The sequence below is a fragment of the Melanotaenia boesemani genome, chromosome 15 (genome assembly GCF_017639745.1).
Source record: "Melanotaenia boesemani isolate fMelBoe1 chromosome 15, fMelBoe1.pri, whole genome shotgun sequence".
Lineage (NCBI taxonomy): Eukaryota > Metazoa > Chordata > Actinopteri > Atheriniformes > Melanotaeniidae > Melanotaenia > Melanotaenia boesemani.
In genome coordinates this window covers 13,270,967-13,343,055 of record NC_055696.1, presented here as the reverse complement: position 1 = coordinate 13,343,055, position 72,089 = coordinate 13,270,967, and the positions used below count along the sequence as shown (strand labels likewise).

Below are 72,089 nucleotides of genomic sequence, written 5' to 3'. Positions count from 1 at the left end.
ATAAGTATATAAGTAACATTTAACAACAGCAGGGTAAAGGGTGTGCAAAGCTTATTAATACCAGAGTGGAGCATCTCAGTGGCTTTAAGCGTTGGCTTAGCCTCTACATCATGCCGAATAAAGTCTGGCATGCTCCTGGTGAAATAACTTTAATCATTCTGGAAAAAAAACTTCATAGTAGCATATGTCACTCCAAATGTTCAGCATATATGCATCTGCATTAATGGCACCTTTAAAGTCACCCAATGGGAGCTGATGTTTCCTTACACCATCAGAAGTGTTGGCTTTTACACAGTTTGCTGAGAACTGTTAGGAAGGTCTTTCTCAACTCTACACCTAGTCTCATGCCTGTTTTGACTAAATGTAGCTGAAACACTCATCCAACAACATAACATCCATCTAAGAATTTGAGAACTTTATGGTACTTTTTTGTGCAGAGTTGATATATGGCTTCCTCCTAGTATAATACAGTTTCAGGTTACATTTCTGGAGTCAGTGGTTTTCCCAAGCACATGTGACTCTTCTAATTACAGCAGCATGATAGGATATGTCATGCAGTGCTGTTTGAGGCCTTGAAGGTCACACACATTGAGCAGTGGTTTCTGGACTTGGCCTTTACACATAAAAACAAAACAAACTCACCATGTGCGTGCTGAGGCAGGTAGAGTGAGCAGGACGGTTTTAAAGTCTTTAACATGCTCTATCATGCATGTCCACAGCATCAGTCATTCCTACATATATTTAAAAAAATGAAAGAAAAGAAAGCTGTTTAGTGCATTATGGTAAAACTGTTCTTGAGAAACAGGAGCCTGGCTATGCTTTTCATCATTTGCAGAAAGGTCCTTCTCACTTCTGAATTAAACAGCATCATATGAAGAAAAAATTATTAACTGCAGGGGCTCTAGAAACAGATGTAGGTGAAATATATCGGCTAAATGGTGCACCCATTCAGCATCTAATGCTCAAATGAACGCATCCATTTACATGTAAACACATCTCTGCTGACACAAACCTCTAGACAGATACCATACTAAAATACAACAATGTCTTCACCACTATTGGCAACTGGGAGTCATGTTAACTGGAAGTAAATATCACAAACAAATGTAAACTTACACAAATCAAATATAACAGTTTTTACTTTTACTCTGTAGGTTTCTTCATAGCACCAGTCAAAGGTGTTTACCTTTTCTAGTTCACTGTGTGTAATTTCTTTGGAATCTCATTGGTCTTTATCTGCATGAGAACAACCAAAGAATCATGTATAATAGTAAATCACAGAAAGAAGGTTTTGTATATTTCTCTAATTCTGTTGTCTTTGAGCTCTCAGCAGGAAAAACAATCCACTTGTGTCGCCCACGACTTCTCTCTTTATGATAGTCTAGACTTTAGACAACCAAAACACCTTCAGTGGCTTCCTTCTCTTGCCACTTTAAAGATGGCGTATATTCTTCCTTGTGACAAACTATTCTCTAATTGGCTCCACTTTAGTATTTTAGAAAACTACTTTTCTACAGTTGCAAATCACAACTACTCGGTTTGCTTGCATTCAGGAGCAATAAGTGGAATGTTGTTTTCCACTTATTCCTACTCACTTATTCACTTATTGTTTTACAAGATTTTCTCAGAAATTATTTGAAAAATCTCTTTTCGTGGTTTAATAAAGGTTACAGAGTGCAGTGTTTCCCTCTGAATTGTAGATCAAATATAAAAAGCTAAAAATAAAAGTTCTCAAATAAGCTACCTTGGAATTACATTCATGTGTTGTACATGAGTAAATGCATGGAATTGGGTTATTTCCCATCACTGTTTTCCCATATTTAACATAGAACTGGATTATCCTCTCGTTTTTTTGCCATTTAGCTCTTGGAGTCCCACTACTGTTGGAGGATATAACTGTCTATAATGTGAGGGCCTCACCACCTGTTTTGAGTTTGTGTTGAAGGCGCTGTCTGGAATTAAGTGGCACGAGCCATACCTGGGCCTGATCTGCTCTGCCTCCTACTTAAGAGCTTCACCAGCCTAAACTCGGGGTGTTTCCCAGGCTTGGGCTGGGAGGTCACCTGGGCTCTGTTTTGTTCTGTTCTTTTAGTTTGGTTTAGTTTGTGTTCTGTTCCCACATACATACATACAGGGTAATCTCACTCGATGTAAATTGATTGCATTTGTTTGTATACTGTGATATCGATGATGAACAAGCCAAACACTAACAATGAACAAAAGAGAAAAATTGTGTTCTTCTGGGATGGAAATTAAAGTTCAGAGCTGCAGTTTCTGAACCCTCTGGTACTCCAGGACAGTTTCAGATCCAGTTATGTGCATTATAAATTGCTGAGTGCTATCAAAATGAGTCAATAAAATATAGTTTTAAGGTTCTCACACTTCTTTAGTGCTGCTTTAAGCAAACGTAAATGGAAAAATAATTCACTGCAAGTGAAATCCTACTTTCACAACTTTAGTTAAAAAACGTTTAAGTTTACATCTACAGATAAGCAGTTGGAGCCTGTTCAGGCCAAGCTCAGAAGTTTGTATAGCGAGTTATTTTTATATAATTAACTATGAAACATACTTTCAAGGATGATCACATCTTAACACATGATAGATTAACTGTTCTTGGCTTTGCATTTCACCACTTGTTTGTAATTACTAAATCTTATGAAAAATATACTGAAATAAAGAGGACCGTGTGTTCTACAGTAACAAAAATAGGAAAGTTTTACTATTTGGAAATCACCTTAGATGCCTGCTGCTGCAGAGACTGTTTCAGTGGCAATGGTGGATCTGCTTGGATGAGATTATGACTACACATAAAAAAGGATTTTCAAAGAACTAAAGCAGAGTGATGGAGATAAGTGGATGAGGCTCCCCACACAGGGCCTTATCACTGCATGATATCCAGCAGCCATAGGACTATCAGAATTGGGAGAATGAGTATCATTTAGGGAGTTCAATTTGCCAGGAGATGAGTTTGCTAACTCTTTAAGTCACGGCGCCCTGAGAGTGTTTCTCCCATCTGTTTTAACTGTCCCACAGCATTCGGCACTCAGATTAGAGTAATAGGGGAGACAGGACAGGGGTACATTTAGAGACTGTGAATTGCATTCTACGCAGTGCTGACTAGAGAGGGGGGGCCACGAGGATATAAAAGAGTGAAATCACGTTCTACTCTGAGAGAAAAAGGGAACAGGCCTTTGAAGGGGTTTTGCTGTGAAGGCATTTAAAGGAGTGAAATAATTGGATGCTGGAGGCCTGGTATCAGCAAAAGCAAGTATGCAGACCTCATTCTTTCCATGTGTGTGAGGCATGCGGAGGATGTAAAGCCCGGTGACAGGGTTGTCATCTAATGAAATCACATCCAAGGGGTTTTAATATAGTTTTTTTTTCATGACACCATTCATTCAATCTAAACAATTACTGTCTTTTTCTGCAAAATTGTAAATTGGAGAGAAGCCAGTTTATCCACAGACAGGTGATCTGCACAGTGTGGTGTTTCTTTACAAATATCGATCTTTACGTGGCTATTCTGCTCCACTGTAAATGAAAGGGACCTTTCCCCCTGCCTGGCTTAGTGACTTGTTGAAGCATGAATGAATGGTTAAAAAAAAGAAGTAGAGGCAGAGCTGCTGAATGGGATCCTGCGACCTACTCAGCAACTGGGCCACAGTTTAAAGAGCAGAAAGGTGAGCATGAGCAAGCTCGTCCTCATTTCACTCTTGTTAAATTTATGGTAATTGACTGGATTAAGGTAATATTACCAAATTACATGTCACAGTCAATTTACAATTAATTTATGTGATTATAAATACTAGAGGCTCAAACAAATTGTGAGGCACTGCTAGAATTTTTTTCTACACTCCCCTCCTGCTTACACGTCTACATTTAACACATACAGTCTTCTCATTTTGCTTAGACACATAAAGGATACATTTATAAACCTTAAATTATGCCTTCCAACCACCCTTTCCTAATAAATACAGCAGTCTTTCTCCATTGTGAGATGTGAAGCACCTCTTTTTGATAATGTAGCATAACAAGAGTTTCTCATTACTTAAATTACCTCGGTCATGCTTGAGCGCATTTACATGCACACTCTTTGCACACTATTATCCTATGATTAGGTTTTGCAGCATTGAGTTTACATGTTTACATATATACAGCTTTCATTTTAGATACATGGAAAATTGTATCTCACTTTCGAGGGAACTCTTAACACCAGGGACCTGTACTCTGAAGCAGGATTAATGGCTTATTGAGTAAATTTCAGGTTCAGCTTAAAATTTTTGGTATCAAGAAATTGGTTGACTTACCGGTTTGCATTATCATGGTAACTTGTACTGGAAAGCAAAACCACTACAGAACAGGTTAGATTTAGAGATAAGAGATGAAAAAGTGCAAAAACGCCACCTCCTGATCAATCAGTTCTCCTAGGAGATGAAAATAAAATATATATATAAAAAAAGACATCACTTGTGGAGAGTGAGGGTCTCTCAAAGATGGACTGTGCTGTCTGAGTTTTACTAGTCTTCATTCTCATCAAACATGCTGTATGTCATTATAAGGGAATACTTATGTAGCCTAAATCAATGACTAACCTAAACTTTGGGATTTAAAGATTTTGAACTATTAATAATTTAAATGTTGATTTTTTTTTTATTTTATTTATTTATTTTTTTTACAATGACTTCTAAATTGTAAAAGATGTCCTGCTGCAGTGTATGTGTGTGCAGCATATTAAACTTGCAAAATTGCATCATATGATGTCTGTACATTCATATTCAACCCACATTATTAATTAAAATCACTAGACAGTGGAAAACCTTTTTTAATTTTCCGTGTCAGAATGAAAGAAAATGGACTTGGACATATATAATGAATCTAACGACTGGTGCTTTTTTGTTCTTTATAAGGTGCTGAGATAATCTAATCTGGCGTTGCATCTGACAGAATTAGGACTGATTAATCTTTCTCATGCACCAGCAACACTCATTTAATAAAATACACAATCTAGATCTATCCATGCTTTAATGATGTTGCAGTGGTATTGATCAGTTTATTCATTTGCAAATTCACATAGTTGCACTTGTGAAGGTGTAAATGATCATCTTTCCTCCCTGCTTTGGCTGCAGTAATTGTGTTGCTTTTTCAGCCTGCAAGAAAAATACAATTGTGATTAGTTATCTGTTGTCAGCTTGGCCCATTTTATATGAACTCACACATATGGAGCTGGAAATCTGGATTAATAACCAGCATTGTTGTATCATTTGACACGTTTTTTTTTTTTTTTTTTTTTTTTAAGTTACATCATTTAAAGCTACCCTGGGCATACTTGGGTATTGGTAATCTTTACACTATTTCCATTTTTTTACCCTGTAAATGTGGCTAGAATGTGGCTAGAATAATACACCTACAGGTAAATGATCAAAACCATGTAGTGACATTACTAACCAACCTTCTAATATAGTCTTTAAACAAATATTAGATCAAACATAATCAAAAACACAATAAGATTCAAGACCATCATTATACCACATAGGTCTTGCTGGTCTATATTATTTGAGCTACATAGCACATAAAAGACCTGTGACGGGATTTAGCTGTCAGTCATATGAATAGTCACAGAAGCATTTGGCCATATGATCTGTTATGACACACACTGGTTGTGTACATTGTTCCAGTTACACAATCAGACATGAAAGTGTGCCACTATTCATCCTTCTCTGCTACAGAGCGCCTGAGTTCAGTGTGATGTTATCACATCTTTTTGTCTTTATTTTCTCACTAACTGCTGAAAGTCATTAGACCGAAGATGCCTGTCCCCTCTATGGTCTTGTGTAGTCATGCATCCTATCAGTGTCTGGCAGAAATCCACAGACAGTGCACACATTTTCACAAGGATGCAGCATACATTGGCATGGCTTGTGCTTCCAAAAAACAATCAAACACACAGACATTGGTTTATGTCTGAATATATTTGTACTTTATGCATTGGTTTGTGGGAGTGTACTATCAGTTGTCTGCACCTTGCAAGGTCAATACCTTGCATCAATCATCCACATTGATGAGATTCACTAACTAACCTGCCAAAATCTGATAAATGTTGACTAAATGGAACTCATTACAGATACAGAGAGACTGTTATATCTACAAGACTTGTTTCAATGCCATTAATGTGTGTATTGTATGCTTCTTTATTCAGATAAATTCATGGTATTACTAATATTATACAAGAATCCCTGTGCAGCCTAATAGGGCACTAATCAGGAAAAAGAAATGAAAATAATTTTTATTGTTTGTTATCTCCATTGACTTAATGAAGTGAGAATAACCTGGAAAACAGATGCCTTGATTTGGATAGAAATGGGTTATTATAGAGACTTTATAGGTGCAACTTAGAGAGAGTGGCTTCTTCAGCTAAAACAACTTTGTCAATGAGATGCAAATCCATGCAGCACTGAAAAAGGAAAAAAGCTCACAGAGCCAGGATACTACAGTACACACACACACACACACACACACACACACACACACACACACACACACACACACACACACACACACACACATACACAAACAACATTAAAGCTGAGCTCTCTTCTTGCATGAATATTTTGAAGAAACTGCATTTTGGAAATGTCTTTTTTTCTTGATCAGTCATTTAGTGGTTCATCCACCATCAGTGTCAGCTGCTGCACACAGAACTGTCTGGGCCATCCTTCGCACAAATTGAATCAAGCCAATCATCCTCACAAAATCCAATCATTCTGCAATTCAAATATTCCATGTGGGGCTTTATTTAATCACAGAGAAATTGTATTCCTAAACATCATATATCCACTTCAGCTTCAGAGTTTATCACAACTAAAAGTTCTCACAGCTGGAAAAAAAAAGAAAAAAATTAGCTCATATATGTTAACAAATATATATGACAGCAGGAGAAATTAGCACAGTCACTGAAGGAATTTGCATACATTAGCTGATTTTTTTTTTAAAATGTATTTTAAACCAATGTTATTTAGTCTTCAGTACAGGTTCACAATTATTAAGAAATATCCTGGATAATCAATGAGTGTGAAAGATTTCAGCTACTTTGAGGTTTGACTAATACTGACAGCAGTCACAATATATATATAATTAAATAAAATTAAATTAATTATAAATTAATTTTTTCTTATGATATAGGTTGTGATGATATTCTCACTGGCCCATGCCAGTTCCTTAGTTGTACTGCACTGTTCTGCTGAGTGACAGCGGTACAAACGTGACCTTAAATAAAAGTCATCAGAAGAAAACTTTTCAGGGTTCTGAGTTCACACACAGAGCTGTTTGTCCATTCACAGCGACCATAGTCAAAATGGTGGCACAAACATGGCAGCTGCTATGCAAGCGGACTGACAGCAAGTAGGTATATAGTAAAATGGTTAGATACCAATAGAAATACAAAAAAATGCCATACAAGGTAATGCGAAGCAGGATTATCCAGAAGCTGTCCAATAACAGATGAATCCAAACAGCAATCTGGGCAGGGCAGAACATGAGAGAAAAAAACGTAGTAGCAAATAGTTGGAAAGACAAGAATTTGGCAGATGAAAGAGGAACCAGAAGGTATATGTGCCAAGGGAAGTAATCACAGATGAACAGCAGTTGTGGTAATTATCACCTAAAGCCTTGGGTTAGATCAGAGAGGGAAACAAAAATGAATTGAATGCACAAAGAAGAAACTCAAAATAAAAAGTTCTGAAATGGGTAAACAGACAGCTCAGATGCAGGTGTGGCACTTTTTCTAATCTTGTTGAGCCCATAAAGCACTTTTACTCAAACCATATTATCCATTAACACACATCCATGCTGCTACTCTTAAGCCTGTTACACGATATGATCCTCCTCTCTCCAAGATGAAAGATGACCTATGTTTATGAATTGTGGGGATCTTGCAACCAAAGATATAAAGACAGAAATTTAGGACGAAAATTTAGGATCATCCTTCTGCGGTGTGACTACTTTTTTGACCTGCATCTACTAACCAACCAACAGGAACGTAACATGGAGTGTCATGCCAATGAACTTGACTCTTGCGCTGTTAACTATTTTTTCCCTTTCATCTCACTCTATACTGGGGATGTTCTACTACCATTTGTCCTCTCTTAGTTGAGTAGATGCTTCCGTCAGATTTCATGCTTACACATTGTGCTTAGCAAGTTATTTGCGAAGTTTATTCATAAATATTTCAATTCAAGAATTAAAACTGAATATAAAATTACAACTGCACAGCGTACAAATAATGGCTAGTTCATAATCACATTTCATAATCATCCATCAAAGCTGCATTAACTTATTTACGACTTGTCATCTTCCATAAAATTTGAACAAGAAGAGTAACAGAAGACAGGCTCAGTGCTGGTAGAGGTCACGCTGGGTTTTGCTTTGCTCTGCAGATCCCGTTAAGGTGGCGGCTGTGTCAGATTAGATATTGATCTTAAGTGTTTGTGTGTGAGCTTATGCATGGCCACTTGTGCTTTTCTGGTTTTACTATCATTTATTTAGCCAAAGGTTGTAGCATCTCTCAAGTGCAGGTCATTCTTTAAATCCAGGTTCTTTGGGGTGTGTTTGTAATTCACCAGAAGGTCTCTCTTCTTTACATATATATGTGTACCATTAATTCAACAAATATTGGTGGATTGATTTTCATTTGTGTGGACAAACTCTGAATGTGAAGGTCGAGTCCTCCTTTTATCTAATCATCAGCAGGAGGTGACTTTGATCTGATGATGGATCGATAATGAGATATGTCTAAGACTGCCAGTGTTTTGTGTTCACTGATGCCATTTTGATGCCTTTGTTGAGCGTGTATGGAAGCCGACTGTCAAACAGAGTAAGTGGGTTATTAAAGTTAAGTTAAATTGCCTTTCAAAAAATTGAAACGCTAACATGCTTAGTGCTCAGTCGCTTTCACAGGTGAAGTTAATATCCAATAATTAAATTTTACTGGTGTGCCTCATTACTACAAACCCTGTACCCATCTCTTTTATTATTTTTTTTAATCTCATTTAAATTTAATTTAACTGTGCACATATAATTTTACAAAATGTCCATGATCTTAAGCAAAATGGTCTAGAATATAGACATAAACTGAGCTTTTCTACTTCCTTTCAGAGCTTCCCATGCTGCAATACTCAAATGATAGACCATAGACATTCATGCAGTTAGACTGCTATGTCATGTTTTGAATTAATAAATAATCTTTCTCATTTCTCTTCTGTCCCTCTGCAGCACGGCATCTGACTCTGCTCACAGCCACAAATAATGAATGACTGTAACAAAAGTTTATAGTGGTAAAATGACTGGAGATACAACAAAATACTATGACATTAAATCCTTTAAAGTATAAGCCACAAGCAAGAACACTCCACAATAACGTGATGAAAAGTTCTGTTTGTGAGGTTTTGTTGGATGTTAAGGATGAGTGTTCAAAGAAAGACAAATGTGGGGTCAGACTAATACAAGGGCAGAAAAGAGAGAATTAATATGGGTGATACACTTCAGGCAATCCATCACCCCAAGATGCTCAATACTCTACGTATATCACATTTTCTGGAATACTATAAAAAAATTTTAATAGAAGAATCAAAGTTAATCCATGGATCTGGAAATACTTGCAATCTTGTTTCCAAAAAGAAAATTATTTTAGGGTAAATGCATACACAACAATAATATAGTGGTATGAAATATTGTAGCCCAGTATTTAGTTGGAAGGAAAGTATAAATCAAAGTATGTTGAAAGGGGGTGATGTTAATTTTATTTTAAACATCTTTATTTATCCATTTGGGGTTTGAATGTTTTTTGCCATAATATTTGGCTCTAGCTTTTTTCTCTCTATCTTTCTTCTAATTTTGAGTTTACTTTTGGTAATTGTTTCTGTTTATTCGACTTACCTGATTACCTTTTGCTATGCTTGCTGCCCTCTCCTCATTTTTAATCAACTCACCAGCTTCCACTCTTCTCATAACCTTGCTGTATTTGTACTTCTTGGTTTTCATTGCTTCCTGCCAGACCATTGCTGTTTTCCTCCTCGGTGTCAGTTATCATTTCTGTTATGACTGGGCTTTCCTGTTTTAAGGCTTGGATTTGTATTCATGGTGACCTGTACAAGGTACCCCATGTTTCATCCAATGGCAGCAAAAACAGATTTCAGTCTCCCTGCAACCCTGAATAAAGCAGGTAAAAAAAAATGATTGGATTTTTTTTTTCTTTTTTTTTTTTTTTTTTTGTGACCAGCTGCTTATGTGCTGTTTTCAGTTTATTGGACTGTGGATGGCTCATTTTATCATCAAACTCTTTTTTTTCATGATTATTACAATGCAGCAAAACAGCAAGCTGGCATAATCTCATTGAAATTAGGCTTTCCCTTAGTTTTTCTTTTTAATTATTTATTTATTTTTCTTAATGACAAAAAGTACTGCAGCTAAAAAGGAAAAATTATAATAAAGTCATAAGATCTGAATATAACTACAAAAACAAATTATTTAAAATTTTTTTTGTTTTGTTTTTGATTTTTGCTTTTAAAATAAGTGAAGGGAGGTGGAAAGAGTCTGCAGCCTCAACTAAGAAAGTGTACAAAATGAACAAGTGGTTCAAAACAACCTGATGTTAGTCTAATGCTGACAGCCTAGCTTTTATAAGTGACACCTCTAGGCCAGGGTCCTCGAAGGTCACAGTCCTGCAGATTTGAGTTATTTCACTTCTCTAACACACTGGATTCAAATTAATTGATGGTAAACAGACTTGAGAGATTTTGACAAGCTTTTGGAGATCCAGAAAATTGGAATCAGGTGTGTTGGAGTAGGAAAATATTTAAACCCTGCAGGATAGCAGCCCTCTAGAACTGAACATGCAGAGCTGCAATGTGATTATTTTTAAATGTTAACTGTGGAATAAAGGCTATAATGTGAAAGGGATCATTTTTACTGATGAATAATGATATAATGCTTCTCATCTCATTTTAGTTTAATGTGTTTGTTTGGTCGCTCCCACTGCTGTCCTCAGCAATATTCCAAGCTACTGCAGGCAGCTGTTTTCATCAAAAAGCCTCCAGCAACTCACTGCATACTACCTGCTCAGCACCAACAGCAGACGTGTGGAGCATTTAGCAGCTAAAGAGACAGATGCTTTCCCCTAAGGGTTTCAGGAGACCAGAAACGGAGATTAAGGAGGCTCAATATTGAAGCAACATTCCCCAGGTGGCCAAAAACATGACTTAAAATGAATGCTAATGCTGCTCTAGCTCGGTTAGATGTGTATATCAGCATGATCAGCTTTATAGGGTGATAATGTCCCATGATTTGCAACTCACCCCTATAAATTGATATTACTGGTGCTTTAATTAAAGTCTATAAACATTCATGCACTGGATGCAAGTAGTTCCACATATACTGAACCAGCTGTAATAAAGCAATTAACTGAGCCACTTTATACTGTTGTGTTAAAACATGTTTTGACATGAGCAAAGACAATTTGAGAATGATAACATTCAGCCAACAGCAGAATGATGTTGGCTGCTGCAACTCTGGCCCATGTTTTCAAAAGGCAGATGTGATTGAGGGATTTATTTGTATTTCCAGAACTATAAAATGTCCGTTCATAGTCATGGTATTAAACCTTTAAGGACACCATTTTAAAAAAAAACTAAAGCTTTAAACCTTTCAAACCCACATGAAAGCAGAATGGAGATGAAGAGAAAATAATCCAGGTTACAGATTATCTTTAAAAGATTTCAGTGACTGTGTAAGGGCAAAAAAATGTATGAAGTAAGTGTAGGTGTGCTCTGGACCTTCCACAAAGGCTCTTAATACATGGTTAAAAATGCTAATGAAATTAACTAATGTTTGTAAATACAGATATAATAACAAGGTTTGTTGCAGTTTTTTTTTTTTTTTTTGTTTTTGTTTTTTTTTTTTTTGTTTGTTTTTTTTTATGTTTTTTGTTTAGTTTTTTTGTTGTTGTTGTTGTTGTTGTTTTTGTTGTTGTTGTTGTTTTTGTAGCAATTTTTCAGTTGTTTTCATGGAATAATTGCATTGAATTTCCAAAACATAATGACACCTTATTTATCAGAGCTTTTAATCATTCACTGTCCTGTCAGAGCACTGAGATCAACAAACTAGCTGCTCTTAACAGTTCCTAGAACCAGGCTAAAAGGCAGCGGGACAGAACTTTATCTGTCACTGCGCCCAAACTTTGGAACAGTCTGCCTTTAAATATGAGATCAATGCAGAGCATTGAGCATTTAAAATCACTATTAAAAACATACATTTTCTCACTGGCTTTTACTCCAGCTTAAACATTTTAATTGAGTTTTTATTGTATTTATGTTTTTGTGTGTTTTATGATTTTTTTATGTAATTTTATATTGTGTTATTCATGTGTTTTGCTTTATGAAATATATTGATATATTTTATTTTATTTTATTTTAATGATGGCCTAGACATTTAATTTAAATGTGATCCATAAATAAATCTGACTTGACACCAAAAGTACCAGTAATAATTTTGTTATGTATATGTTATGTTTTTCTATCATCAGGTGGGAAACGATGGGCTTCTTTTCTTTCTTTCTTTTTTTTTTTACATTTTTTACACAAATATCTACATCCCATAGAAGAAAGTCTGTCTATCCTTTTTTTGCAAAAGTTTTTTTTCTGTTCTTCAGAACCTAAAAACAAAAATAAGAATGTGGCTCTTCAAAAATGACAAATTTCCGAGAGAAGATATTTATAAAAAAATTATAATTTTTTTTTCTCCAAAACGTCTCGTGACATTTCCAGCTCTAAACAAGTTTTATTTAGCTGGGCTGAGGGAAAAATGGCTTTTTGCACTGTAAAGGTTGCAGACCCCTGGACTATATATTTTGTCTTTCTTTACACATGCATGTGTGTAGGTGTGTGTGTGTGTGTATGTGTGTGTGTATGTGCATTTGCTGGCTCAGCCTGCTAAATCCTCAGGGTGTTCATCTTATCATCATTTTAATATTTTCTATGTATACTTAGATATTGAATTGCGTGTCTTATGTACGTGCTGGAAGTCTTACAATGCTAATGCAGTCCCCTTTTCTTCCCACTTACTTATTAACATGCTGTCTCTCTCTCTCTCTCTCTCGCTCTCTCTCTGTCTGTCTCTCTCATAGCTAATACATTCACACACAATTACACAAAACTGCCTTTCACATACCTACAGCTTGCCCTGCTCCTAAATTATGGCCCACTTCCTCTCTGACCAGGTCATGTGACCAGCTTGCAACAGCGGTGATTCAGCTGCAGGTCCACCGATGCCGGAGGGGACTGCAGGTCCCAGAATGCAAAGGGGCACCTCTCTGTTCTCCTTGTCCCTTGAGAATCTCCCAGTCAGTAATTAGCCAACACTGCCTCCAGTATGAGTGTGTCTGTGTGTCTGTGAAGGTATTACTTCTCTTGTGGGGACCTAAGTCTGTTTATACAGGCAGGTTATTTGAACCTGTTTTCTTTTTGAAGAGAAGAAGCGAAGCCCCATTAGGGAAATCATTAACGGCTAAGGTGAAGACACGATCCAGTGTTGGGGCAAGTTGAGATTTAGACTTAGGGTAAAGATTAAAATTGATGTTATATCCTTGTAAGTCATGGAAATATTGGTGTGTTTGTGAATATGTGTTTTAGTCTGTTTCAAAGAATATTTTGTGACAAATTGTTCATTAGCCTCAACCCAAACTTTTAGTTGTTGCTAGTTTGCATGTAAAATACTTTAACTCTGCTAACAAGATGACACCACTCTCTGGTTGTGTTGGATTTCCTAATTCAAATGTACCTTTTCCTTTCATTCTAAGGTATTTTGCAGACACTAATCCATGTTAAAAAAAAAGAGCTCAATTTCCTGCTCAAGTGCACTTTGACAGGACTTTTGACTTATGAGGATGTTAAGTCCTTTGTGCATGGTTTGAATTGGTGACCTTTGCATCATAGAATAGCCTCTACTGGTCTTCAGCCTCATCAAGTCAGCAGAGGCTTGCTGCCAGTGCGTTCACTGATCATCAACAGCAACTGCAGCAGCACTTGAGAAGTCACATATTCCCAAATGAAGTGGTGCAGCTTTTTGACCTTTTCAAATGTCAGGATGTAATGGTTTTAAGTTATGTCTTCTCACTTCCTGAAATATATTTACAGGCTTGTAGGGTCTTGTTCTAATATTATCAGAGGGTCCATTACATGGCCCATTGTGACATGATGTTACATCCTGGAGCATCTTGCAGTGACTATAGACTGTGATGCAACACAAATTTTCTGCAGATAAGAAAACATACATACACCTGCCTGATGCTGTGGTGTTTGAGTTATTTTACATGGCAAAAATGTGCTTTTCTCATGGCCTCCTTCTGAATAGTTTTTGCATTATCACTTTAAAAAAATGTACACAAAACTGTGCTTCTTTTCTGGGGAACAACTTAGGAATTAATCAGAAACTCATGATTAACGAGTACTTACTGATGAACACATAGCCCAGGCTTATTAGGGAACTAAGAGTTAGTTATCAGGGAAACCAAAGATGAATAAACTACAGTACTTACTGATTAACATGAAAACCTTTAACTTGTGCATAAATGTATGTGTAAAACCTTGTTTTTGTACATACACTTGGTCTGGTTACACTGGAAGGTTTTAGCAGAGCATGCGTAATGGTCAGTTAACATAAAAAAGGAGAGTATTTAGTCAGTGAAAAACTCAGATTGCCTTTGTGTTGTTTTCACTAAAGCTTTATGCTCCGCAGTATATTCAACTGTGTGTCCTAGTTTAAATTTTCTCTTCACATTATGTGTTTTTTTTTTCCTGTTTGTTTTTCCGTTTGTTCTAATAGCCTTGCTTCCTGCCTTCAGATTTGTGACTTCTTGCCACTTGCGTCGATGAATTTTGTGTCCTGGGTTTTAGGTTTGGCCTGGCCTGGAGCCTATCCCAGCTGCTACTGGGTGAGAAGCAGAGTACACCCGGGACAGGTCACAAGTCCTATGTCACCGAATTAGAGCCTTTAAAATAACAAGCACATAACTTGCAAGATTACAAAACAATTTATTTTTGTATTTGAAATCATTTCTTAAAAGACTAATCCCATAACATGTGTTACTGGAAATAATGTGGAAATGTAAGGTGTCAAACTAACCCACACCTAAATGTGCCACAGAGCAGGGACCTCATTTGTAAAAAATATTTTAAGATTTGTACTTGAGGTTATATTCATTTCTGATGTCATACCTGCCCTGCGTCCACATTCTAAAAAACAGTTTTCCTTATATAGACTGTAAGAGGTCAGCTGGTAACTCAAACATTGTTATCAAGATCAGGCATTTAACATCTGTTAAATGACGTGCAGTTCCAGTGATTTCTTTTACCTGTAAAAAGAAGTATGGATCATTTCCTATTTTGATACTTTTTTGAACTGGCAAATAATGATTACACAGAAACATGCAGTATATGTATTTGCATGTTCAACAGCTGCTGTTGCAATACCTCTGACCTCAACTTTACCCAGAGGAGCGCAGAGATTGTGCCAAAAGCAGCCGGATAAATGGGAATCTCAGCTGGAACTAGAAAGTCAGCCACATACTCAGTTGTCTCTTTTTACTGAAGGTGATTTTGTCAGTTTTGCAGTTCGCTGTCATGCTAATGGGAGCACCTCTCCATATTAAGAACTGTATGCCCTTGATCTTGTCGTCCTTCTGCCCATGTCGTCCTAAATCACATTAGAAAGACACTCAAACATGCACACATGCACATGTGCACTGGAAACATACAAAGCCATGCACACACACACACAAGCACTCTTACACACTTACACACCAGATTTGAATTTATATTTTCCAATTAGCTCATTCACTCAAACTCTGTTGTATCTACACTCCTATCATTTCCTACATCTTCCCCTATCATGTCATCTGCTCGTGCTCTATCTTTAAGATAGACCCACAAAGAAACAGAAAATTTGGGGGGAAAGTTCAGCTACAATCCCCTTAATTTCTTTCACAGGACCTGCAGCATTGTGAGCTCAGAAAAACCTTGCCGTCTCTTCTTCCTCAAATGCTCCATTCAAGTCTGACCCCTGAAAAGAGCAAGTGATTGATGTCTCTCTCTCTCCCCTCTTCAGTTCCTGTCTTTCATGTTCATGTTCATCCACCTCACATGAAAAGACCAAATGAATATTAAAGGAAAAGAAGTAGTGCTAAACAAGAGGGTGAGATTCTGTGTAGATTACTGAGTGACACAAAATTCCTGTTAAGTGTCCACTAGAAATCTTTCTTCCAGCATCTCTCTGATCCTCTTGTTGCAGAATCAATACCGTGTGAGCGGTCACACGTGAATGCACCTTGGCAAACATGTGCACACAATGACAAATGAGGACACACAAGAAAAATATTTATAACAAATCTAACTGGTCTCAGTGTTTTGACTTTTGTAAAGATTGAATATATATAAAAACGATTCCCTTGACTTGGAAGTAACTGATTATTGTGACCCAAACCAGGTGGACATTAGCTGTGGTGTGTGGATTTGCTTTGTATGCAAGTGTTGTTCCTTTTCATTACTCCATGACTTTTCTTGTTTTTCTCTAGGACAGTTCAAGGTCTTTTATAAAAGCTGTAACACATAAAATAGTTAGACGTCCTAACCTCTGACTGTCCGTCTGCATCAAGGTGAGCTTGTCCTTGAGCACACACACTGGTCACGTTTCACTCTCCAAAGCTGAAGTGGCAGGATGTTAAGTTCATGTTGAGATTACTTCCATTTTCTCCTTCTTGCACTTCCACAAGCTAATGGTAGGCTTCCATGTTGTCTCAAATTGATGTGGCATTACAATGATAGTCACATATATATATATATATATATATATATATATATATATATATATATATATATATATATATATATATATATATATATATATATATATATATAAATACATACAGTGGTCCCTCGTTTATTGCAGGGGTTATGTTCTGAAAACACCCCTCGATAAATCAAATCTGCGAAATGACAACCTTATTAATTTTTCACAATTCAAATGCATGTTAAGGCCTGTGAGCATTAATTACATTATCTTATATATATATATATATATAAGATAATGTAGGTAATGCTCACAGACAACCATAGTTTTAGCAGAGATAGACAAAAAACAGTATTTAAATTTGTTGCACTTGGTTACAAAGCAAGCTGTCACCATTCTTTTCTGATTGGATGTAAAATGAAAATTACAATTTTAATGACCATCTGTGCATGTTTACATGCAGACAGGATGGTACCTGCAGAGACTGTTTGCTTTTGGTGTGCAGCAGGGGGTAACTGGAGGTTGCATTTACTTGATTTGAAAAATACAGCTACAGTCCTCAAATCTATCCAATCACACTTCTTTATCACACATTGTAGATTAAATGAGCTACTGGCCACAAAGGAGACCACTTTTTGGTAGACTAGAGACCCATAAGTTGTGTTATGAAGGCATTACTAACAAATTTCATAATGGGGCATTAAACTGGCAACAGATGGAGAACTTTGACCTGTGGTCTACTTCAAACAAGGGCAAATATAAAATTTCTGCCTTGTTTTTCGTCCTTGGACTGGCCCCATATTCCCAGCTAAACTTGTGCAAAATTGTGTGTGTGGTGTTTGGGTTTGTGTGTGTGAGCTCACACCTGCAAGATGTTACAGGTCAGCTCTTCACTCATTTGTATTAATGAATTAGGCATAAACTGCATCTCATTTATTATCTCGCTCCTTCATTTCAGTTCAGTTCAAAGAGACGTTGTTAATCAGTATAAATGAAACAACATACAGCATGTAGCAAAACACATGAGAGGAATCTTTCAGTATTCAATGTGTGTAATGACTTTCTAAGTCTGCAGACTGTACTGAAGCAGAAATTAAGTATGTGAGCTTTGATATGTTTGGAGCTGCTTAAAGACTCAAGGTTAATTCAGCTTGCTCTACCATCATGTTAGCTGCTTAACTGGCCAACCAGATCTCATGACAGAACATGAAATGTCTACACTAGTCCAAGGCCCAAAATGTTGCAGGTCAAGTGATACCACTTCCTTTCTCTGTCCCTAAATGAGATGAAAGTTTTTTAAAAAGTGTGAGTTTGAATTTGTTATCATGCATGTCCTTCTCAGTAACTGATCCTATGTGATGGTACCCACTTTCCATGACTTGCTTGAGTTAATTTGGTTACATATGCTTGTAAGAAGAAAGGAGGAAAAAGTGGAAAGTGTTAATCTAAGGATCTTCGTGCATGAGATTGCTAGTCCTGCACATATCTTTTTTAATAGTCATGGTTAGGCATTACGAGTACATGGTTAGGGTTAGAATTACTGTACAATTTGGTATGTACTTATTAGGTCTGTATGTTAAACACATGGTTAACCCTTTTCAAGAAGTTAACATGGTTGCAGCTTTACTATTCATGAGATGCAATTCTCTACATGTCATGTGAACACTTCCTGATAAATCTTAATAAATCATTTGGCTTCTGATTTCTGTTTGTGACCCAACTGTATATTTTGACATATAATATAATTAAATTATGGCACATTTTCTAGTGAGACTGGCGGTTATATAAACCCGTTTTCACTAACAAGGCATAACAAAGGTTTGTTTTGTCAGCACCCCTCTACAAACACACATGAATGCTGCGGTTGTTGCTTGTTTTTTCTAGTTTTTGGTGTGGTGTAAAGACATAAAAAATGTCACTATATTTCCATGTCACTGTGTAATGTTCATATTAACTAACATTTTAAACTATTAGGAATTAGTTTTCATGCCTAAACAAAAAGGTAAACAATGGCAAGTGTTACTGGAACACTTTCAAAGGGCACTTTGGCTTTGGCCAAATAGTTTTTGACACCCTGAAATGATAACAGACCAGTTAGATGAAGCAGTGGAGGAGAGAACAAGCAGTCTTCACTAAACCATTAGACATTTGTAAATTAAACAAACATTAAGAATGAAATTGAGATTCTTTTACTTACATGTCTTTTATATTTTGGTACTTGAACAAGCAATATTCTATTGAATTTTAAAAAGTTTTACATGCAGCAAAAAGACAATAACTAGTTTCCCCTCTGTTATCTCTGTGATAGAAACCAAGGATTACTGACTTGCCTTTGGTTTAATGTGATGTATAGTGAGTTCAGTATTTCATTCTGTCTTCTGTTCCTACAATAAATGACAATGAATGAACCCTTAATCCTTGATCTGATTGGATAACTGAGTGAATCAAGTTGCGAGAAGAAAACATGGGATTTACTTTGTCCTCCATGTTATATGGTCTTATTTTATAAAGGAAATACTATACATATACTGTATAACAGCAGCATTGGAGCCAATCTTGTTATTCTTTGCCATTGTTGACAGTTGTTGACAAATCACAACTAAATCCTGCTGCTTTGTAAGTAAAAACATTAAGCTTCTTTCAGATCATTCCTTTGGTCTTTAGGATCTGTAGCATTAATGTTTGTTTGTCACACTGCTTTTGGCAGTCTTGCTCTCACCCGGATGCTGATCCTGATCTTCTAGTAGGTGAAAGCAGAACAGTCAGGGAAGAAAATACTAGTTACTGTATTTATTAAATTATAATTACCTAATTATAAAAGAAATTGACCAAATTAGAACAAAAAAACTTGCACACTGGATTTGTTTTCACATTGACAGATTTATGACTCTAAATTAACATTAGTGTGTTGCTCTACAGCTGCTCCAGGTATCATCTAAAGACTCTCCTAGCCTCACTATTATAGTCATCATAACAACTTCCTGTCTGACTTTCTACCTGGCTGTCCTTGGGTTCCTCTCCATCACCTTTTCTGAAAATGATTACATCTGATCCGCATTCAGCTACTGTCTGGGCCAGGAGAAAACCCCCAAACCCTCAGTCCCACACCCTGGCACCTCAAAGGCTGTGTAGCCACGAATCGTGAACCTATGCTGTGACAAAACTGACCTCCTTTTCTGCATCTCTGGGGAGTGTGCTAGCAGGAGGCGAGAAGAAAGGATGGGGTGGAACTTCAGGGAGATGTGGATGATGAGAAAAGGCAACTGTTGACAACAAACTGAGAAAATTGGTTCTGTGTAGAGAGAGAAGGAGAGGTGAAAAAACATTTATATAAGTTAGAAGCATTGGGATGTGGTAAGGATGGTGAGGAGAAAAGGCTGAAGGTAGGATAGTGAAAGTGGGAAAGGGGTAATTTAAGGGGGAAAAGAGGTCGACGGATTGAGGTGAGTGGGACAGGTTATAGCCAATGGGAAGAGGAGCTCCATCACTCTCTCTGGTTTCAGCCTCCTTGTGCCTCTAGCATGAATTGATTTACTGCCCACCACTGAATGAAAACCCCTTCCATAGATGTGTGCCTCCGTCTCCACTCTAGTGCTTTTTCCCAGGGGTGATATTAATACCTGAGGAAACAAGGTTCATCTTTTCACCTGCTGCATTGGGGACTTTATGGGCAGCATCCTTGACAGAGAAGCAGTGCATTACGCTGAAAAATACGTATTATACCACTGTAGCTAGAAAAAAATCTCTGCTTTGCAGACACTCCACAGTGTTTTTATGGCCATTCAACAGAACTTGAAAGGCACAAAACTGCCTTTTGTTGTCGTGATTCAGTACAAAAGTTATTGTTAGATAGTGTTAAACAGTTAATAATGTCATAGAAATCTTTTTGGTTTTTGTATCTGAGACTGAGTCAATGAACACATGACTCAGAAAGCTAATATGTTTCCATGGTGATTCTCATAGAAGTTCACTTAGATATTCCTGTTATGATTCTGAATTCTCATGTGAAGCAGTGCTTATTTCCATTGCACCATGATGTTATATTATATCTATATAACATTTTTAAAAACAAGTGTTTAAATCAGCAAATACAAGGATTCATTCTGTAGCATCTTAGGGGCGGCGTGGCTCAGCAATGTAGAGCGGTCGTCTTGTAACCCAAGGGTTGCCGGTTCGATCCTCTGCCAAGTCGAGTTCATGTCGAGGTGTCCTTGGGCAAGACACTGAACCCCCAATTGCTCCTGATGGGTCGTGGTTGAGCGCCTTGCATGGCAGCTTCCGCCATCAGTGTGTGAATGGGTGAATGTGATGTATAATGTAAAGCGCTTTGGGTATCATCCCAGGTACAGTAAAGCGCTATATATATACAGACCATTTACCATTTAAACAACCTTGATATACACATACACCCCTTTTTGGGGAGGATTCTCTATTGATATAACATTTAATAGCCAACCTTAAACTTATTCTCATTGCTGTTCAGAGACCTTTACAGATGTAGGTGTTCAAACTTATTCCATATCTTGGGAGAATTCATAAAATTTTACAACAAACTACAATTTATCTCTGTTTCTCACCCAATGAAAGCAGGACCCCAACACACTAGTCTCTTAGTAAAAGAGTAAATACAAACAAAAGAATATTAATTGTATTGGTGCTGATGTACATTAACTGTAAGATTTTTTTTCCATGATACGCTAGTAATGTATTTCAGATGGAGGTTTATTTAGCGCTTGTATTACATTTCTGTATATTACAGAAAGGTTAGGACATCTGTAACATGGGGTAGAAATGATGAGAGGGTCAGTTTTAATTAATGCCATGAAAATTTCCAAACCATAGCCATTCATATTACATGAGTGAACTTGACCTGATGATTGTGGTGTATGAAACTTATCAAACAGTGAGTGGAAGTGAAAGTTAGAACGGTCTGAACACAAATGAAAAGATAAAGGCTGAAGTTTAGAAAATGTTGGATTAGGCTGGAAACACCTGACAGTCAGACGTGTGTCACTTTGCCACTAAACCCACCATTGCAGACAATAAATAGTCATTTATAAATGCACATATTTTGAGACCCTACTTATACTACTATGCTAAAAAAAATCAGTATAAGGATACAAAAAAAAAAGATGTCTTCCTATATCTAAACTAGAGAGTGTTTGAGGTTCAAAGTAACCACAGAATCAATAATGAAAGAGAACTTTTTGATTAACTTCTTACCAGAACCACTGCAGTCTGCGGTCCTGCTATTATGCTTGTCTCGCTTTTGCATGATTTGACTATGATGCTGTATAATACCAATACTTAAACAATGATTTGAAAGAGGCAAAAAAGCAAAAAAAAAAAAAAAAAAAAGAAAAAAAAACTCATAAATTTAATTTTTTTCTGAAATCTTCCCCCTCACATGTGTCTCTGAAGCAAAGTTTTTGCTGTCTTTTTTATTTTATTTATTTAGTTATTTTTTCTTTTGCTTTTCTAGACTTTGTTCTTAGATTCATAGATTTTAATTTCAAGATATTGTATGACTCAGCTAACTGTGAATAGGTACTTTAAACAGATTTTCCTTGTACTCCTCTGTTAGTTTTACCTCCTGCCTCTAGTTTACCCCCTGGCAGTCATCCATTAACACTGTGTTCACAACTCTGTTATTCAAGAATCCCGTTTTTCTATTTCTTTGCCACCACATCATTTTCATCTCAATCCATCTTGTTCCAGCTGTTCTTTTGTTCACCTGTTTAGTCCCCCACCCAGACACATACACACAAACACACACACCACCACCACCAACACTCATACATAAAGCCCCTCCTGGCTCCATAGTGTTTACTCTAACCTCTGTCCACTCTTCAGTCCTTTCTTATTATTATTCTCCTTACTCTCACCTCTCTCTTCATTCTCTGCATTTCCTCAGCTCTTCTTCTCCACAATTGCTCTTTCACCTTAAATCTACAGAAACTGCATTTCTGCCCATCTTCCCACCTCTCCCTCTTCTCCTTCCCTAAGCCATCCCAACACAACCCGTCCTCTTCTCGTCCCTCTGCTCATCAGAGATGTTTCATTTACTTTAATCTAATTGGATGTTATTTAATTTAGAGAGCCGTGACTTGCGATGGTTCAGCAGGGATTTAGGACTGTAGCTGCACTGTGTGTGTGTGTGTGCGTGTGTGTGTGTGTGTGTGTGGATTTACATCTGTGTTGGGCACACATGCACAGATGTGCCCTTCTGCACTGCAGAATTGTTTGATTTTTGCAGTCTGGATTTGTCTCAGAGAGAATAAACTAACTTACAATCATGCCAAAATGGTCATCATTTATTTATGTGGTTGAGGAAGACTTGCGGGACAGGAGGAAGAGCTGCAATGGAAGGATGATGAGGGGTAATGATCACACAGACATAGTTGGGAAGAAATGAATGGTGCTGCATGAGAAATAAATGGGAGGAAGAGGTAGAATGACCTTGGGGAGGCAATATAAACAGACGTATTGTGATTTATATGACTTTATGCATTATTGACAAGCAAATTATAAGCTACAGGCAAAGGTCTTCACTTGCAATCATCTAGGCTGCTTTGACATACCTCTATGAAGACAAAGTGCATTGTTCATTCCATTTTGACCGAAATGACCGACACCAAGCTGCAGAGGACATTTTTGAAGTCAGATATAAAGTACATTACTGTCTCTAATGCTTGCTAAATCATTTAATCTGTAGAATAAGTAAAATAATTAAAAAAATTCATCGAAGCTTTCCTCAGAAAACTACATTCCCGTACATGGATACAATGGTCCCTAAATGATGCAACACAGGGTAAAACACAAACAATTAAACAGTCATATAGAACACAGCAGCTCAGACAAATATCTCTGTTTACATGCCGGACATAATTACCTTTGCCAAGGCAGAGGTGATGTATTTGGCGGTGTTGGTTTGTCTGTCTGTCTGTTAATAACACATTTCAAAAAGTTATGGACAGATTTTGATAAATTTTTTTCATGAAATCTCAAAAGTGGAATAAGGAATAAATTATTAGATTGTAGGGCTGATCCGGCTTACTGCCTGCAACCAGGAATTTTTTAAGGATTCTTTGGCTTATAATATGAGTTATAAGGCTAGAGCTTCTAACTCAAAAATAATGCCTACAATCATTGTCAAAATAAAAAATTAATTAATTAATTAATTAATTAACTAATAACAATGGGTTGACGGGGGTTTCTGAGTGCTTCCAATTTTAATTTAATTTATAAACCATTTAAAAACAGTGAATTGTTTCCATGCAGTATGCAATTTTGAGAACAAATAACAAATATGAAAATTCCTTTATGTAAATATTATATAGATAAGGGAAATGTCTGGTTTCAGTTTTAGTGTAATTTTTTTGTTGATCTTTTTCATTTCCCAGTTCTGATTGTTTCATGTATTTTGGTTACAATAAACTTTGTTCTTTGAATTATTTGATTACTTTGTGAGCATGAAGTTTTTAAGTCACATAAATTCCTGTTAGTTTAATTCTTCAGACTTTCTAAGAGAGTTGTTGTTAGGCAGCAGCAGCATTACCATGTCATGAATTAAAAGTAGCTTGACTTTGTTTTAATCAAACCTTATTTAGGTCTGTTGCCTGCAGGGGGTGTGTGTGTGTTTGTGTGTGTTTAGATGGTTTTATTTATTTATAGTTTTTCTTTCATATGTCTCTACAGGTGTCTGCGTGTGCTTTGGTGTGTCGGATGTGATGTTTTTTTGGACTTTTAAAAGCAGCACTTGTGCTCATAATGAGCTCAGCTGTCGTGCTGTAGTTGATTCTTTTGCTGTTCATCTTTTACTTACTTACTTTGTTATGCACAAAGATGCACGCAGATACAGAGACACACAAAAGAGGCCCAAGATATATATATATTTTCAATTTATTGGTTTGTTGACTCCATCCATGTAATGCGTGTGCCTTTTAGATATAAATTCAGGCTGTACCAGACAGGATAAGAGGCAAAGCACTGCTGCTGCCAAACTCGGGTGGCTGGAGGGATGATGGACTGGCAGCTGCCTCCCTCAGAAGAAAGCACAGCTTAAACTTACCAAGGTGTGAGATTTATTCTTGCAGGGTGTGCATGAGTCTCCTGCAGGATTTTTGGCAGCTGATATAGATTTTTTTTTTTCTTTTTTTGCACAAATGTTTTTGGTAGTTGATATGTTTGTGCATTATATGAAATAATTTCATGTCAAAAAATTGTGAGATTTTTTCTTTATTTTTCTTACCTCAGATGGGAAAAGCTTCAGAAATGTAATTTAGGCCAATGTGACACTCTTAAGCCTCCTGTAAAACCCATTAAAAATGTAATAGTCCCTGGTTTTTGCAGCTCCTGTTTAATGCTTGGGGAAAGTCTGGGCTAAAATGAGTATTTAATTTACCCAAACATTGCTAAATAATTCACTAAGAAAATGAAATCTTCAAAGAACAGAAGAAATAGTAATTTGGATCAGACACTGATTAACAAGAATGATAATCTTTTTCTTGTACATATACTGTATGCTTCCCCTGTTTTTATATGTCTGTGTATTCTTCTATTTTGAGATGTATATTCATCTCTTTAAGAGAGACAATGAGTCAGCAAGTTATCTTTAACTAGAAGCGAGAATAGTATTTTAAAGTAGTTGCAGGCCACAGCTCACTTGTTAGCAGTTTTACTAGCTTTCACTTTGCCTGTCACTTCTCTGAAGTGGGCAGTAATTTTTAATTTTATGGTCTGTGGACAGCAGGGGCAACAAACTATGTTAAAGTTGCCGTGGCTAATGTCATTACAGGCTGTCAAACACATTTTACTTTAGATGTATGGCTCACTGCTTACAAAGTAGAAAGCAGGTAAAGCTTTAATGACTTTCTCACTGGTACACTGTGTCCTAGTTAGAAATTATAGTTCAAGAATTTTTTTATTATGCAAAAAAGGCACTTTCAATGAAAAAAAAGCTAACTCTTCTTTTTAGCGTTTTAATGGACAATATTTCTTAATAATTCATTCTGTAAATGAATGGAGGAGTAAGAACTGAAAAAAACATAATGGTGGAAACTTGTGGTGCCCATATGATTTAGTGGAGAGTGTATTCTATTTATTTTTACGTATAAACACTATATGGAGCAGAAAGACTTTTACAGATGACTCCTTTTATAACTGATCAGGCAAACAAAGTAGCTTCATCACACTTGTTTACAATCATCTCTTTTTCTTTTTTTTTTTTGTTATCAAATTCAGTCATGTCTTTACTGTAAAAACGTAACATCTGAGACATAGAGGAAGCTATTTGTTATGGATGTTATAATGTTTACAGAATATTTTTCATTGTTTAACCAAATACAATTACAATTTTTAGCTTTAGCTCATAAAACTTTTTTGTGTATGAGTGTGTTCAAATCACCAAAACAATCAATAGTTAAAGCCTAAACATTGTTGTTTTCTGGTGTGAAGCATCCATGTGATACAAAACCCACAAATAAGTAATATGTTTATAAGCCCTGACTGTTACATTCAGGTACATACAGGTTGTTCTGTCATGAGATTAGGTTAATACAACAGTACAGGTTATTGGCCTTAAGACATTCATCCATTCAAATCCTCATTTAACTTGACATGTGTCTCTTTGTAGGAAGGAAACTTGGACATCCAAAGAGCAGAAACACAGGAATAGGAATACCATCACATGTCTACAAGTTGAGTCAGGTCAAACACAAAACTAACTACACAATGCTATCAATATAATAATAATAATAAAAAAAACATTTTTATTTAATGAAGTTAATGTCCAAGAATGTTCATTATCTTGTTTAATGTTTAATGTTGTTACATCTGCAAGCAGCTGGACATTTTCCACCTTCTTGTCTCTGCACACTCTCAGTCAATGTTGCATTATTCATGTGGCATTGCAGACATAACCTTCTTGGGTGAGGACTTAAACTTTCGCCTCGAGCTCCTGAGGGTGTTGCATATTTTGCATAACATGTTCATTTGTGTGTTTGAAGAATTTTTTTTAAACAGTATATTGTTTTGCTGGCTGACCTTTGAGATGTGATGTTATTAGTCATCAATTTTTGTCAATTTCCTGCATGCTCTTTATTATCACTGATATCTTTCTATCACTGTCACTTGCTCACTTGCATGTTTCCACTTTTCTGCACACATACAGTGTGCACACAAAGACACTGCATTGCCGATTGTTTTAGTATGTCCTCCTGCTCACAATCCTGGGCACACAGGTACGTGTGAAATAACCTGCTTAGGGCTTTAAGATTTAATTATCACTGATGCCTACAGCACAAAACTCTAGCTGACAGGATCCTGCTTTTCCCTCATGGAAGGTCATTACTGCTCCTGGACTTAAAATAACCATGGCAGGGCCATGCAGTGGAAGGGATGAGGACAATATTGAAATACTAATGAAAATTAGGTTGGATTTGGAGAGATGATACATGTTTTATACAGCAGGGTTGTGATCTGTGACTGTAATCTGCTTTCTCAGGTTTCCACCTCAGAAGAGAGCAGGAAACAAGATCAAGGCGTCACTGCTCTGTGTGCTCCAACTCCATTAAGTAGATGGAATTGATATAAAAAGTATTTCATATTGCACAAGCACATTGGAGCACTGAAGTTGCAAGTCCTTTCACATCTTCTCTATTTTAAGATATATCATCATTCCACTAAACTGAAATCACACACTTGGGTGCACTTGAAGATTTCCTTTTATTTCTTTAAAATACAAAACTCTGAAGGAGGCTATAAAAACAGCTCATTAGTATCACCTTTCCTGCTTGTGCAGGAAATAAATAGCTGTTTGTGAACTTAAACTTTCAAATGTCAGTGTTCTTGATCAGCAGGCTTCTGTACTGTGACCTCTATGGAGGCTCTTCAGTTGATACATTAATACTGGAGTTTGCCTTCTAATCTGCTGCTGCTGCTTTTCTTTTTTTCAAATAAGGAGCATTTTGTTTGTTAACTTGTGCTACATCCTGGTGGCATATTCAAATGAAGGCCTCTTAAGACCTTTAACGGCATGTCATTCTGAATAATTTCTTGGCTGTCTCTACTGTCAACAGTCTAATTAAATAACAGACAGAGTATTAAGTCTGTCTCGCAGGCTATGTTTTAGTCATGGTCTCATTTGTGTATTAATTAAAGCTCAAACTGGTAGAAAGTGTATCTTTATTAGTGAGCAATAAACAGTCTGACAGAGAAAACATAAAAAGGTGACAGACACTTCTGATTGCGGACACAACTTCTTGAATTGATTTGTTTTGAGGTCAGAGCTAGTATACTCCTGTGGCTCTATTGGGTGGTGGAGACTTCTTGCTGTGATTCCTCTTTTGATATTTGTGGAGCCTGAGGTTTAGCCAGTTGTCAATTCTCTCAGGTCACTTGGTGGGATCCAATTGTGAGTGTAAAATCCATGTAATACCCAGGGTAAAGTGTTTTATTCAGTCAGCAGGGTGCTGCAGCACCGTGAATCAGGATGCTGAAAACAAGTCAACTTCTTAGAGTCACTGGACAGGATTATATTGAGGAGAACACAACATCGAATTGCTGACATTTTATGTGTTATTGTGTAACAGTGATTCTTTTCTTGGAAATGAAGAGCAGCATAATAAAGAGCATACCACCAACCAGCCTCCCACCTAAATCCAATTGCTATAAATTGAATTTCCCAGCACCTGACAAAAATCACCATGAGATTGGCATTATCACCTGGCCAGATGTTCAATGCACATCTGTGTCCTTCCTGAGAGGGAGAAAGAGAGGAAAAAACACTTGCGCGCGCACACACACACACACACACACACACACACACACACACACACACACACACACACACACACACACACACACACACTAACGACCTCAAAATAAAACAAAAACAACCCAGGCGTCATTCAAAAGTGATAGTCCGATCCCAGCTCACCCATTGCACTCAGATCCTATTAAAACAGTCAGTATACCAGTTACCGGAGCAGGTCCAAAATGTAAGTTGCCCTTATGAAAAATGACCCAGGACAAAACAACACTGTGTCCTTCAGCATCGCAATTCACACTCATTCACCGGCCCACAGGAACACAAACACACAAATCTATATTACTATTGATAGGATGGTCTTAAAATCACATTAGCAGGACAACAGTCTTACCAACACGTGCATTTTCCAAAGATAAAATGAGCAGCAGGCCTGAGATCCTGCAGGAAGATATGTGAAATCGCCCAGTGGTCAGCTCGATCAGTCACCAAATTAATCAAGAGGCCGACCTGCAACGGTAAAGCCCCTCGCCGCAGGTGACTCCAACCCAACCGCATTGATCAGCAGCCCACCACCCTGCAAAGAAGTTAGAGGCAGCGTGAGCGACAGACAAAATCTGGCAAGGGAAAGAAAACAGTGCAGTACTTACGGTACATTCAGCTGAACTGCTCAACCACCTCCACCTAAGTTCCAGCCTGTCTGCTCTAGCATGTGTTGAGCATGTGACACGGAAGTGTCGCCAGCATTGTTTCAATACCTTGATTCAGCATTACAAAAGTCACGTGACCACACCAACAGATATAAACTTGTTTTCATGTGTGAGTTGATCCAGTGGCCTCAGGATCAGTAATGACCTCACTACAGGTAACTACTTAAAAATTGTGTGCATACTATGGTCTTTTTGGGTGCAAATTTACAAATGTAATCATTCAGATTTTTTTATATTTTATTTATGCTTGTCAGTGTCATGTTCTTGTTCTAATTTTCTTTTTTTTCATGTCAAACTCATTGTATGAAACATGATGCATGCCGAAACAAACATAAAAACTAATATGACTCTCTCTCTCTCTCTCTCTCTCTTTCTTTCTATTGATATCTATATCTATATCTATATCTGTCTATATATATTAGGGCTGTCAAATGATTAAAATTGTTAATCCGATTAATCACAGCTTTTAAATTAATTGATTATGAGTTCTTATATGCCTGAAATTGTCCATTGTTACTGTATTGTATCAACAGGTCAGTAAATGCAGCATGTAATGAACTTCTACATGTTGGTCTAAATCATCTCTACTATGTTCTAGATTATAGTGCAGATTTCATGCAGCATCATCTCACCAACCATGTCCATGGTGATAATTTCTGTAAGAAAACCACCAGATGTGACAACTGAAGTTAAACAGCCATCATTGATGAAGAAACTGATAAAACTGATGATCTGGATAAAAACATGTTTTCCTTTTATCATTGAAGTGTAAGTGTTTGTGTAGCAGTGATAAAAGTCCTACAGCAGCATCCCTCAAAGTAAACACCTGTTGAAAAAATAGATCATTGACTGTTTGTTTAACTAGTTTTTCTTCACTTGTTTTCTGGTCAGTGCTCCTGCCTGGCCCCCCATCTGACTTTTTTTTAGACCCACCCCTGCATAGCTGAAATATAAACCCTGTCTACCACCAGCCAGCCACTGTGTTAGAGAAGGGCCTGCCAAAAGGGACAACTTTCTTGAATTATCTGGTGATGCTGCATTTATTGGCTGGAGGAGATTTGACAGACAGCTCTTTCAGCAACCCAAGAGAGAGGAAAAAATATCCAAGAGCAGAAGTTTCAAGAGAGCAGAGAATGTGAGTGTGAGAGAAAGAGGCCAAGTCTGAGCGCAGAGTTTTGAAAGGAAGAACAATATATTTGAAAGCAAGAAGGACTTTCTGAGTGTGAGAGTAGAGTTTTGAGATAGAGCAAGATGATATTTGAGCGTGAAAACCAGAAATCTTGCTCTCAAAGCAAACAATTACGCTCTTGATTAAAGATAGAAAAATACCCCCATACTTTTGGGAATCAAACATTTGTGCAAGACACCCTTTGTTAGGGTAGCTGCTGAACGAGCTTGGAGAGTGGAATGTGAGACCGGGTAGGCAGTGCCTTCAACATCACAGGTAGACTTATTTCCTTTTCTTTATATTTTTATAGGGTCATTAAACAGACACTATTTGATTTCGGAATCAAAATATCAGAAAAATAAATGTTTAATTAAATAAACTTTCAGTATGATGCTGTAGTTGCAGCCGAGTGGCTGTTTGTAGACTTGCAGGTTATAATCCATTCATCCGTTTGTAAAATGACTGTGTGAACATTTGACTTAGTTTATAGATTCATGACAGATGTAAAAACATTAAACACAAGACAAACAATGATGTCTGAGACTGAAACAGGTGACAACACATCTAAACCTGAACTTTATTCATTATTCAGCATTGTAACAACCTAACTTAATAATTAGTGTTTCTCCTTCGTAATAACTCTTCACCTCTTGTGAGCTTGTCACGGTAATGTGGCAGAGCAAGGGAATTCAGGTTTGTTTTAACCTAATAAGTCGACAACACCAACTAAAGGGGGCAGTAATCTATAAAAAAGATCACAGGTTTGACTTATGAACCCAAACAGACAGATTCACAAATAAAACCATATTTTATTTTAAATCACTAAAAATGAACACACAGGAGTTAAAACTAATCACCTAAAACAAATAAAGAAAAACAAATAAACTGACGGATCACTTCCATATAACCAAGATGCAATGGCTGGGTTCTAACTAAGAATTGCAATTCTGGGATTAAAAGAAGGTTAATATATGCAACAAAAGCAAAGTAAGAAAAACCAAACACATGCACACACACACATACACACACACATACACACACATGGCCAAGTGGACATTTGGGACAGCAGATGGATTCCAGAAATATACCACCCATTACAGGCCAAGAAACTGGAAGAGATCCCAATCAAGAGGTGTTTGTATTTTAAAGTTTTCAATCACAATAAAATTCCCTGTTTTATGTTTCATGATGTATTGATTCGATAGAGGTCGTAAAAAGTTGTGAGAATCTGCAACATGAGCGATGAAACATGTCTCTGGCAAGTTGCAGTTCAAGTTATAAAAATTCTGACTCATTGTGTCCCACCAACACAGCAACCCTTTAAATATTAAGCTACAATCTATGAGAAAACAAGGTGTGAATTCTCATATCTAAAATGCTGGAATAATAGAAATTTTAGCATATTTGTTTGTAGAATAACAATTAACAAGCTTCTCACAGCAGCCATGACACCAAATAAAGGCATTTTAACAAGCTATAGCTAAAATTTCAAATAATAAAAAAGCAACCAGAATCTGAGACAATAGCTCTAAAAGACCTTAAAAACCACCCAGGTAAGCAGTAAATTTGCAACCAAAGAAATACCCATTGCGCTGCTTTCAAACATGTAAATCTATGTTAAAATATCTGAGCCAGTGATTGTATGGTGGAAAATAATCTGCTTTATGGTAAGAAAATAAATATTGTTTTTATCACATTTTCTATTCTGGAATAATCTGTACATCTGCTGTCTCATGGTAATAAAGATATTTGCCGTAATAAAGGAATGGAAGGCCACTGATTGCCTGTGTTACTGAAATAGTTTTCTTCCCTTCTTGTTCAGCTTGTCATGGCTTCTGTCTGAAATCATTGAAACCACATCACAAACTGTACTCATGTTAATAACTAGAAATATATCATTAGCTTGTTTCCTCATCAGTGTTTCTTAATTGTATCCAAATGCTCCCATGTTAGAACGCTACCTAAATAAATGCACAAAAGACAAGTGTTAAATGTTCAGATCACACTTTATTTATTTCACCTGACAGTGTGTGACAAAGCACAGAGCTGGACTCAGAACGCAGACTCAGATCAAGTTGCAACAAGGTTGTTCATCATGAAATCTAAGACTGAGAAACAGAAATCCGATGAAGTCAGGACAAGTCAAAAATGTCTCAAGTGTGGACAGAACAGGACTGGAATGGTGTAGACAAGGCAGCAAGAGGTTCCAGTAAAGACAAGAGGTAAAAAGAGAGCTTATATACACACACACAGAAGAAAAGGTGAAACACAAAAAATGGAGGCAGGTACAGTAATCAGGTGAGCAGGACTGGGGGACAGACAGCGGAGACAAGACATGACACGGGGAATGATCATGACAGTGTGGTGTAATTTTCACAAATGTTTGGTTTAGGACACGGACAATGAGAAAGAGAGCAACATCTGCAAAAAACGAATTAATTTAACAGTAATGAAAATACAAAGTTTCTAATCTTTTTAAGAGACATGCTAAACTGAAGAAAAATCACTCTTTAGTCTGGTTTTATTTAGTTTTTGTTATCAAGTTGCACACTCCGTGCAAAACAAACCAAAGATTGTGGAAATTCAAGAGGTTAGAATGTCTTATTTAGAGAGAAGACTATTGTAGCATTAACAAGATCTGATTGTTTTATATGGATTTTTAAAAATAAAATTAGGATGCTGCAAGAAAACAAAACCTGTACCTCTGTCTTTTAGGGCAATCATTGTGCCTTTGAAGAAACTCAAATCTCGTTAGACAAGCATACATTGCAGTCAGGCTGTTTCTAAATGATGACATGAGGCATAAGCTTTCGCCTTCACCTTAGGACTGAAAACCGTTCAGCACCACGGACAGCGCCACAAATCTCAATCACGGGCCAGCCTGTTTGTAGAGCACAAGTTCGGTCCTCGAGATCTATCTTGCAACTTTTGGATGCAACCCTTCTCCAACACACTGGAGTGAAATGGTTGAATTTTCTCATTCACATGTCATTCAGCTCTGCAGAGGCTTGGTAACGAGCCATTCACTCGATAGAGGTTTGTAAAAGAAGGGTTGCGTCTAAAAGTTGCAGGATAGTAGATCTCGAGGCACCCCTATTGTAGAGTGTTTTGCCTCATTAACATAACTCTCCAGTAGATCTGATCAAAAACATCTGTTAGACTCGTTAGATATGCCAACAGTGCTGTGAGAGCACCGGAGTGAAACATTCATGATTCACTTGTCTTTAGCTTTCCTTGCGCCTCAACTCCCACTGTGAAGCTGGTGGCCCATCAAACACTTATCCCCCGGGGCGCAAACACAACTCGTTAACCCTTCGCAATCAGCGCGAGGAGGATGTATTGGTTGATTAAATAAAGTGCTGTAACCACTTTTAATTATAACAGCGCAGCAGCGCGCGAGACACAGTTTTCAACCTCAAGGCTATGACTGCAACCGAACTGCTGCGGTCCCGCCGATGAGTACATTATATAAGCGGTTTTAAATTAGATCGCGGTGGAGTTTTTTTTCCAACAAGAAGAGTAGAAAGAACAGCAGTCTAATCAGAACGTGAGTAGATGTCTGATTATAAGACACTAGTGAAATGTTTGATAGGAGGACGATGCCTTGAATTTTGAGTCCTTCAAGAAGTGAAAAGATGAAAAAGATGAACGTTGGGTGGTGAGAGAAGAGAAAAGGAAAGGGGTAGACACACTGCATCATTTAAGTACTGCGGCTGATGTCATTTCCTAAGCGCCATAATTGGACATCAATGATTCTTACAGCTGTGAAGAATGGCTAAATGAAAACACGCGCGCGCACACACACAAATACGTTCCCCCAGGGGAGAGGTTGCTGCTTCACTTATCCATTGAGACCTTAATTAGTCGGACCAAACAGACTTTGAGAGAGAGGAGAGAGAGAGAGAGAGAGAGAGAGAGAGAGAGTCTCATGGGCAGTCTCTCTCTCTCTCGCTCTATATCACTCTCTCTCACACATACACACATATTTATTCATACACACACCTGAAAGGAGCTCCCACTGAGTGCCACCGCGTCGCAAATTTCCACGTTTACCTATACACTAGGTGCTGGCTCGGCCTCCACGTGGCCCCTCCCCTTACCGGACAGCACCGACACATTAAATGGGTTGAATCTGTAAACGGGAGCAGTGGGAGATCCTTTCCCATTCCTACAGGCTGCATGGCCGATCTGCGCTGTGTAAACTGTCATCGGGCAATCCTCCACCTCCTCTCTTCTTTTTCTTTTTCTCCGCGGTGTTACACTGAATTTAAATCGCGTTTTTCTATCTTATAAGTGGCAACCGGCAGCAGCAGCAGCAGCATCTCAGACCCAGACCCGTGGGCGGCTGCGGGTGGCGTCCGTCTGGGCCAGCTGATAGGACGAGGATTTCGCACCAACAACACCCCAAATTCTCAAGATATGGCGCTGAGGAGTGAGATGTAGAAAAGCGATAGTTAGACATTTATGTGAGTCTGGGCTTCAGCTAAAACAGAAAAAATAATCACCACCATCCTCCTCCTCCTCCTCCTCTCTCACCTAACCAGTTGATTTTTTTAAATAACTATCAAGAAAGTGTGGAGCACTTGACACATTGGTGAATTCCCGAGGCAAGTCCAACACAGAGACTGAATGAGTCCATCTTTGGTTGTCGGACGGACTCCTCGAGAACACAGGACGGATGCAACCGAACTAAACACATCTTGGCAAGTCAAAACACCCTCGGCCTTTCTGCCACCGGCAGTCTAACCGATTCGGGAGGGGACTCTCACACCGGAGGACCAGTCGATTCACAGGCAGGTAAGCTTTGCGTCCCACCTCTGGGTGTGTATGTGTGTGAGTGTGTGTTAAAGGTGATATAGGTGATTACCTGGTGCCCACGCTTTGCTCCATCTGGCCGCAGAGCCGCGCAGGCGATTGCACCTGTTGTAACCTGTGTAAATGTTCGGCGCGCGCTTGTGCGTGTGCACATGTGCATATAGCTCTCAATAAGGTCCACGAGCTGTGCCGTTTGATGAAAATCCTGTGTGCGTGTTTCTGTTTATATTCAATATCTGGCTTATTAGCCCAATAAATCTCATTGCTGATGTTGGTGTGCGTCGCGCGCGTCTCTGTGGGTTTGATCGATGTGATTAGGTGATTATAGATCCATCACACGCCATAAGTGTAATTACAGTGTAATTGTCAGAGCACGCAGCGGGTTGTAAAGCACTCCATCATGCACTATATATCATTCTTTGTGGCTTCATCAGCCGCCTTCCTGTTAACTCAGACTTTAGCAGCTCACATGTTGGCTTTGATAAATGGGAATTGGCTGCAGTCTGAAAATCCAACTGTATTAATTTTCAATGCCAGATGCTCAAAAACTCCTTAGTCATAAAGCATGATTGCTACAGTTGTCACCTGCCTTGCATACCTTCATGATCTGATACCTTGAAGCGGACACTCCTGTAGGTGGACAGCCTTCAGGGATGGGGGTTGTGGGTGCAAGCTTTTTTTTCTCTCTCTCTCACGTGTATTTCTGTGTGTATGCGTGGGTGGGATGGGTGGACGAAAGGGTGGCTGAGTAGAAGGATGAGGAAGGTGGAAGGAGGGGTGTTAGCGCTGCAGATGTGGCATCTGAGAGTCCAACCTGTCGGGTGGGATTCTTTTAGCATCTTTTAGACCACATGACCGAAGGTCGCATTTGTCCACGTGTCTCCTTGACGGAGCTGGTGGTGATGCACGGTAGCAGCTGATGGGGTCAGTGGGAAGGAGCTGGATGACCCAAGCTCAACTTCGTGAGAGGCGGCTGTGGGCGACAGGATGAGCGTCCTCTCTTGAGGAAATGTTTTTAGAAAGCGGGATTGATGGGTAACAGAAAGACAGCTGAGATCACAGCTGTGCCGTGGCTGCATATCTTTGCCCAAGGTGACTTCAGGACGCTGACAGAGTAGCATTGTTTGTAAGCAGGACACCAAGGGCACACTTAATAATCAATTTTTTATGTATTATTTTATTAATGGTTTAAAGTCTGTAAATCTAATAAGAAGCCATTTTATTGTTGGTTGCTTATTGATGTAGCTCACGTCCTCTTCTCCATCTGATAGCAGACATCACAGAGTGCCCCTTGGCTGAGGTCTCTCTGTTTTTTGGAAAATGGCAGGAACCTTAATTCAAAACCTAGAAGACATGAAGAGAAACCTAATGTTAGTTTGAAGTAAAAATATATTTATTTATCTGTTATCTCAGGCCCTCTGCAGATCTCAGACACATCAAAGAGATGCTGGAGGAAGTTAAATCATAGAGTGTTGCTTGTTTTGATAGTTAATTGGTGGCTGAAGGGAAACAGCATGTTTTCCTTGATCTGAAGGTTTGATTCTGTTTTTGGGTCTGTCTGTTTGTGATGGCCATGTTGTATGGGCTGCTGGAAAAACCACCATTGTGAATCTCTCTTCCATTTTGCTAATGCATTTTTTCTCTTTGGGGACAATGGGAGGAAGGTGAGAAAAATTATCCTTCCTCTCCAGTTGTTTTTGGCTAAATCTCAATTGTTTTTTCCCCTCATCTCAGCCTCTCCTCTGGGCTTAAATGGGATCTGATCACCTGGCTGCAGACTTGAAACTGGGCTCCCTGGCATGCAGGTGACCCTATAGTTCAAACACTGTCAGTCAGCCCACTTTCATTTGCTCCTTTCATCCCCTTCCCTACACCCTACCGAACCACCCACATAACTGTCTGCTTTTATACCACTCCTCTTCCTGCACTCAGGCAGTGAAGGCAATGGAGCTTATCAGATGGAGGTGTTCTGTGAAAGCCTGTCCCTGTCAGCTCTGATGTCCATCTCTGTGACAACAGTCACTGATTTCACAAGTTGAAACACACACAATCCAAAAATATAAAGGAGAATAATAGAAACTGACAGAAAAAAAGAGAAAGACTTTTGTGCGTGTGTGTCTGCTGGATTTTGCTATGAGTGAGTGGGAGTTTCTGTCAAGGGAACAATTGTGAGAGCAGATGGTATGTTGAAATGCATTTTCATATTAATTCAATATCATATGTCTAAATAATTTGTCCACTAACTGGATATTTTCTGCTTTCTGTTTAGTTTGATCAGTTGATTAATTTGGGAATTAAAGCCTCATGTGGCAAATAATCAAAACATCTTCATTACTTTTCTCAGTAAGTTTCACTCATTTTTATAATAATTACTTCCCTTGGTTTTCACAATGGATAAATATGATACACATCCCCACACATAGACAGCATGCAGTCATTTGTCCAAACATATGCCAATATGAGGTGCTTAAGTTAAATGATTACACTGAAAGGTGAGTGGAAACTTATCACAGAGACCAGGGATAAATGTTCAAATATGAGGATAATATGATGCGGACACTATACTGTGAAAGCCCACTTTGCAAAGCATGACCTCTCAGTAAAAAAAGAGAATCGACAACAAAGAAAAGGTTTACCAGAATGACTATATAGTAAAAAAGAAAAAATAAACTGGTTGTGTATGTCATGTTGAACTTCTAATGAGCCATAATGCAAGAAGTCACATGTTTAAAAGAATGAGACTCAGCTGAGTTAACTATAGAAAGTACATTTATTCATGACTTATATAAACCAAAAAAGATGAGATATGCACCCCACCATCTGAGAAAAAATGCAGGAAATGTCAGCTCAGGGTTATAGGGTGTTGTCTAGGAACCAGATTTCAGACTTGCTTAGACTAGATTACTTGTTCATCCAGATCACACTTTAATTAGTGAAAATGAAATGAAAGTATACAACCAACAAAAAAGCTTTTTAACTTTAGTTTTACAGTTTTAAAATCATAAAACATTCAAAACTACTACCAAATGTGTTATTTCCTTTTATAACCCGAAATTATCTGTTGACAAAATAAAAGTACTTAGATCAGTATACAGACAAGAATGTAAATGCAAGCTATAATAGCAAGCTGCAGCAAATTCCTCTTAATGTCATGCTTTTATGTTTAACATGTTTAACTGCAATTCCCAATTCTCCAAAACTGGTGCTGAGTTTTGTCATTCATGTTGACGTGGTGCTGTTTGTTCATGACAATGAAGCCATATACTACCAAAAAAAAACTGTCAAAGTAAATAAAATAAATCTCAAATAAACTAAATAGTTGAGGAAAAAAAGTTAAACTGAAAATGGTAAACATACTAATAAAATAAAATTTTTAGAAAAAAAAATCATAACATTACCTTCTTCACAAAGAAAAATGAGCAGAAATAATTGTTTTCAGGTGTTGCAGTGCTTTCTCTTGCCAGTCATTTTTGAATATGTAGGTCAGTCGGAGCACAACAGGAGGCAAACATTTTGTATTTCTATCCTACAAACATCTTTACCCCTGAATTACCAACAGCATATTGTGATTAGATCTGAAAGAGAGATTTTCTAAAGTTGTTCCATCTCACACACCAACACTTATTATGAATACTTGCACTTTAAGTTAGTAACCAATAAAATATTATGTGTACCTATAACACCTATATAGGCTGTTTAATTGAGTAAAACAGTGTGTAATATTCAGAATAAACTGATGACACTTTAAAGGGGAGTGGCAGCACAAAACGTCAAAAACATAATTCGAAGTGTGCAGACCCTGAATTGGGACACAGTTAAAGTCTGTTGCAAAGCAATCTTTTTCTGATGTTAGCCTACTCATCATGCCAAATAGTACATGTATGATTTTATTCACAGTTTGTTACTGCTTACATTTTTCATTCATTCATTAAGAGGAAGTAAAACTGGGTGGATGATGGCTTTATACCACCACTGGTAGAAAAACCAGAAAGAAAACTGTTTGACTTCAGATTGTTAAACACTTCTTACTTTTCTACTTCTCTCTCAGTTGTATTTCGTCAGACTTAAAAAACATGTTATATTAGTTGATACAACAACAGTCTTCTCTAAACAACCCAACAGGTAGCGTAAAATTAGCATTTCACAAATTTAGTGCTTTTTACTGATACTACAAGATTTTTAGAACATGAGGACTTAAAACCAAATGTGTTTTATTATGAGACTGTGCTGGTGTATATGCTCACTGGCTACATTATAGGGTGCAACCTGTTTAATTGCTTGTTAACACAAATAGCCAATCAGCCAATCACAAGGCAGCAACAATGTATTTAGGCTGTAGACATGATCACCATGACTTGCTGAAGTTCAAAATGAGTATGAGAATGGGGAAGAAATGGGATTTAAGCGATTTGAACATGGCATGGTTGTTAGTGCCAGACGGAATGGTCTGAGCATTTAAAAAAGTCTGTTCAGTTCATTTCAGTTTTATTGTAAAACGCCAGTTTACAACAAAGTAATCTCAGGGCAATTTACAGACTAAATCAATTCAAGCCAGTTCATGGTGACCCAGGAAGTGTTCATACAAGCCTATTCATAAAAAATAATACCCTAGCTAAGAAAACCAACGTATTGCATCAAATCTTGACTTTGATTCAGTCCCCACCTTGAGCAGGCATAGGGCTTTCAACAGTAAGGAAAAATTCTGGCAGACCAGGTGGCCAGGGTTTGCCATCTGTCTTGACTGGTTGGGGGCGGACAAGAAAGAGAGATCAACAGGCACCACAACTTTTAACCAGGGAGACCTGGTGAGAGAAAAGAAGAGAAATGCAAGTTAATGACGTCAGTACTGTCATGAATTAATACTTGGAAAATAAAGACCAGGGAGACAAAAAAGGAAGGAAGTGCTCAGGGTGTCATGGGACGTTCCTCAGCAGTCTAAGCCTATGGCAGCATAACTAAGGGTTGGATAGATCAAAAACTGGGAATCTACTGGGATTTTCAAACACAACCATCTCTTGGGTTAACAAAGAATAATCTGTCATATAAGAACAGGAAACTGAGGCTACAATTCATACAGGCTCAACAAAACGTTGTCTGGTCTAATGAGTCTCAATTTTAGCTGCAACATTAAGATGGTAGGGTCATGGATCCATCCTGCCTTTTATCAATGGTTCAGTCTGTTGGTGGTGCAATGGTGTGAAGAATATTTTCTTGGTGAGCATTATTTAAATGCCACAGCCTACTTGAGTATTACTGATCATATCCACCCCTTTATAATAACCACACTGTACCCATCTTCTGATAGCTGCTTCCAGCAGGATAATGCACCATGTCACAACATTTAGATCATCTCTCAGGAATGTTTCCAACATATTGGTGAATCTATGCCACAAAGAATTAAGACCAACCCAGTAGTAATGAGGTGTACCTAATAAAGGGGCCATTGAGGGTAAAGTCTCTGCCTCTTTCTGATTCTTGCTTCACCCATGCTGATAATGTTATGTTCATTGATTACATGACATTTTGGATAGTTTTAGAGTTTTCTTCTGCTGACTGACCAATTTTTGATCCCAACTTTGTTAGATAAAGCAGGCGTGTTGGACTTTTACTCTCTGTTAGTTCTGATTTTTGCATTTGAGTAATTTCCTGGTTGTGACCTATCATAGCAACAATGTTGAGTAGTGGTGCATTTCATTCTTTGTAAACTGTGCCTGTCTTCTGTTGGAGTAAGACCATGTGTTTTCTCTTTCTCAATTTTTAGAAAATATTAACGATTAAGAGCTACTTAAAGAAGCTCCTAGTTAGATTAGAATTAAATAAAGGTCAACATAAACATAAACAGCAAACTATTGTTAATTTTTCATTAGGTAAATCAAATTAATTCAGCTTTATTTCCTTCTGGTTTCCTTTCCTTCCTACAGTGGCTTAATTTCCTCCAGTACTGAGGTGTGATGATGTATGTCATAAAACACCGAATAATGTGTGTATACATCTTGCTGGCTGAGACTCTTGTATGCAGAATAGATACATGTTGCCATGGTGACATGAGTAGCTTTAATGTGCAGGTGAGATGAAAGTAGACACAGGAGCAGATGGACTGAAAAGTAAATTTCCTCAGAGCTCACCAACTATTCACACATAAACATCATTACACACACACACACACACACGTATAGACTGCTGTCCACTGCTGCCTCATTCGTTCAGTTTTCACACCTGATGCCTTCTACAGATCATCAGAGCTGATTATGTTTTTTTACACTCTTTCCATGTCTCTCCTTGCTCTACTGTAATTCCATCATCCAGAATGCACTCAGGTCTCATATAAAAAGCAAAGCAGAGTGACTGTTTATATTACAACCTTGTTTCCTGTCACAGAAGCATCTCCACTTCTATTCCTATATGACTCCAATCTGGCAGCTGGGGGCTTGTAAAATACTCTTGGGATTTCTGTTTCTCCAACGCTCCTTATCTCCTCCTCACCTCAGTTCAGCTCAACATGTACAATAAGCAGGAACATAACATGGAGCATATCACCCAAATGTCAAAATTTTACACAGCGAGAGCTCTCAGCAGGACAGCTCTCATAAATCAAAGTGGAGTATTGCTCTGATCATGCAACAGCAGGGTCCATACTGATTGATACCCTGTCAGGACTTGAGGTCTCATGTTGACGGGTTTAGTGGCAGGAGGGGTTGTCCATGGGGACAGGAAGTCAGCAGAGCTGACAAAGAAGTTCAGAAGAAACAACAGTTGATATGACTTTCTCCTCTGTGGATCAAGGAGAATGAACAAAGCACAGGCAGGAGAAAGACAGCAAGAGAATGATGGTTGGCACTGAGTTCCTGATAGTACTCTGATGGTATTGTTCACCATTAACAGTGGGATATTTTTTGTTATTCCATTGAATAATAATGTGATTACATAATTTGTCACTGTGACTGTAAAAAGAGGAGACAGAATTGAATATTAGCAGTGTGGATGGAACAATGTTTCTTTCACGAGCGCTTGAATATCTAAAAAGGGCTCATGGTTGTGCTGACAGCCTGGTTTGAATACACATACACACAATGAGACACAAGCCTTTCTCATGTCTGCTTTTCTTCCTCTCTTACAATCACTCACACACTGTATGCATGCCATCTTTATAGAGAGTGTGTGTTTCCTCTACAGGGAGAAGATGCCATTCCACCATGTGCGGGCGGGCCTTCTCTATCCAGACAACTACCTGAGTGGCTCCCTAACGGAGGGCAGCGAAGCCTTCCAGCTCACCAGTCTCTCCACAGAGGAGCTGGGAGGTGAGTGGGCCAACAGACAGAGGGAGACAAGAGAAAAGGGGTTGTGGGGTTGGATGCAAAACAAAGTGTGAGGTACAGACAATTAATGGCCTGTTGGTGGAACAATGCTCTTACAATGCCCTAATTCTCTCGAGGTGAAGTTTTTCCATTTAGCCATTTTGTCAGAGCTTGACTGGATGCATTGGTTTCCAATTATGGAGCTTAGGAAATGAAATCAGTCAAAGGACTCAGAATGAAGTGAAGCCTGACAGAAAACCAGTGCATTTTCATTGGTATCCTGATTCCTACATCAAAATTTATGCTTCCAGTCCTTACTAAAGACAGTTTTCAGATGGCAAGTATTCTGAGATATCAGTAATTGAAAGCAGGGCTATTTAATTGCTACATAAACAACCAAGAATGATTCATTTCAGCGCCTATTTAATCATTTATTTATTTGTAGCTCTGGTCATTAGTTTTTCTGTCATAATAGCATTATATTGAATGACGCAATTGCTGAGTTACTGAGGAATATAACAACATCTAAAAATAGGTCAAATGGTGCAATAGGCACACTGGCTCACAGGCAAGTTGTAAACAAATCTCCAGGTTCGTCAGATTTGTAAGGAACAGAAAACAAAGTTAAAAATGAGATTACAGCTCAGTGCTGTTACAGACATTCAACACAGAATGATGAAAAGACCCTCTGATTCAACATATATTTACATTACCTGCAGCAGCTGATTGCAGGCACAGTTTGTCTCTGCAACATCAATAATCACAGTTGCATCATTACATTCTCACGTTCAGTGTTACTGCCATATAAAGTTGTAGTTAATTCAACTGCTTACAGTGTTCAAACAAAGTGAAGCAAAGACAAACAACAAACTGCAGCACATCTTAAAACCAGCTTTAACTGACAATGACAAGTTTACTTTCATTCATTTGTCTTTTATGCTGATGTTCTTCTTGATCACCCTGCATGAAGTACAAATGCTCAATTTCTGTTAGGGTTTGTTTTGGTGGCAAAGAAATGGATAATCCCATCACAGAGTGTGGACTGAGCATAAGAGTGTGTCTCTGACTCAGGCTGTTTGTGTTTTTTGTTTATACATGTGGCCCATTGTTGTTTGCTTGATTGTGATTTGCTATGAAGTACTTTGTGGTATAAATCTTTTAATCCGGTGTCCCTTGTGCACAAGTCGACTCAACCCAGTTCACTGAAACTGTTGCTTTGTTTTCTGAAAGCAGAGCTGTGGCATCGACTGAAACATCTCATCTTCATTAGTCTGGTTGGCCTCAGTCTGTGTTTTGTTTGTCAAGGTCAGCGAGAAAGTGGAAGTAGTTTGGACCTACAAGGAGCTCTTATATAAATTGAATTTGAACTCTGCAGACATTATGATCAAGCACTATCTATTGATGCTGTCCGTTACAGATTCAATGCAAAATACGAGAGCCTTTGATGTGGACAGTATATCCATGCTAGAGCCAGCATATGAAAACTTCTAATCCGATTTCAGAGAGACACTGAAGGTTCTTTTAGGATCATCTGTATGAGTAGATACAAGGCTAGTTAATCACCCCTGTGCTGAATCGCCTCATTCCTTTTCTTTGGTTTTGAGGCGTTTCATCGATCACAGTCAGAACATGTTTGGTCCTAAGGGTTTGGGTTCATAACATAAAACCAGGCACAGAGAGGGAATGTAGCTTTATATATGTGCACACACTTATCATGCAGCAATACATCAGGGACTGGCTCATTTTTACCCTATTGAAAATGTACTTTTAACTGTTGAGCTGCATACAAATGTGTCTCATTTTGTTTTAGAAGGCTGCACACTTGCCTGCATACCCAGCTTGCCTCTCATTATCACTTTACTGAGTAAAAAAGACAAGGATGCAGCAGCAGTGTGGAGCCCAAGTCCAGTTTGAGCCGTGGGGGATGTTTACAGGTGAAGATTAGGACTGTGACTGAACTTCAGCTTTCATGCAACATGCAGAGAAAAGACAGGCATAGGGGGCAGATCAGACTTAGTGGAAGGAAGGAGCAGCATGTCAGGACAAGAATATTAATGGCATAAGTCATGAAGGAGACACAGGGAGATGAACCTCATGTACAATTCATTGACTGAGTCAGGAAAAGATTAGTTTTGGGGAAAGTGTCTTTCTCAATAATGATTTGCACTGTTGCTAAAGGCCAGTTGAACTAACATCATCTCACTCCTGACACACAGAGATTCACTAAATTAATAAACACATTAAACTGAAGCCTTGCCTCCTTAATAAATAAATGAAAACATCAACACAAAAAGATGCACAAAGGCTGCCTTGTCTCTGATGTCTTCATCAAGTCAATAAAATTTGACCATCTCTAAAAATCCATGCAGCCCCAGCTTTCCTTCAACATCAGCAGCAAGTGATTGACAGGTAATTTGCAGGAGATTGACAAGGGCATTTTTTCAAAAGTTCCTTAGAGGTTTGAGTTAGCCTGCTGCCTGAACAGACATGTTCTTTTTTCTTTTTTTTTTAGTTGTGTTCATTTAATTACATCTTCAAGTTAGAAGAAAGCCTTTTTCACGTGGGAGGAGAGATGGAAGTGCTCTTGGCAGTGATGGTGGTAGTTGTGCTGTTTGGAGGACTGGGACAGGTCCCTCGTGGTTTGTGAAATACAATAAGTGTATAAAGATGTAAGAGAGACCAGAAAAGGGAGTAAAAGAGGGGGGAGGGGAGGGAAAGGCAAGTGAGAGCTCAACTTTGCCCATATATTTCTGAGAGAAAGACTGTGGTACTTCCATTTTTTAGGAAAGCCGTTTATCAACATCAAGGCAGCACCTTTCAACAACATACAGAACCGTTACGATCTGTTAATCGTCATTTTGTCTCAGGGATCAGGCTGCTATTTTGTCACTGTTATTTTAGGGTTAAGCTTTCTGAAGCTGGAAGAAGACAATGGAAACATGTAGTCTTTTAAAAATTTGGGATTATGTCATTTATTAACACAAAGCAAGCCAGTAGTTTTAGGTTCCCCCATTAAAACCAGGCATGTATTTCCTGATTAGCGATCCTCGCTGTCTAGGCAACATTGTTGAGTGACTCATATTATTTGGCTTGTAGTTGCTTTAGTTAAGATCTAGTTCCACTTGGACACTAAAGCTACTTGGTTAAAGGATGTTATGTTGAGGGAGAGGGGTGGGCACTTTACTCTCTTCAGGGGTCCAAGCATTTCTTTTTCTTATTATCTATTTTATTTTCTAAAAGTTCTTGTGCAGCAAAACACATAAATTTCAGACAATACCAATCCCAAATCCCCTCCACTAATTCAGATCCTATAAGTTTATAACTCAAGATTGTCTACAAACTTACCAAATCTTTAGAAAATCCATGTGTCAGTTCACTCAAGTCAAACAATTATATCACAATAGTCATTTGAATAAAAATGATAATAAATAAAGATAGTGAGAAATGAACCTGGAATAACAGATAAACAGCAATTTTAACTGAACACCCTCAATTATAAGCAAATGCAAATTTTCATATTTCATCATTTTCTGTGTGGATTCATTAAAAATGTGGCACTTACACTCTTGGTTAATGACTCCGCTGTTCCATAAAATGTGTTAATTAAATGATTAAATTTGCAATCATCTTGTTAAAGCAAATCTAATTATCTATTTTTTCTTCAAAACTGAAATTAGAAAGAAACCCAACCTGTGTAAGAGTGTAAAATTTTGCAGCTCTTCCACTGATTGGTGCAACTGTTCATTGCATGACATTCTGTGAGCAGTTTAGAAGTAAATCATGCAAGTTTCTTTTCTCTCTTTTTTGTTTTAAATCAAAATACACTTCATGAAGCAGCATCCATTTCTCTATAAGTCTTCATGGTGGTGTGTAAAACAATGTTTTCACAGACATTCCTCTTCCAACTATAATTTGTTGTCTGCAGTGTCATTGTGTGTTTTGATAAATGCTAAATTTGACAATGCATGCAAAGCCAGCAGAATGATGGTGATTTATTATTTATCCAAAACGTTTGACAGCAAAGTTAGTTAAAATTGATTTTTTAAAAAAAGAAACTGTGAGAAGAGTGTAAAAACCATATCTTTAAATCAGCAGGCTATTCTCTCTGAGGATGCAAAAGTCCAGAGTTGAAATTCCCTGGCACCAACAGTACAGTATCAACAAATGCTCAGTCTGCTCAGACTGTGCTCATGGCTGTACTTTAGCTTTGGTTTCGGTGCTTATATCTAACTCCCATGAGAATCCATCTTGCTCCAGTGTTTGCCAGCTCAGCCAATTTGGCTGTCTGGTCCCTGAGCAGGAGAGGGTTATGGTAGGTTTATTACTGAAAACAGCAGCTCTGAGAGTAGTGAGACTGATAAAGTTGTTTACTGGAAAATGAAAGAGAGTTGAAACTCTATAAAGTTAAAGGTGACTTTCAGCTCAGGTGATATTTAACTGGGAGAGTAGAAGGGACACATTTATCATACAAGTACTTAAGTAAGAGTTGTTGTAACTATAAAACGCAACCAGTGTTGAAAGGTAACCTGGTTACTAGTTTAAATGTAACATAGTCCAACCACCCACTCCAACCTCCTCCCTGAGGAGCCTGATACATTAAGCCAAGAAATGTCCATCTTCTGCTTTTAGAATTGGCATCATGTCTGTGTCTATGAGTAAGTGTGTTTTATCTGATTGGTTGTTCCACATAGTAAATGAGTGCATAGAAGAGAGGTGGCAGTGAAGCGGGAAGCTACTAGCAAACCTACAATGTCTCTCACAATGTCTTCTCATTTGCCATCATTATTTCTCCTGAACAAGCAACTTTTCATAATGATAATGTAGCATGTTTATTCATAAAGCTGAAAACTAACTGATAAAACTTAAGACGTACAAGTTCTGTATTATATCACTAAAAACTGTTTAAAGAAAGTATACACTGCTTTGTTTTCATTTGGTTTTATTTTAAATCTTCTAATTTCCCTACCTGTAATGTTTGACCTGGGGATGTCTTGTACAGGCAGAGATTGTACATTCTTGGTAACAACTGGAAGTTGTATTCACGGTGTGTTTAAGCTCTATTTAGACAATGGCAATCCAAGAAGACCCAATGGGTGGCCTCTCATTGGTGCTGGTTTCTCACATGGTTGGTGTATAAGGGCCATAAAGGCCAAGAAAATATGAATATTAAACAGTATATCTCATTTTGTGAATGATCAAATTAGTTTTTGATGAGCTTTGTGAAAATATGCAGTCCTACATGCAATCTAAACAAAGAAATAATACAGATAAAATTCAAAAACGTATCAAGGAAAAAAAATATAAATTTACAAACAAAATGGATTATTACAGTTGTACAGGGAAGACAAAAAGGCAAATGCTTTAGAGAATTAGTCACTGAATTTTGAATGTGAATTAATTAAAGGGGGGGAAAAAAGGAGGAAAAGTGCACCTCATTAGCTCACACAGCATACACACACACACACAGGAAAGATTACTCAATCAATTATGTCTCAGACCTCACTTTTAATGGTAATGAAGATTAAACGGATTGTTGATGCACAGACTGACAAGCTGACTGAGTGGAATCAAAGCAGGAGCAACAACACAGTGGTGACAACAGTGGTAAGGAACAATTATTTGTCAAAGAACAAAGGAAACCGGACAGAAGATATAAAGAGGGACTAATCACAAACCAAGGAGATATGGTTATCAACAACTATGAACCAGGTGAAAAAGGGAACATGACGCACATACAACTAATACAAAAAGGAAAAAAACAAAACTCTATGAAATAAAACAGGAAGCAAGATAAGAACAGAAAGCCCAACTTAAACAAAAGGGAGCTTAAAGTAAAATCCAAAAAACAATTGAAACAGAAATCTAACAAGAGCTAAACTCAAGAGAACAAAAACCAGTAGACCATGACAGGCAGGGTCCCTTCTGACCCATTATATTCCAACAACCTTTCACTTTTCAATTTCTTTGTCAGTCACACTCAATTGGGGATAGACAAAGAATAAATAAATACATCGTTGGGGTTAAGCAAACTAAGTGGTTTGGCTTAAATATGAATATGTAGTTACAGGTTGGTGTAATGTTTGGTACAGACTCCCTCAGCAGTCTAAAAAAAAAACATTACTATGTGTCTGTATATATACAAACATACCTAATACAGTTTTACTTGTGAGACTAGGCTGGAAATATGACATTTAATTTTATAAGCAGGTGTTCTATTTTCTTAAAGCAATTTATGAAAACAGACCCAGAGACGGACAACAATGTAAAAGGAAATGTTTTTATTTTTTATTTTGCAGAGATCCGTGAGGCGTTTCGTGTTTTGGATCGTGATGGGAATGGTTTCATCTCCAAACAGGAGTTGGGCATGGCCATGCGCTCCCTGGGTTACATGCCCAGTGAAGTGGAGCTGGCTATCATCATGCAGAGACTGGACATGGATGGTGAGACACTACATAAGGACACACACTTGGATGTATGAATAGAGCAAGCAAGATATAGTAGATGTGTGACTGTTAAATATATGAATGTTTCCAGTGTTTTTTGTTGTTGGTATTGTTTTTATTGTTGTAAATGTTTTATGAGTTATCATATACAACTGTAGGGAGGAACATTTTCCTTTTTCAGAAAGCTGGTCATATGAAAATCTCATTGTGACTCTTTTATTCCCTTGGGGTGAAAAAAAGATTTTGTCATAGTTTACCACAAAAGTGTTTCTCCAAAACACTTTCAAATCAGCCTTAATAGGAGCAGGTGGTCAGCTGTCAAAAACAAACACCCCTGGAGACAATAAAGATCAAGCCTACCTGCTCTTTCTGTTTAAACTCGAGCTCTGCTTGTAAATTCTCAGCAGATTGCAATTACTCCTAGGCACCCATGCATCAGAACCATTTCAGTCTTTCAGCTGGTTCTTATCTTGCCTGCTCTGTGCTCTTCATTCCATAGTTTGCTGTAAATATCAAAGGTCAAAGTTAGAAGTGTTTTGTTTTTGCTACCATGAGTAACTGACCACCTAAGAGCAGCGATGCCTGGTGAAATGGCATCTCTTTTAAAATCATTAATACCTCTAACTTCCATAATCTCCACTTCACACCCCGCACAGTCTTTCAGACATACTGTTTAATTTCATTAAACATGGGCTAAAAAATTCATGATCCCCTGATATCTGGAATTATCCTTCTATCATCTTTAAGCTTTAAGTAGTCTTAAATAAGATTCAATTACATTAATTCAGGGCTACATTTTCAAACCGTAATTGTCTACACTTATTAAATTGCAGAGTTGCCCGAGGGCAAACTTACGTGTTTCTTTCTGGTTGAAATAAAATTGTAGACACTACTAATATACTGCCTATTTATACCTATATTGAAATAAACATTACATCATTAGACAATGTTGTAAACTTGGATTTAAATAAATTGCGGCAATGCAAACTTATTTAATATCAGGTGCTGGTAGCAACATGTCAACGCTGATGATGGATGTAACTACCTTTATACTTGGCAGAATACATGATGCAAATACAAGGTGTGTCCTTTGAATTCAGATTCACCAAATGTTTCCTTAACCTAGTAAAAAACCTGTTCCACCAGCATTGTTGCAGACCTAGCATGCACGCACAGAGGTACGCAAACCTTATTTAAAAGGTGAATTATGCTGATGATGTGTGTCATGAGTGTCATGGATGAGAGAATACCCATCTGTTGAGCTGTCTTCCTTCTTTCAGAAAACAATAAGATTTAGCTCTGCTCTGCAGCCTCCCTGTCTGATTTTCTGTTATGTTGGTGCCACCTCTCCCTCCATGTGTGTCCACCTACAGGGGACGGCCAGGTGGACTTTGAGGAGTTCATGACGATACTGGGACCTAAGCTGCTGTCATCTGACAACAGAGAAGGATTCCTCGGCAACACTATCGACAACATCTTCTGGCAGGTGAGAGACGAAGCTTCGTCCTCCCAGCAGGCGAACAATCTGTTTCTCCTCACTTAGACTCCCTTTTATTTATCAGTTCCATCTTTTTTTTGCCTCATCTAGCTCACCTCTAGCTGTGTATATCAGCATTCAGAGCAAGTCTTACATCCTTAAGCAAAGCCCTAGTTTCTGCAGGGACTCTGCACAAGAATGAATAAAAATACACACACACACGCAAATTCATGCCCCCCCTCTACCTGCTTCTTCTTTCCTCTGCCAGAGATTTATTTCTTCTATTTTTTTTTCTTTTTTTTCTTTTTTTGACCTGGGGACTTGAAACAAAAGAGACCTGCTGAGAATTAAGTTTTTTTTTATTTTTATGTGGGTGTGCTTTTGTGTTTGTGGGTGTTTATCATTCATAGTGTTGCAGGAAGCATTACCATATTAAAGATTTCAGGGATGCAAAGCTGTCTCAACAATATCTGTGAGCTTTTAAGTGTCCACACTGGGCGCACTGGTCATTACGGCTGGTGCTCATCTACAAGCTTTTCAATGTGCTAACTTTGTTTTTGAAAATTGCCCTAGACAGGAAAAAATGCACAGTTCTCAGAATCATTTTGTGCCTCTTAGGTAGCATTATAGAAAAGTGAGGAGTTGTGTGTGCGTGCGTGTGTGAACTGTGTGTGTTTAAGTGCAAGGACGGCTGGTTGAGCAAGGCGACAGGGCTCAGGAAGCTGTTCACTGCTTTCCTTGAATCAAATGAGAAGAGAAACATTAAGCGGATGACTCACTGAAATGAAGAGGTGTGTGTGTTTCAGGTTACAAACACATACCAGAACACATTTACACAGACATTCTTTATCACAGATTTCATTGTACAATCTTTTTAGATAAAATAATAGAAAAAACATTCACGGATCAGAAACCAAATGTTAAAAAAAAAAAAAATGTTGATTTAACCTCAGGATCACTGTGTGAAATAGATCAAATGTTATAAATGAGACCCATTGCTTCTGTGACGGAAAGATGGACTAAGATTGACTGCAGTGTGCCAGCCAGCGAGGCTAAAATAGACAAAATAGAGAGGTGAAGTGGACAATACATAGTGATGGGAGAACAGTGTGGAGGGGATTGTGCAAGGGAGGGGGTGCCCCACATAAAGATACAGGAAAATAAAGGAAAATCGCAAAGGAGACGAGAGGAAGAAAATGAAAGAAGAAGTGCGAGAGACTGTGATTCATGAAGGTCGCAGACAGTGTGCATCTCAGGGGTGATTTAAAACGTACACCTCCCACAAAGAGAACGATAGACCATCAGAAAACAGGGAGGAGGGATGGAAAAACGAGTGATAGAAAAGAAAGGAAGTGAGAAAGGATGGATGGAGCAGGAAATGAAAGCACAAAGCAAAAGAAAATAGGAGGGAAGGGGGTAGGGGGGTGGTAGGAGGAAGTGTGTCTCTAAGGACTGAGAGAGCAGCAGTTTGTGAATGTCTGTTTATATTTCACAGACTTCAGAGAGAGACAAGAGAGTCATTGTGTTAAAAAAGGAAAGATGGAAAAGGCTCAGGATGATGGATATGTCATTGTGAGCCATGATGACTCACAGTATGTTCACATAAAACCTATGTACATAGATATGTCTTGATTCATTGCAGAATTGGAAGGTTTTGTTCACAACAGTACTGTCCAGAAATAATGGATTTATGGAAATTGCAAATATAGGAGTATATAAACCTTTTTTGTATAATTTGCTAATTTTACATTCTTAATTAAAAGTCTATGAAACCAATATTTTAGTCACATTACAACAGAAAATATCATATGGTGAAAGTGAGACATTTTTGTATTTTTTGGGATGTATGATATCTTTTAAAAAAAAATCTGGGACAGGGCCATGTTTTCCTCTGAGCATCTTCTCCTTTTCTTTTAACTACAGTCCTGTTAAACACCTGGGAATTGAATAAACCACCTGCTGGAACTTTGAGAGGATTATTTATTTCATTTTTGTCAAATATAGTATGTAGAATACTATAACATTAATAATACAACAGTAGAACCTTCACCCAGCCTGAGCATTGATTAAACTTGTAGTGTAGTCAAATACTGGGCATCACTTTTCATTCTGGTTTCTGATTAAAGACAGGTGAAACAAAGAAAATCTTCAAATGTTAAGTCAGACTAATACCAAGTTTTAACCTCTTGTCTATAAAATAATTTTTAGCTTGATCACCTCCCAGGATGTCTCTCCTCCATCTATATCTGTTGAAACAGAATGTAATGTTCATTGTAATGAACATTGATGTAAAAGTGCAATTTTTTAAAAGGGTTGCACCTCCGTTGCATAATAACCCATTTCCTTGATGCTTAAATCCAGAGTGCAATTATTTGAACATGGTGTCCAAAAAGTGAGTGAGACTCTTCATTTTCAGCACATTGACAGGCTGACAAAATCTCGATTTTAGTGGTTGCCTTTCTTTCCATTACATTCAGTATGAGAGGACTGAGCCCATGTGTGTATGTTAGCATAATCAGTTTACTTTTCATTAAAGGACCATTTATATGAACTTGAGGAAGTCAGCCAAAGGAATAGAAGAGAAAAAAAAGTTTGAAATCAAATAGCTAATGTTTGCAGGTGGTCATTCTAGGTGACTTTTCTGACAAGGGTCAGAAAACAAAGCAGGTGGACGACTGACGAAACAAGCTCATCCTGTATGAAGGCCGGCGGGATTAGACAGGGAGGATGGTGCATAAGCACCTGTTCCTCTGATTGATGTGTCTTGGCTCCTTCTGCATGTCACTGCTCACTGCTCACGATCCCCTGTTGTGTTCCTGTTAGCTGCTCACTCACATGCACGCACATACACACATATCACAAATGTTGAATGAGTTCACTGAAAAATAATTAAATCAAATCTTTGTCTACCCTGTTCATCAGTGTGTGTGTGTGTGTGTGTGTGTGGATGTCAGTGTCCTTCAGAGACTGGACAGGAGGAGAAATCACTCTGCTGGTTAGTAACAGGTAGCTGCTCTCCGTCCTGACAGACAGACAGGAACATTGTACATTTTTGGTGCCTGCCTTCAGCTGTCATGTTATCTGTCCTCCGGCTGTAGTTCAAAGACTTGTTCCTCCATTTCCCTACATGCATTCAAGGCCAAGATAGCTATGGAAAGAAGGGCTGCAGAAATCAGGCGCTACTTCCAACTGGTGCTGCCACTCCCTGCTTATCTCCCCTGCAGTGTCACATAAGGTTATATGACTCAGAGCAAGATCTTTATTTGACAAAAATAATTCAGCAATCATCTCTTTCTATATACAATATTACTTTGACATGAGAGATATGTAGCATGGCAAGACCCCAGTTTCTAAACTCACTAGATCCCAATGCAAACAAGCATTTGTGGGATGTGCTGGAACAGACCTGCTCCATAGTAACCCCCCAAACACCCCAAAAGGACCCAATGAAAATATCCCAGTGCAAGACTTTATATGAAAAATGTTCTGCATCTATGCTCCTGACCGGCCAGAGCTGTTTTTGCAGACCAATGGAGACATACAAAAAGCCAGGCAGATGGTTTTTAAGAGCCCCCAAGATGCTCATTTACTGGTAATTATACTTTGCAGACCTAAAAGTCTGCAAGTCTTTGCATGGTCCACTGTTATATATGATCCCTGTCCAAAAAAAGAAGAAAGAATTGATCACAGATATGTGATAAAACTGTACTGCTGAACATTTTGGCTTTCTAAATCATATAGATGTAAATGCAATGTTCTTTTTCAGATCAAGTAAAACTATGAAATTATGAACCAGAGACAGAGAATATCAGTTAGTACTCTGTTTCAGTTCATGTGGCTTTTAAGACGACTACATTTAAAAGCATATTCTTAATTATTCAGGTTCCAACGTCCTCATCTAATAGTTGATAGATAAGCTCCATATAAGATCGGGCCTATTTGGTTGCCATGTCATTGAGTTGATACAACTGTCCTGGAGAAAAGTGTGAACACTATGTGACAGGATACTTCATCATCCTAAAATCTGCTTGCTGGGTTGATAATAAGTGTTCCTAATTTTCAGAGTACACCTGTGTATTTATGGTGCACTCTTGTTCTTTACCTGACATCAACCCCATTATCATCAGTGGCTCTGGAAATTTGTTTTCTCCTGGCAGTCATCTTTAAATGTTTTTTTAATGGGACTTGCACATAACAAAAATTCTGGCATAATCTCATTGCCAAATGCAGATTCCTCACTGAATATCGCTTTCATTCAATTATCTATAGTCCATGACGGCTTCTCCATAGCCCACTGTAACCTTGTGTTCTTCTGTTTAAGTGTTAATGATATGTGACTTTTTGGCATGTAAAATCCCAAAAACAGTAGCTGGGTTTACATGAACTACCAGCAATCAAATTAACAATCCATTGTTAGCGTAAACTTTTCGATAATCTGATCAACAGGAAAATGTGTCCTTGCATAACTTAATGTTTCTGTTTAGATATGTTCTTTCAGGGCAAATCGTCATTGTTTTCTGACAGATAGAAAACATAGTGTCAGCAAAACTAAATGCTTCTGGCACAGACAAATCTTTCTCCTGTCTTTGCCCTAGTCTTTCATTCACAGGCTTAAAGGTAGCAGGAGATGTAGGCCTATGTGCCAATAAATTTCCTGTTAAAAGAGTAGGAAGAATCATAATTTTTTCTCTATAATTTTCATTTTCCTCCACTAAATGCAAATAATTTAATCAATAATTTGGGAAAAACAAGTTGTTTTTTTTATCTTCATATTTTTTTAAGATTAATGAGCAGTCACACTGTTTAGAACTTCATTCTGATTACATACAAACACACAACTAATCTAATCTCTTTATTTAGAGTCAAAACACTTATATTCATTTAAATCATTTTAAAGAAGTGTTTGTCATCTAAATATAGCTGTTGGCTCCTGCTATTTCAATCATCAATTTTAACAAATTTATTTGTTTTAATATATGTTTTACTAAGATTCATAATGGTCAGCAGTTAGATAAAATAGTTTTGAAATATCTAAGTGAATGAACATCCTCCAAGAGTGGGGATTCCATATTTTTTGCTAGGGCTTTGCTGCAGCACCTTTTGTCACCTTTTTTCTCAATTTGTTTTAGCGCCTGTCTCTTTAGGTGTAAATTTGAAGTGCTATCATATGTGCACCCGAGGACAAGTCAAGTCCTTTTTATTTATATTAGCAATTATCACAAATTTACCTCAAGGGGCTTCACAGTCTGCACATATTACAGGCATTCTCCTTCATTGCTTCGTAAAAGAGAGAAAAAAATATTTAAAGGAAAATAAAGGAGGAAACCTTGGAGAAAAGGTCTGGATACATAGGAAAAAACAACATATGTGTTTCTAATAAAGATAACTGAGATTTAGAAAAATGACATTTTAACGTGGAATAAGCTATGAAGACATAAAGTAACAACCAGGTTTTGTCAAACTGAAAAATTTTGAGAATAGAAACCATACCCCCCTTTTTTTTCATTGCTTGTTTTTCAATCCAGGGAAATGTGTTTGTTTTGTCACTTTAGTCCCATCTTTATCTAATCCTGACCCTTTTGCTTGTTTGTGGATATAACCACAGGAGAAAAAGAAGTTGTTTCACATTGATGTTTGCAGTGGAATGTGAATAAATATGATCTTTAAGGTTATTCTCTTTTATCATGGCCACCAATCAAAGCCTCTGCTTGTGTGGGTGTATGTATGTGTGTCTGTGAGCGAAGGAAAATACTAACATAGAAAAATAGGGTGTTTGTCTAATATGAAATCATTATTTTCTAGTGCAGTTTCCCAGGTTTGCTGTTCATGTCGCTTCTGTTTGTTTTTGTTCCAGTTCTGCTGTGAGTATGTATGCTTGTGTGTGGGAGTTTGCATCCAAAGGCATGTTTCCATAATTACAGTGTAAATCACTCAAAAAGGCGATATGAATGGTAATTCAATAGACATGTGCAGAGCAAGAGTGACATGCAATAATGATCTGACTCAGTTACATGCAAAGTTACTGTACATGCAATGTGCATTTTCTTGTGTGCATGTTCCTTTTCATGTGAATGTTTAAATTCATATTGTATGTTTAAAAATTTTATTAATTTTTGTGGAGTACAGGGTCCTTTGTTCTACTGTATTATGTGAAATGTTTGTTGTTTTTGTACTGAAAGAAAAGCCAAACTTTAGAATACTGTCATCACATAAAGACAAAAATCCAATATAACTCAGTGAACAGGTGAGACTTTCTTACATATCTCTACTAAATATAAAATTAAAACTTATGGAGCTCTACGCTCTGCCCATCCTGGATGGCCGGTGCCCAGCAGGGTCAGCAGCTGCCAGTCTTTGTCCATCGGGACGGCAGGGGGATCTGGCGGGGGCCTTCACTGTCACCTTCACTGAGGCGTGGTCACATTTGCTTGATCACACTCATCTCTGATCACTCCTCAGCCCTCATACTCTACATGCTGACACAGTCACTGATTTGTCCGGTGAGTTTATGCTCCTGATGATTGTCAGCTTTGTTTTACTGTAAAAGCCGTAGGATTTTCTCTGTTGTGTTTCTGTACAGGTGTAGCAGTTGGTTGTCTGGTGTTCATGTTTGGATTGAAGGGTCATTGCCTTCTATCTGGTGTATCTTTGTCTCCTTTCTTTCATTTCTGTCCACTCTTCTCCTTCTTCTCTGTCCCCTCTGGTCAGGTCCAGCAATCTTATGTTATTTTGATAATACAAATAAATAAATAAATAATAATTATAAAGAAAACAAAACATTATTGAGAGGCGCTTTATACCCATGAAGCTCCTCTTGATATCTTTATACAAGAACATTTTACTTTGGTCTTTACTTATCTTTAAATATTCTAACTGGTTTCTAAAATGTTATTTCTGGCTCTATATAAGTTAATTCTTGAAGGCACTAAGGATTGAGGCTAGAAGGTTTTACCTGTTTTAAAAGATTGTCTGGTCTAATTACCTTGTTTTGTGGCTAGATTTAGAGAATTAGGCTAATTTAAAGAAAAGATATTCCTCTACATGGTCTATGTGGGGTTTGTATGTTCTCCCTGTGTATGCGTAGGTTCTCTCTTAGTATTCTGGCTTCCTCCCGCTGTCCAAAGACATGCCTGTTAGGTTAAATGGTCACTCTATATTCTCCATAGTAGTGAGTGTGAGTGAGTAAGTGTGCGTTTAGGTTGTCTGTCTCTTTGTGTTGGCCGTGCGATGGACTAGGAATCACTTCAGGGTGTACCCTGCCTCTCACCTGGTAGATGCTGGGAAAGACTCCAGAACCCCACAACCCTGCACTGGAAAACCCTGCATAAGCGGCTATAGAAAATGGATGGATGGAATATAAGCCTTCACAGTGTGGCTGTCCATTTTGTAGCTGGTTTTGTAACATAGAATTGTTGCTGTCTTTGCAGAAATAGCGAACCTTTAAAGCAGCATCGGCTGGTTTTCATAGATTTCATGAGCATTTTGTAAGTCATTTTCAGGATTAAATGACCATCTTCTCTTATTTACATCTCTACCAGCGTTGTCTGCCCGCTCTGTTTTCTTCATCTGTCTCCCACTGCTTCATTTGTCGGCTTCTTCTTGAACCTCGTCATACATTCCCCTTCCCTTCTTCTGTCTATCAGCCCCTTATTTTCTGCCTCTCTGCCATGCCTGCCTCAGTGAGTCCATCTGTTGTGCTAAACCAAGCGACTGATTGTATTTGAGTATGTCAGTGATGTAAATAATCTAGACATGCTAGTGGCTATGAGAATGTTTGCTGCATATGTATCTGCAGATTTAAGATAAGATCAGCAAAGGGGTGCAAGGAGGACATGAGTTTTTTTGGAAAGGAAGACAGAGAAAAAGAAAGAAGTGAAGAGTAAGGTTTGCTGTCAGAAACTGGTGACAGCCTCATAAATCATTTCAAACATGAACACGTACATCCAACCACCCACAAGGACCTAAATGGGCCAGCATTTCCATATTAATTGATAAAGCCATTAAACTGATTGTGCTCACATATATTAATTCACCTATATCAATGCACACACCTACACACACAATCAGGATTGCATACTGATGCTGGCACCTATGAATTGCACCGGGGATGCTTTACATTACAGCTGGCACTGTTCCTACTTTTATATATATTTGTACACAACCCACAAGAGTACATATTAATATCATCATTACTTACAGCTTGTACGTTTAAAGCATGGTTCTTATCTTCCATGTTTAATTGAAGGAAGTTTTGCTGATGACTGTGTCTCTACATTGATCACTGTGTACCCCTGCAGTTTGACATGCAGCAGCTGTCTCTGGACGAGCTCAAACAGGTGCTTTTCCACGCTTTCCGAGACCACCTGACAATGAAGGACATAGAGAATATCATCATCACCGAGGAGGAGAGCCTCAATGAAACCTCAGGGAACTGCCCTGAGTATGAGGGAGGTAAGGCAGCTCTTCTAATGAAAATGTTGTTGTTAATACTTGTTGTATAAGGATAGAAAGCAATACATAGCATTAATATTCAGAATTAATTAAAGTAACGACTTATGTTGTGCTTATCAAGGTGTATTATCATGGATACAGGACAGCTGAAGTTGATGAGAAGATCTATAAAATCAGTCACATCAATTAGCACAGCAAAAATAGTTGAAGCAGAAGGAGATTCATCAGTTTTCTCTGAATTATCCCTGGTGACTTTTAAATGTGAACTAATTGACCAATCAGAGCTTTGTCACAATAAATAAAGCCATCATCTTGCTGTGTAGATTGCTTTCATTAAAACAATAATTAATGGTGTTCAAAATATAAATTATATCTATCATGGAAACCCCCTTACCAACTTTTACATTCACTGAAAATAGCACTAACAGGACAGATGTATCATTGGTAATTAATTGTTAGAGGCGGGACCAAACAAATAGCCTCTGTCCAGCCTATTAAAAAAAAAAAAGACCTACATGTTCTGTCATATAGCAGGACTTAGAGATACAGAAAATAACTCTGTAGATCAGGAAAATAAATTTGGAAATCTAAAGAGAAAGAAATAGGATAATAAATCCATATAAAGAAATGTGGGACTATAGTACAACAACTACTACTAAATATGAAAGGAAATGTTAAGACTGTCAAGAAGAATGTAAACAAAAGATAAAAATGTCTTAATTTCAAGGTCATTTGTGAATTCTTTTAAATTTCAAACTGAGGAATGTGAAGACTGACCATGCAAGTGACGTTTTTGAAGTCAATAGGCTTTATGATGAAGACTGAAAACAAAAACCTGAGTCTGATGCTCTGTTATCTATGGCTCAAAGTTAAAATTGGCTACCTGCTGTGAAATGTACATCATGTCAGACTAGGAGAAAGGTAAAGACAGATCAAACACTCTAAAAAAAAAAACCTTGGAAGTCTTAATGAATCCACTGGGTACTGGCCTAATGTCTCAGTGAGGCCTATAAAGCAAGTTCTGGTGGGAAATGGAGGAGAAGAGGCAGTAAAGGAGGAAATAAGAAGCTAAAGAAGGGATCAGGCAACTGCTGGCTTGACACTCTCTTTCACAAAGTTTTTGGTGTTGAGGGAAGGCTGTACTGTGGAGTTAGGGATAGGAAAACGAAGAGTATTAAAAAGCAGAAAGAAGTGATGGAAGCAAGGGGAGGATAAAGAAGGGATGAATATAGCCATCCTCAAACAGAGCAGATGTCTCCCTCCATCCCAAATCCTTGTTTTCCCTCTTTCATGCCTGCTTCTTTCCCAGCCTGTTTGCCTGCTGGGACCTCGGTGCCTTTTACAGTCCCTCTTAGATTCACAAGTCAAAGCTCTGACTCTGATTTATTGATGCAGCATGTGATTTTAACTGTTTGAGACAAGGAGACTCGACAGTGAGGAAACTTTTGGTTGTCACTCTGACTGCAAGGCCTGGTGGAGAACACATCTGTCTCTACTCATCTTCTTCTTTCAATAACTGTGAGACAATGTCCTTGGGGAAAGAAGTCCTCTCAACCTAAATAGATAGTCTGCAGAGCAAAACTCATAACTCATCTTTGATTCTGCTGCAACAATATAAGTTTACAACAACTCTGTCTCTCATGAATTCATCCTTTTTTTTACTTTTGAGACAATTCGTAATCTGGGTCATAGAAATAAGCTACACAATTGTATTAGTTTCAGTGAAATAACATGCTTTCCTGGGAAATCAGGCAAAAATTTAAAAATCTGAAATGTTAACAAGCTGAAACAGAAGAGAAATAGAAACTGTGTCTTTTATTCTGCAGAGTATTAATTACATGTTTTAGTTTGATTTGAACAATCTGAATTCAGTGTGTTTGTTCCTGAGCACTTGACTGCATATCACAGTTTTCACTGTGGTGTAGTGAGCAGTACTGTTTTACAGTAGAGCTCAAAGGTTTGTGCAGCCTTGAAATTTTTCTCAAATTTCTGCACAAATATCACCTAAAACATCAGATATTTTAACACAAGTCCTAATGGAGGATGAAAAGAAAATATTTAAATAGATGAGAAAAAGGAAAATGACCCTGTGTTATAACCCAGTGCTATATAAAATGTCAATAAAAATTGCAATTATTTGCAAATACCATGAAAGAATATAAAATTTCCTTCATGGCAATTTACTATATTTATAAAAGATTTTAGATAGTCTTAAATTTGCTGCATTTTATGCTTTATGCATTAAATGGTGAAACATCTGGACCGGACAGTCCTGCACTCAGACTTTATGACTGTCAGATGCTTAAATATGCAAGTCATGTGGATGGGCACATGCTCTAAAACTCGTATATACCTTCAGCATACAAATGTGCAACTTGTCCATTTCATAGACAGTGATGTATCCTCATACCCTCAACAGACCATGCAGGCTTTTAAACGTATCTTTCAGAACAAGCCCTTATTTTCTTTGGTCCTGAGAATGTGAAATCAATCACTTCTAAAAGAAATTTTAATTTTTCATTTATCCAACCAATGAAGAGCGTTCCACTTTAGCTCATTGTGTTTTGAATAAGCGTTGATCCTGAGAAGACGACGTGTTTCTGGATCATGTTCACATTTGGCTTCTTCTTTGCATGATAAAGCTTTAACCAGCATTAGTGGAAGAGGCAGTGAAACCGCGTTCACAGACAGTGATTTTTGGAAGTGTTCCTGAGCCCATGCAGTGATTTCCATGACAGAATTATGTCTGTTTTTGATGCAGTGCTTCTTGATGGCCTGAAGATCAGAAGCATCACATACAGATTTTTAGCCATGTTTCTTCTGCACAGACGTGTCCAGATCCTCAGAATATGTTGATGAGTGTGTACTCTATATTATGTAATATTCTAAAATCTTTACAGTATTTATTTTTTTATTTATTTTTTTTTGAGGAACAACAAGCTAAAATTGTTCCCCAGTTTTGTTTTTTAAGAATCTGAATTATATTCAGATTCTTAAAAAATTGTTGTATTTATTTTAAGGTTGTGTAACTTACTGAACACAACTGAAAAACCTCCTTTGTTCATTCAGAAGGATGCTCTCTCACATAACTGTAATCTCACATAATCATTTTGTTTAAAAACATTTTATTTTTATTTCACTATCATTTAAACTGTTAATTCTTGAATTTTATATTCTTTAGGTAATTAAAGATTGCTTATCATTGATTCATATTATCAATAATTGGGTTCTTTGGCTACCTTTAGGACTTTTGTTCATATCTGGTCATGTTTCAGCTTACATTTATGCAGACAGAACAATTTTAATAGTTTCCTAAAGTTCACGGACGAGTGTCAAAGAAATGAAAAGTTAAACCACGTGTTAACAGAATACTTGTATTGCCTGTAACTTCCATTACTTCTCTCCTCTCAGTCCATCCTAAGAAGAAGAATCGGCAGACGTGTGTCAGGAAAAGCCTGATCTGCGCCTTTGCCATGGCTTTCATCATCAGTGTCATGCTTATCGCAGCCAACCAGATGCTGCGGAACGGCATGGAGTAAACCAATTGCACTGTGAGAATGGGGAGTGGACAGAACAGCCATGACCTCACATTTTGTCTTTGCAGCCAAAGCTGGACCAGACGCAAAACCAAGCACTTCTCTAAACAATCTGTTGACTTGTTTTCATTTGAACTTGATTTATAAAATAGACAGTGTGCGTGATATGTGAAGAGGTATGTTTGTTTTGCAATGAAGATGTCACCAAGTAGAGTTACTGGACTTGCTGGCCATAAGGAACATGAACTGCAAAAGGATTATGGATTTATAGAAGTCATGATAATAAAAAAGGTTTTATTTTGCTGTTCTTGAGACCAAAACCACCCTTTAAACTTGATTTTCTAATTACCGAAAATGTTTATCAGGTGCTTTGAGCCATTCTTAGTTTTCAAAAACTAATATTGAATATTACAGATAACTGCATATTAGCCCTCCAGAGGGTCATTGAATGTGAACTGAGTGATTGTGAGCACTGAATATTGGCCACAGCATTTAAATGCATCATAAATTCTTCACATTTTTTGTAGCCAATGTATCAGCATCCCACTGTGTGAAGCATTTGTATCCCAGCTCAGTCTACTTATCATGGTAAACATAAAATCTTTGTATGTCTACAATAAGCACAACTCAATAAACAGTTAGGGACCACTTAAGAATCATTGCTGTCCTGCCGTCACCACTCTTTAGTGTTGACTGACTGGTCATTTCACATACAAGTGGTGCATAAAAGAGTGCTGGCCACATATATAATTTACTCAGACTGCCTGAGATGTGTGAAATATGACAAGCTTAAAAATTAAAATAAAAGGCCAGACTGACATCTTTTTTCTTTTTTTTTTTTCTTTTCCTAGTTATGTGCTGAGAGAAAAAGGCTTCAACTCAGCATCTCATTATAATACTGCCTGGCTGTGGGCCAACCACACAAAAGCATGCCAGTATATACACTGCCATGTACCCCAGTTCCCTATAGATTTCATCACATATGTGGGACTAGTTAGTTTGGGTAATATATAGCTTATTTCAACAGCAGAATGTATGAAAAAGCAACTAGTGAGTTACATCAGGGATATAATGTAGAGCTGTGACATGTTGCTAGGAAAAGGTTTCCCTCTAGTGGGCAAAGTGAGAACTGCAGTTAAATACGTTTGAAAGTAAGTACGAATGAGAGCACTACTTAATCTGAGCCTTGACATGTCTTGTGCCAATGTTGCAAGCTTAGTTTGTAGTGTATCAGTGATGAGTCACCATTTTTGATAAAACCTGGAATATTTCTTTTCACCACACATACAGTGTTGCTCAGGATTGGATGGAAAACTGTAACTTGGCTACTACTCCAGACAGCAGACTCATTTAGGCCTAATCTTGTATAATTTTGTGACTAATGGCTCAGTTATGGCATTGACGAGTGTTACGTGGACCAGATGTTTCATGAGCTGCTTTTGACATAGGTTAAGGTTACATGGTGAGGGACAGTTGTGGCCCAAATGAAATACAGATTTTAGTTTAGGCAGCCACAATGGGTCAACACTGTCTTTCAAGACTAAATGTGAGCCAAAGAAACCTGCAGATGAGGGCCATGTTTGGGCCAAACATTCCTTGCTATCCAAAGCAGTGCTCATGGTACTAATTGAGGGCCATAGCGTATACCATCTCATATTGTTCAGACTTGAAATCAATCCAATTTTCTAAGGCTTACAGGGTTGACAAGGTTTTGAAAAGACTTAGTAGGCGTTTGGAGTTGTGCTTGTCTTCTATTATAAAGGATCCACTCAAGGCTGAGCAAACTGACATCACAGATAAAATCTGAGGATTACCATGTCCTTTATGATGGTGTGAGACTGGACGATCATGACTGGCTATCTGCTGACACTACAGCTGTACAGCCGCAATGGTTTTCCAAAATTGGATTCTAAGCAAATACATTTCGAGTAGCACGCATAAGGAGCAAGTGGATATCTGTGACAAGAACTGTTTGAATTCATTTACATGTGATAATTGTGTGAAATTAATAGATATCTTATTAATAAGCTCATTTCAACCTAATCATCCATCCCTCTGTAGATGTAGCACTGTCTGTTCATCACTCCTGTGACATTATGTGTCACAAAAAAAACAAAAAAAAAAAGTGTGGAGCCCTAAATCACATGGTGCTCCCCTGAGAAATTACTGGAAGGGAGACTGCTATGTTTCCATTAAAACTTTGGAGTAATTCTCTCTTTTTTTTATTCTTGCATTTTGCTCGGGTGGAGAAAAACACAACTACATAACTATTGTGTAATTGAGTATATTGTATGGCTTTGCCAAATCATACAATAGAAAGAGGACAGAGGGCTTTCGTTTAAAACAAAAATAGCTTTGTAAGATCAAATATCACAGCAAAACTGTACAATACTGTAAATCAGTGTGCATGTTGTTGTTTAGACTTCCATGTCTTTAAAAGACAGGGAATCCAATTATTCTTTCTTTGTGGTGGCAAAGCCTTGGTTTAAATGTAAGTGTACTGTCACATATTTGACTTTCCAATTTATACTATAATAGCCATTTTTATAGTTTCTACCAGCTATTAATCAAATCAGAGAGCAGAAGAGGGCATTTTCATAAATATGCAAATACAAGGTCATGTTATCTTCATCTGTTTCGTTTCATCTAGGGTGGAGTCTGTAAGTCTCTCTGTGGACAGTTACGCACACTGAATCCAATATGTTGTGTTTTAGTCACTTAAGTTTTTAAATGAAATGTTCTCATTGCATCATAGTCCTGTATAAACTGCTGTATAATGTATGCTACATTGATCCCCATACGTCCATTTGTCTTTAATATTCTGAGCACGTCAACGTTTGACTAATTGACCATGTTTCCACATTTACCTGTTAGCATCATAACCCTTTTGAAACCAGCATAGATCACTTCATCCTAACAATTCTCTAATACTTGTGACATTCAGACATCCTTGCATGTAAGGGGGAAAACCCTTATATCAACCCTTTTAAGGTTTACATGATTATACTGTACATCTCTAACAGGACAAGATCTGTTGATGATTTCCATGTTTTTGAAATTTGTTTTTACCAAAACATGTTTTTACCAGTTGTAGATTGTATAGAGATTAAACTAAACACAGATATAGATATATATATAATACAAACTCGGCATGCTGCTTAGCAATGGAGAAAGAAAACAGCAATAGTTACCAACTGAATGGGTATTTAAAAATGCAAAGTTTAATCTGTTTAATCTAAAAAAATATATATCCATATATGTTTATGCAATAAAAACTTGTTTTGATAGAAATGCATTGCTGTTGTGTCAACTTGTGATGGATGGTTGGGCTTCTGAAATAGCCGAAAGTACTTTTACAATCAGCAGGTGAGAAGAAATGTTTTTACCGATTATCAGGAATTTATAATATCGTGCTTGTCGCTTGTTATAATCATTGTGTTGGCATTTTAAATATCCACCTCGAAAATAGAACAACAACACAGCGTGGGTTCCTCTGGGCACCGACAGCTCTGAGATAAACATCAGTCAGTCAGTTTGCTGTGACATACTGTACCTGCACACAACTGCATCATTGCAAAGTGCAGCTTTAAACTCGATGGGTTGAGGTGAGTTAACCCATTTGTCAGTGCATGTCAGACTGGGGCATCCTGTACTCATTGCAAACTGTGATAATTAAGAAGCATAAGTCAAATGGAAGTGAGAATGGCCTCATACCTGATGCACCCGAGCCCCATTTACAGAAAGATAATGAATCAAAACATCCCACTAAGTGGACAAACAAGTCATTAGGCTCAGTGTAATGGTCCAGTCGGACATTAATCGTTGGTTCTACTTGCAAACCCCTCAATCAGTTTTTATCTTTGTGGGTGACATTAAGGAATTTATGCGGTGATTCCAACCTGCCTGAAATGCAATAAAGAAGTCACACTGATAATGGTATGCATAAAAATTCTTTATCATGAGGTACTCATTGTCAGTTTGATGCTCATAAAAACGTCTAGAAAACATTTGCATGAACAAAGCATGAAAATTACACACTTAACACTCTCACCACTTGGAAACTGATCATACACTGAGAGTTAACAGCACCCAATTTGATAATGCACATTTAAAAGAAGAAACATGCCTTCACTGATAATACTGCTCCTATGTCCCTTGTTTGATATGCAACACTGAAACTGACTTTAATGGAAAAGTAGTTTTTCTATGAAACACTTTTTAACCGTTGCTTGCTTGTTTGTGTGTGTGTGTGTGGCATTTAAATACTATTTGAAGAAAAAAAAAAACTTTTACATTTCCAAAACCTTGCTACGTAAACGCCCAAAACCTTTTAAGGGAGAATAAAGGCACAAGTGTAACAATGTTTTTTAGTCCTAATCAGCACAATACTCGCATGGTAAATTTATTGCTCTGCAAACTGCCGCTGCCATCGCAGCTGCAGCATGATAATACATGAAAACAGCTAAGAAGATCCACACTTGTTGGGAATAAAAAACCACAAGCTGTAACAGAGAACTTTTTTTTACACCTCCATGTCTTTTTGTACCTAGTTGGACATTTTATTAAACAGTTTACATATTTCTAACCTTCTGAATGTAGCTGATGCATCTTTGAGGATTCAAGTTTCCACATAAAAGTCAAGAGAAAAATACTGATGGGGGAGGTGGAGGCTGGTACAGATATAATTAGAGATAGAGGCAGGCAGAAAAGAAAATGAGAAGAGACAGAAGCAGAGGAGGAAAGTGAAGTTCAGAACTCTGTGTGTGGGTGACCGTAGGTTCGGCTGCCAGCTGGGCTCTCGCTGGGCTTCATGAAGATGCCTTCCATGGCTTTCCACAGGCTGTGTTGGCTGGGACTTGACATGGCATGAACCTCCGTCTGACCGTGGATTGGCCGCCCATACTGCTCCCCAGTTACTGACAGTAGAGCATCAGTGGCCTTGTGAAGGAAGCGGACGGCCTCCTCGCGTTTCCACACAGATCCTCCACACTGAACTGTCCACTCGTCCAGGTTATCCCCTTCTCCTTCCTCGCCAAACGCACTCACCTCCTGTGGATGCAGACAGATTATATTACAGGACAGAAATGGTGAAAAGATGGAGTCACCTTTAATTCTTTGAGGCATAAACTTTACTCCAGAAAACTGAAGTATCCTCAGCATCACTAAACCTCCTCTCGACTGATGGATTGAGAAATGTGTGCAAAATTTAGATGTAGATCTGTGCATTAATGTAGAAACACCTGCCCTGGTCCTTCACATGGCATTTCTTTCATCATCTTTATATGTTCAACTGGATCTGCATCAAACAAAACTTTTGCCCATTTGCAATTCTTTGCAAAAGTATGTTTGACAATTGTTTTGTGTCACGTCTCTATTTTAAGTCTTTACATAGTAAAAAATCTGAATAAACAACCTCCAAGCGTGTGGATCCTCTCAGCCCCAGGATACTGAGGACCTGTGCCAGCCAGCTGTCTGTAGTTCTCCAGCACCTCTTCAATCTGAGCCTCAGCCTGGAGAAGGTGCCACAACTTTGGAAGACCTCCTGCCTGGTTCCTGTTCCTAAGAAGTCATCTCCATCTGGCCTCAGTGATTACCGTCCAGTTGCCCTTACATCACATGTGATGAAGGTGCTGGAGAGGCTGGTGTTGGCCCACCTGAGGCCGCTGGTGAAACCTTCTCTCGACCCTCTGCAGTTTGCCTACCGGCCACGTGTGGGGGTGGATGATGCTGTCATCTATCTGCTGCAGCGAGCTCACTCGCACCTGGATGGTAGTGGAGGCATTGTGAGAGTCACATTCTTTGACTTCTCCAGTGCCTTCAACACCATCCAGCCTTCTTTACTGAGTGGGAAGCTGCGGCTGATGGGTGTCGGCGGGTCCTCTGTCTCCTGGATCGCTGATTACCTGACAGACAGGCCGCAGTTTGTCCGGCTGGGCGGTGTCCTGTCTGATGTGGTGATGAGCGATGTAGGAGCCCCGCAGGGCACTGTGCTCTCTCCATTCCTGTTCACCTTATACACCACAGACTTTCAGTACAACTCAGAGTCATGTCACCTTCAGAAATATTCTGACGACTCTGCAGTTGTTGGGTGTATAAGTGGTGGACGGGAGGAGGAGTACAGGGGGCTGGTGGACGGATTTGTGGAGTGGGCGGGTAAGAATCGCCTGCTGCTTAATGTGGACAAGACCAAAGAGATGGTGTTAGACTTCAGGAAGAAGGGATCAGCTCCACAGCCCCTCTGCATCCTGGGTAGTGATGTGGACACGGTTGAGGAATATAAATACCTGGGAGTGACTATTGATAACAGACTGAGCTGGAAGACCAACAGCACAGCTGTGTACAAGAAGGCCTGCAGCAGACTCTACTTCCTGAGGAAGCTGCGGTCGTTCAACGTGTGCAGCAAGATGCTGGAAATCTTTTACCAGTCTGTTGTGGCCGGTGCCCTGTTTTCATCTGTGGTCTGCTGGGGGGGCAGCATTGCAGCCAGTGACACCAACAGACTGAACAAACTGATCAGGAAGGCTGGCTCTGTCATTGGCTGCAGACAGGACACTTTAGAAGCAGTGGTGGAGAGGAGGACACTGAACAAACTGTTATCTATCTTGGATAACCCGGACCACCCTCTCCACCCTGTGCTGGACAGACAGCGGAGCTCCTTTTCCAAAAGGCTCAGACAGCTTCGCTGTCTCAAGGACCGCTTCAGGAAATCTTTCCTGCCACACGCAATAAGACTGTTTAACTCATCATCATGGTCTCAGAGATAACAATATGAGTGACTGTTGTAACTGGTGAATCTTTGCACTGACTGGATCAACCTTGCACAGTTAAACTCCTCATCTTCACTACTAATCATTGCACTGGACTATATTATTCGCTGGCTATTCTCACTCTTACTGTGTATAGCTAAATACCTAATTGTATAAGTCTTGTAAATATTGAAATTTTTATACTGTTTTTCATTTTTTTTGCTACCTTAAGAAGCACAACTGCTAAATGACTGTACCGCTGCAACACCTAAATTTCCCAGCTTGGGATGAATAAAGTACTTCTATTCTATTCTATTCTATTCTATTTTTGCCACAGCTCGTAAAGGGAAGAATGAGGTAAATTGCTTTTGTGAAAGCTTTGGGATTAAATAATTCTTTAATTCTCCAAATATAAATACCACTTATATTTGTGCTAAAACATTTGTGATGAGTTGGTCTTTTACAGGTTTCCTGCAGATGAAGCAGGACCATTGCAGTCGACAAAACAAAAGGCATGTTAGGTTAACATTCAGCCTTCATTGAGAGCTGTGCTGGCACCCTTATCCTTACTGACTGCAGTGAATATTACGCTATAGTGGTGGGGTTTTTTTCATTGATGTTAACATCATCCACAATCATCTTGCACTGCAGGAGCAGCTGTCAATGTGTGGATTAAAAAAAAAACTAAATGTCAGGCATCTGACAAATATCTGTCATCTCATATTGCTCATCCTCTAACCTTCGCACATGTTGGGTAAACTGTGTTCTCACCCTTCCATAAAAATGTAGGAGGTTTTTGCTGCCCTGAGGCTGTTTTTCCAGAGCTGGTAAATTTCCTCAAATGAAACAGCTGCTGTCAGCTCAGGCACATCTCAAGATGTCTGTCCAGGGTTTAACTACATGTAGAAGGCATCCTCTTTTTATTTAAACTGATAGTATATATTAGTTACTGCTGTTTATCTCTTAGTGGCTTAAACATGTCTAGTTGCTGGTGAATCAGGGAACATCTTTGATGCATTCTTATAATCGGCTTTAAACATCCTTTCTCAATCTCTGCAGGGAGCTCTGTTTTTAATGCTTCACATGAAACCAAACTCCTTTTTCCTTTAGTTCTTGTCACACCAACCCACCTGGTTAGAGGACAGCGGGGAGGCGAAGTAGTGGCTGTGCAGGTTTCGGCCCGTGTTGACATGAGTGAGGCGGATTGTCTGGCCACACTTTACTGGTGTACCACGGTTACACAAAGCACCGCTTGTCCCACGGACAGTCCAGTAGCTGTTACTGTCCTCCACCACAGAAACCCCTGTTACAGACTGCTGTCCGCTACCTGTCTCACAAACAGTCAGAAGAAAGTCAAAGACATTCTAAATAAAAAACAATTCACTTGCTAATACAAAGGACAACAGTCTATATAGGCCATTGATTTGGATAAAAATCTGGAAAAACTAAAACTCTTCTAACTAGATTGATATACTTTATCACTTGTTTTATTCATTTATTGATGCTATTTAATTAAATGGATTATTAAAAATAATATTTCCCAAAGATGCTCTTGCTGTCTGCATAATGAAGGATCTTCAAGGTCAGTCTGCACCTGAACAACGTGACACAAGTAAAAAAAGTAAATACTGTCGTTTTAAACCATCTGATGTTCTTTTAAGTTTTTATTTGCTCTATTAATAGATTTGATTAGATTTTTACAAAGTCCTTGAATCTTAAAAAATGTTGATTGACGTAGCGGGTGAGCTTAACTATATCGTTTTTTATATATTTTATTTTTTTTACGTGTACAACAATGACTTCATACATCACTGAGGCAGTGTGAACTGTGTTATACCACATTGACACCGTCAACCTCTGAACTTCGAAACCGGTTATTTCGTGTTTATACTATCAATAATGTTGTTGTGAGATTGTTTATATATTTTTAGTGATAGCACAATGAGAGTAGACTCACCAGATCCGTAACGTACATCGTGAGAGTGTAGTCTCACATTGTGCTTTATATTCAGCAGTTTTATGACTGATCCGCATGTAACAACGCTCAGCTCCGTTCCGAACGAAAGCCCAGATATACAGTAAAACACTAAGAAAAAAGCTAGTAGAAATCGTGAAAGAACTTGACAGTTTAAGTTACCCATACCTAAAAGGAAAAACTCAAGCAGCCGCCGATGGCTTTCTGAGATTTCTATCATTTTTTTTTTCTTTTTTTTTTCGCTACGTCATTACAATTGTACAGTATCCCAAAGGAAAGTTAAACAGCTCCCCTAGTGGTTCGGAGTGGTACCGACATATATTTTTTAAAGCTTTTAGTTTGTTTTTGTCTTATTTTGTACATCTGTGAGCTGCATCAATAAACGTGATAAATGTGTAAAATTCCACCTAACTTAATAGTTGTTACAATGTGCAGTCTTATTTAATGGCTTCGTTATCTATGGATTCATGAATCACCAGCAGGGGGCGTAATTTTACCGTGTGAGATATTAAAAGCCTGACTCCATCCAGGTGTAACATAAAAATCTGTTACCTATACTATTCTGTGATCCGATCACAATGGGAAGTTACCTCGATATTGCATAATAGGGTATTTAATATGCTTATTTAGTGTGTTTATTTAGGATGGCACTTTGTTGTATTAAGACATAGCCCCAATCTGTATACAAAAAAAAAAAAAAAAACTGATACATTGGGATTATTTTGAAAAGCATTTTTCTGTCAGTGTTTATATTCAAAGATAACTCCAATGGTCCTGACACAGGATGCACATGTGTAGCAGTATAATGCAGTTGCCTTATATTATGACCATTTGTCAGTATATGATAAAGAAATTATTTGCAAAATTATTGGA

General features: G+C 38.1%; 2 protein-coding genes across 4 annotated transcripts; one reads left to right on the top strand and one right to left on the bottom strand.

The window, feature by feature from the left end:
• Positions 1-34,492: 34,492 nt before the first annotated feature.
• On the top strand, positions 34,493-63,957 carry LOC121653943 (calcium-binding protein 8-like). 3 transcript variants are annotated; one of them, XM_042007737.1, is made up of 7 exons: positions 34,493-35,275; positions 42,467-42,591; positions 48,885-49,028; positions 50,405-50,517; positions 58,806-58,959; positions 62,371-62,510; positions 63,347-63,957. In XM_042007737.1, exons 2-6 carry the CDS (start codon positions 42,474-42,476, stop codon positions 62,496-62,498), a joined length of 657 nt encoding a protein of 218 aa, XP_041863671.1. In that variant the 5' UTR covers positions 34,493-35,275; positions 42,467-42,473; the 3' UTR covers positions 62,499-62,510; positions 63,347-63,957. The 3 variants fall into 3 exon arrangements, with proteins under 3 accessions (XP_041863671.1, XP_041863672.1, XP_041863670.1); XM_042007738.1 differs by having other exon boundaries at positions 34,493-35,271; positions 62,371-63,359; XM_042007736.1 differs by having other exon boundaries at positions 62,371-63,359.
• Positions 63,958-66,434: 2,477 nt separating this feature from the next.
• Positions 66,435-71,450, bottom strand: sdf2 (stromal cell-derived factor 2). The gene is made up of 3 exons (XM_042007735.1): positions 71,199-71,450; positions 70,372-70,568; positions 66,435-67,544 (listed from the first exon to the last, which is right to left on the bottom strand). The coding sequence occupies exons 1-3, from the start codon at positions 71,434-71,436 to the stop codon at positions 67,245-67,247; spliced, it is 735 nt and encodes a 244-aa protein (XP_041863669.1). The 5' UTR covers positions 71,437-71,450; the 3' UTR covers positions 66,435-67,244.
• Positions 71,451-72,089: the final 639 nt, after the last annotated feature.

What these genes read in the sequence shown, in the direction of transcription:
- LOC121653943 (XM_042007737.1), top strand. Translation starts at nt 42,474, where the DNA reads ATGCCATTCCACCATGTGCGGGCGGGCCTTCTCTATCCAGACAACTAC. An exon ending in CTCCACAGAGGAGCTGGGAG is followed by an intron (nt 42,592 to 48,884) that starts GTGAGTGGGCCA and finishes TTTATTTTGCAG; the next exon opens with AGATCCGTGAGGCGTTTCGT. An exon ending in GCAGAGACTGGACATGGATG is followed by an intron (nt 49,029 to 50,404) that starts GTGAGACACTAC and finishes GTCCACCTACAG; the next exon opens with GGGACGGCCAGGTGGACTTT.
- sdf2 (XM_042007735.1), bottom strand. Translation starts at nt 71,436, where the DNA reads ATGATAGAAATCTCAGAAAGCCATCGGCGGCTGCTTGAGTTTTTCCTT. An exon ending in CGATGTACGTTACGGATCTG is followed by an intron (nt 70,569 to 71,198) that starts GTGAGTCTACTC and finishes TTTGTGAGACAG; the next exon opens with GTAGCGGACAGCAGTCTGTA. An exon ending in CCCCGCTGTCCTCTAACCAG is followed by an intron (nt 67,545 to 70,371) that starts GTGGGTTGGTGT and finishes CTGCATCCACAG; the next exon opens with GAGGTGAGTGCGTTTGGCGA.